The sequence below is a fragment of the Anomaloglossus baeobatrachus genome, chromosome 3, assembly GCF_048569485.1.
Source record: "Anomaloglossus baeobatrachus isolate aAnoBae1 chromosome 3, aAnoBae1.hap1, whole genome shotgun sequence".
Lineage (NCBI taxonomy): Eukaryota > Metazoa > Chordata > Amphibia > Anura > Aromobatidae > Anomaloglossus > Anomaloglossus baeobatrachus.
Window position 1 is genome coordinate 300,194,920 of NC_134355.1, and position 72,089 is coordinate 300,267,008.

Here is a 72,089-nt window from a genome sequence, read left to right on the forward strand (position 1 = left end):
TACCTCCTAGGAACTCAGAAGACTAGTGCCGGTAACAAACAAACACTCCAGATAATCCCTGTTTTACCCAAAATCCCCCATAGACTGGTGCCAGGCTAGGGTTGGACCAATGGATGGCCGCCTAGAGGTTAGCCAATCCAGTCCACTAGATGACCAGGTGGGAAGGGCAGACAGTGGACAGAGAGACAGCCAGTGAGTCGATGACAGTGAAAGAGAGAGGAAGGACTGACAACAGTGTGAACAGTGACCTGAGGGCCCAGGTGATTAGTTGCCAGTGAAGTATACTGGAATACTTCCGGAACTATGTACCAACGGGGTACAGAATCCTAGGTCAGGCAAATGCTCCAGGCAGACCTGATAAAATCTGCACAGTGATGGGACCATCAAGGACCTCACTGACCTTGAAGTTTGGGGCACAGAAGCAATCGGAGAACCGGGGACAGGACCAGAGACTCCAATCCCAAAGGGTTCACGCTACCGTCATACGGACTGCTGTAAGAGACAACCAGGAGGGGACCCACAGCCGCTCCAAGCCACGGAGACCCACCAACCAAAGACAGCTGCAGGGGAAAGAAGCCACCAGGTCACTAAACCGGCACTGGGACTAAGGGGACCTGCGGTTGGGACCAGCCGGCCTTGGGTGACCAGTTTCCAGCTTACTGTGAGTAAAGGAACCAGTTACACTGCAACCCCTTGTGTGGCCTACCTTCTTTTAACACCCATCTACTTCACCTATCCTCTGGGGCCTGACCCTGTTTGCGGAGGGCCTAACATCCAGGCTGCTACTACCGCAAAACCGCAAGTGGCATCACGTGTGAACTTTATTCAATAGACCCTGTAAATAATCCCCCTTTTAAAAAGCACCCAGGGCACACGAAGTTAGGTGTTCATTCTCTTCACAACAAGCTGCCATGGAGTCTCCCTCCTCAGAGCTGACACGTCTGGTAAACTGGATTAAACAGGTCTAGTCAGGGGACACAGAAGAAGCTCCCAGATTCGCTATCAAAGTCCAAGCTGAGGGGATATCTTTTCCTTTATATAATCATCTCCACAAAGGAGTGAAGCTTCATACAGTCAGGAGAGAAAAAACTGAACATGGGCTCTCCTGCATACTGATTTTCTATGTGCTTCAAACCAGAACCTGTGTAACGTGACTTCTATGCTACAAACTCTGTCTGCCCTACCCCTGCAATAGGGAACAGTAGCGCCAAAACCATGAGTAGCTCCATACCATCAGTTTGTTGCCATAGGGAGCCAACCCGTAAAAGTCCCTCTATCAGCGAATCATTACCTGGACTGTGCATTATATTTCCTCTTACAGCAAGTGAGGTGAACTGTAATCCAGCCGCCCTGAGAGGCCCAAACTGAGAACTGTGCTCCAGCTGCCCTGAGAGACCCAAACTGAGGAGAACTGTACTCCAGCTGCCATGAGACATTAGCTTGATTGTTGCATAAGGAGAAGACACCTTCTTTCATAGACAAAACACTAAATGCACCCTATAGAGTTAACTGCTGCCTCTTTGCCTTTAAGAGAGAGACTGTACCCTGTTTCCTTCAGTAAAGTGTTAATGCAAGTTCACCCTTGTGTTTGGTTGCCTCTAATTGCACAAACATCATGGGCGTTTCAACACCTGCACCCAGACACCACCAAACCCATAGGAGTGCCCCCAGGGGGTTCCTATACCATCTCTATTAGAGCCACCTCTAGCTATTGACAATTGTTGTGGACACGAGGTAAGTCTTTAGGGGTCCAGCGACCCACTTCAGCTACCGTGACAGTACCATCTGCTGCCAGTGGAACTACATATCCCAGCTGGCCCCTCTGTAACATCTGGCACCTCCCCCATGGGTCACCTCAATTATATTCGTAACTCCAGCATCTGACCAGCTCATCCCAGGTAAGGAGAACACAAGCATCGCAGTGATCACCCTTCATTTCGAGTAATGAGCACCAAGCATTTTACTTCTCACCAATCAATACTCGTTACTACAGATGGGGAGCACTAAAATGCTCGGGTGCTTCGTCCTCAAATCGAGCAGATCAGATGCTCTGAAAGTGCTCAACTTGAGTATAATAGAAGTCAATGATTGGGCAATTTGGCTCTCTGTCTTTTGACACTACATTCAAAAACTGTATTTTACCCAAAGACTGTGAATGGCTGTCTCTTTGGTGTCTGCCCTATCATGTAGTGAGCAAGCATGTGTATTGTGATCATTTCATGGACGAAACATTCGAGCACATGTGATCCTCGGCAGAGTATTTGAGCACCCTTATGCTCTATGGCGTAACAAGCAGTAGCCAGCATACTTGTTCATCACTACTCGTTACACTTAATTTAGCACATGAGCACCAAGCAATTCGCACATCACTACTGATCACTAGCTGCAATACATATCAGATGATTTGTTACTTTGCAGAAAGATATGTACAACCACACAGAAAATACACACATGCTGCACCAACAACCAAAATATGATCCAAAAACATAAATTGGTGCATTGTTTTAAGAACGACAAATGTAGGTTCAATCTTCTTTGTGGAAAATATAAACACAGACGGTATGTGAAGTCTTCAGCCAATTCTGTGAATTGTTAACTGATCATGAGCATTAGTATTATTTCTATAAGCAAATAGTGTGATTTGGCATATGATGCATACATCACCGTGCCGAGATCGTGCGACCATAAGATACATACAGATGATGAGAAAAGGGTTGTGATAGACTTGATAGACTTAACAATGTGCAACTTTAATCTTCGAGTTACAGTAACTATAGTTTAGGACTTCTGAAAACAGTCCGCAGACAGTTATATGGGTACAACCTTTTAAACAATTTAATGTATTGTATAAGTATGTCATTTTTCTGTAAAAAATATATCTTGTAAATACAAAAAAAATAGCAATAGAAATTTAAGCACAAAGTATATAAACTAACTATTTATATGGTTGTTAAGCAACATTTGGACTAACAAATTAAAAAGGATGGTGAATTGATTTACCATGGTATATGGAAAGAAATTACCAGTTCTCTGGATCGCACTTTCCTGAGCTGAAAAGATCAGACAGTATGAATGAGGTAATTGTAGGGGTCTTTAGAAAAGGGGGGGGAATAAGGTTGGGATCAGAATTGCTGCATTAAATGTAGAAACTACAGTCAAATGTTTTCATAAAGCAAAAATAAGTCAACAAAATCACTGAAGTATAATACAATTGTCTACTTGATGTTGAGAAAAATGTGTAATACAGTTATGTAATGCGGAGGTTTAGAGTAAGCAGACATTTTTGGAATGCCTGAAAAGATTAGATCAAAATACCAACACCAACAACATTAGCAACTTCATTGTAAATAAAAGAAATATGCCTTAGCGTAGATGAAGATGTTATCATCATGTTATCAATCTGATTTCTAGATGTACCGTTAGTACACCTCATTTGAATCTATGTATAAGGACATAATAAATTAAACAAAATCTGGTCTTTAGAAGGTTTCAATATCGGGTAACTACAACCTCAGATGAACAGCAGCACATTATAAATTACAAAGTATCCTTATTGATATATTGATGTATTGCGAGTGCTTGGATGTGTCGTTTATGAACTATGCAACTGAAAGCTCTGACTCGATTTACTGAATGATATGAGCCAGAATCTCAGTGGGAGCCACTCGCAGTCTCTGAATGGCTCCACTTCTGGTTAAAACAATGTTTTCAGATGTTGTGTGTTCAACAAAAAAGCAACCTCTGCCCTTCATTCCCTGGGAATGTTCTCTTTATGGCTGGCTATACATGGGTGGAGAGCCTAACTGCCCAATCATTGACTTCCATAAAACTCGTCACTCGAGTTGAGTCAGTCCGAATGGAAGTCATGGAGGCCTCGAACATTTTTAGGAAGATTTCCTGGAAAAATGCTCTAGTCACTTTGTGTTACGGTTGCTGTGGCTCTGGAGACTATGTCCGGATTTCTTGCTACTGCACATGTGCAAGCGCTGGAGACTAAGTCCTATCTTGGAGCCATTGCACATGTGCGGGTGACATCATCGCTGACACGAGGTCACATCTCTCTGACATCTTCTAAGCTGATTGGCCTCTGGTCATGTGCTTGTGACACGTGGTCACATGTCTCTGACACCTTCCATGCCGATTGGTCGCTGGTCATGTGCTTGTGACGCTTTGCTCGGTGATAGGCCAGCGTGACGTCATTGCTGTCATTCTGGCAGCGGATTGGCTCTGGTGTTCTCCATCTTGGATGAGGCACAGAGTCTATATAAGACCCTGACGCACGCCGCCCGGCGCCCAGTCCTCTTGGTTCATGCATGAGGGTAGACGCCCTGTGCACGTCCCTCTAGGCATCTCTCTGTCTATGTTAGGTGAGCGCTACCGGCAGGGTAGCGTTCTTATACCTTACAGCTTCGGCTGCAGTCCGTATCCTTACCTCTTAGTGGAGCGGACATAGGCAGGTGCCTGAGGCACATGGTCCGGCTGGGCCTTGTGATTCTACTCGTAGGTGGACGTTGCCGCTAGGGTAACGTTCCTTATACTGCGTCTGGCAGTTGTTCGTATCCTCGCACACTAGGGGAGCGAACAGAGGTAGGAGCTTTGTGCAGCTTATGCTGCTGTTTGTCTCTTTTGCACCACTAGAAGAGCGGACCTAGGCAGGTGCCATATCTAGTGGTTCGTGTCCTCGCACACTAGTGGAGCGAACGCAGGTAGGAGCTTTGTGCGGCTTACGCTGCTGTCCATCTCTTTTGCACCACTAGAAGAGCGGACCTAGGCAGGTGCCATATCTAGTGGTTTGTGTCCTCGCACACTAGTGGAGCTAATGCAGGTAGGAGCTTTGTGCGGCTTACGCTGCTGTCCGTCTTCTGTCACCACTAGAGGAACGGACCTAGGTAGGTGCTATTTCACACTCACTGCTTTTGTCTCTGTGATCATTAACAGAGACCATTCCACACACCCTCCAAGTAAGGGAGGAATTGCCTTATTTACTAATTATATTCCTCTGTGAGTTTAACAAAGGTATTGCACTCTGCCATAGTCTGCAGCAGAGTCTTTGCACGGTGGACCCTGACTGTCTGATATTCCTTTAGGGTTTATTATCAGACAGCCCCCCGTAACACTTTGCTTCAGTGAATGATGGGAGCCGGCACCCCAGTGAAAGCTGCTTGCAGCTTCTGAATGGCTCTCACAGGGGTAAAAATAACATTGTCAGATGTAGTGTGTAAAAAAAACAAAAAAACAATGCCTAGTCTCCTCTGGAAATGTTCTATTTATGGCTGGCTGCATGTGGTTGGAGACAGCCAAACTGCACAATCATTGCTGTTGTGAATTCTATCAGAGATGGTGCTGTCCCTGGGAGTGTTTCTGGACTCCCTCTGGTGGCTAGTGCTGGTAGTGAGTCTGATTCTGCATCTGTCGCTCAGACAGGTGTATAAGATGATTGCTGCTTCATTCAGCCTATTGAGTCCAGCCTGGGGGTATAAAGGAATGCTGTCTCTGTCTAACCTTTGCCGGTGATAATTGTTTTTTCCTCATTGGAAGATGTCCTGAATCCTTGTCCTCCAGCCTTTGGGCTTTTTGTAACCTCTTTAGGTTTTTTGCTTTACCTTTGAGCCTTTTTTGGATTCTCCAGGAATGCTTTCAACAGCGTCTTTTTGTTCCTTTGTATCGGTTCTGTTCCCATGTCATCCTGAGTCTGCAGCAATACCTGATAAGTATTTTGTTCTCTTTGTCTAGGCTTGTATATGGCTGAATTTGCACTAAAGGGCTTTTCTGCTTAACCCCTTCAGCCCCCAGCCTGTTTTCACCTTAAAGACAGGTTATAACTCTGGAAAACGGATCCTGGCGATTCTAACACTGTTTTTTCGTGACATATTGTACTTCATGTCAGTGATAAATTTAGGACGATATGTTTTGCGTTTATTTGTGAAAATTTTGGAAATTTGGCGAAAATTTTGAAAATTTCGCAATTTTCAAAATTTGAAATTTTATGCCCATAAATCTGAGAGATATGTCACACAAAATAGTTACTATATAACATTTCCCACATGTCTGCTTTACACCAGCGTAATTTTCGAAACAAATATTTTTTCCATTAGGAAGTTAGAAGGGTGCAATTTTTCATTTTTCCAACAAAATTTACCAAAAAAATTTTTTAGGTACCACATGACATTTGGAGTGACTTTGAGAGACTTAAGTGACAGAAAATACCCAAAAGTGACCCCATTCTAAAATCTGCACCCCTCACTCTGCTCAAAACCACATCCAAGAAGTTTATTAACCCTTTAGGAGCCTTACAGCAACCAAAGCAATGTGGAAGGAAAAAATGAAAAATTTACTTTTTTACACAAAAATGTTACTTTAGCCATAAAATTTAGCATTTTCACAAGGGTATCAGGAAAAATGCACCATAAAATTAATTGTGCAATTTCTCCTGAGCACACCGATATCTCATATGTGAGGGAAGTGAATTGTTTGGGCGCACTGCAAGACTCGGAAGAGAAGGAGCATCATTTGAATTTTTGAAAGCAAAATTGTCTGAAATAATTAGCGGATGCGATGTTGCGTTTGGAGACCCCCTGAGGTGCCTAAACAATGGAGCTCCCCCACAAGTGACCCCATTTTGGAAACTAGACCCCTCGTGGAATTTATCTAGATGTTTATTGAGCACTTTTAACCTCTGGGGGCTTCACAAAAGTTAATAACTTTGAGTTGTGAAAATAAAAAAAAAAAAAAATTACTGGAAAATTTTTACTTTAACCAGGTAGCTTTTATTTTCACAAGGGTATCAGGAAAAATTGCAACATAAAATGCATTGTGCATTTTCTCCTGAGTACACAGATTCCTCATATGTGGTGGAAATTAAATGTTTGGGCGCACAGCAGGGCTCGGAAGGCAAGGAGCATCATTTGACTTTTCAAACGCAAAATTGTCTGGAATCGTTAGCGGATGCCATGTTGTGTTTGGAGACCCCCTGAGGTGCCTAAACAATGGAGCTCCCCCACAAGTGACCCCATTTTGGAAACTAGACCCCTCATGGAATTTATCTAGATGTTTATTGAGCACTTTTAACCTCTGGGGGCTTCACAAAAGTTAATAACTTTGAGCTGTGAAAATAAAAAAAAAAATTACCACAAAATTGTTACTTCAACCAGGTAGCTTTTTTTCACAAGGGTATCAGGAAAAAATGCACCACAAAAATGTATTTTGCAATTTCTCCTGAGTACACAGATACCTCATATGTGGTGGAAATCAAATGTTTGGGCGCACAGCAGGGCTCGGAAGGCAAGGAGCGTCATTTGACTTTTCAAACGCAAAATTGTCTGTAATCGTTAGCGGATGCCATGTTGTATTTGAAGACCCCCTGAGGTGCCTAAACAATGGAGCTCCCCCACAAGTGACCCCATTTTGAAAACTAGACCCCTCATGGAATTTATCTAGATGTTTATTGAGCACTTTTAACCTCTGGGGGCTTCACAAAAGTTAATAGCGTTGAGCTGTGAAAATAATAAAAAAAAGAAATTACCACAAAATTGTTACTTCAACGAGGTAGCTTTTTTTCACAAGGGTATCAGAAAAAAATGCACCATAAAATGTATTGTGCAATTTCTCCTGAGTACACAGATATCTCATATTTGGTGGAAAGTAATTGTTTGGGCGCACAGCAGGGCTCAGAAGAGAAGGAGCGCCATTTCACAGCAAAATTGGTTGGAATTATTAGCGTACGCCATGTTGCGTTTGGAGACCCCCTGAGGTGCCTAAACAATGGAGCTCCCCCACAAGTGACCTCATTTTGGAAACTAGACCCCCCATGGCATAAATCTAGATGGGTAATGAGCACTGTGAACCCTCACGTTCTTCATCCATTGAGGCATAAAAACAAAAAAGTACTTTTTTTTCACAAAAAATTTATTTTAGGCTCAATTTTTTATTTTTTACAGGGGTAACAGGATAAAATGGACAGCAAAATTTGTTGGGCAATTTGTTCTAAGTACGCTGATACCTCATATCTGGCAGAAAACCACTGTTTGGGCGCACGGCAGAGTTCCAGAGGGAAGGAGCGTCATTTGGCTTTTTAAATAGAAAATTAGCTGGAATCGTTAGCCGCACCATGTTGCGTTTGGAGATCCTCCTGATGTGCCCAAACAGTGGAGCTCCCCCCACATGTGACCCCACGTTGGAAACTAAACCCCCCATACAAAAACAAAAAAAATATATATATATATATATATATATATATATATATAGAGTGCCTGCAACTGACACTAAGGCAAGTGCCACACGTGAGAGCGATGCACAATTCTCGCATCGCGCGGCACAGCCGCACACTCCTGTCTGGAAGAGAGCGACCATGCCGGATGATGCGATGTGAGACTTGTGCATCGCTCTCATGTGTGGCACTGGGCTGATCCTTACAATATTCAGTAAAAAATACTGTAGTTGACGATTACTACAGTATAATTTTACTGGCCCTAAACTAAGTTTATTTGTATTTCTTTCTTAGTTTACAGGAAAAAAAATCAGGACGAACGCACGGATGTGCTGCAAAAAGGGGGGGACTAGGTGGGATGGAAAAAAAGATGGATGGTGGATAGAAGGCGCAATGGATGCAGGAGCAGCGGAGGATGGGTGAGGGCGCGGCGGATGGAGGGAGGAGCGGCGGAGGATGGGTGAGGGCGCAACGGATGCAAAAGCGGCGGAGGATGGGGGGAGGGTGGAAGGGGAGTGGGAGGTGAAATTGGGGATAGCTACCTTACAGAATGGATCTAGGTAGCAGGATTGCAGCAAATCCAGGAGGGGGAGAGGTGGGAGAGGGGGCAGAGGATTAAGGGGATGGGAGAGAGCAGGCAGCAGATCAGGGAGGGGGCAGAGGCTGATGGGGGAGTGAGGTGGCAGATGCAGGGGCGCAGTGGCTGATGGGGAGAGTGCAGTGGCTGATGGGGAGAGTGCTGTGGCTGATCGGGAGAGTGCGGTGGCTGATGGGGAGAGTGCGGTGGCTGATGGGGAGAGTGCGGCGGCTGATGGGGAGAATGCAGTGGCTGATGGGGAGACTGCAGTGGCTGATGGGGAGAATGCTGTGACTGATGGGGAGAATGCTGTGGCTGATGGGGAGAGTGCTGTGGCTGATGGGGAGAGTGCGGTGGCTGATGGGGAGAGTGGAGCGGCAGATGCAGCGGCAGATACAAGGAGGCAGCAGAAAGAAAACAGCGGCGGCGTCAGATGCAGGGGGGGGCGCAGTGGGAGGAGAGCAGCGGCATCAGATGTGGGGGGGCACAGTGGGAGACGAGCAGCGGCGTCAGATGAATGGGGGGGCACAGTGGGAGGTGAGCAGCGGCGTCAGATGAAGGGGGGCACAGTGGGAGGAGAGCAGCGGCGTCAGATGCCCCCCTGCATCTGACGCCGCTGCTCTCTTTCTGCTGAGCAGCGGCGTCAGATGCAGGGGCGCAGCGGGAGAGTAGCTGCGTCACATGCAGGGGCGCAGCGGGAGAGCAGGTGCGAAGCAGATGGAGGAGGGCAGCGGTGGATCGGGGGCTGTGACTCAAAGATGGGCACCCACAGGGATCGCCCTCCTCAGATTCCACGGAGGGAGAATCTGAGAAGAGCGATCTACAGCTCACCCGGTCCCAGATGCACGGTGCTTGGAGAGATCGGTCACAAGGCCGATCTCTCCAATCAGAGCTGGGGGTGGGTGCAGTAAAGCTCACCGAGCTCCAGCCAATGGCCAGTGCTGCAGCTGCACTGATCATGGCTGGATTTCAATGCTTCAGCCATTTTCAATGGCTGAAACATTACACTGGCTGTGATTGGCTGAGCGGCGTTCGTCAGCCAATCACAGCCTCCGTAGGTCCGGGAAGGAGACACCACCCATCCTGAGGTCAGGTACAAGTCCTCTCCTTCCCGAATCTACAGTTTTTGAAAACCGATTGCGATTACCGTGGCTCCGGGGCCGCGATTTCGCCATGACGGATCTATCCGTCATGGGTCTTTAAGTACCAGGGCACCATGACGGCTAGATCCGTCAAAGGTCGTGAAGGGGTTAATTTATGCTTTTTCCTATACCTGTGTTTGAGAATATTATCTTTTGTTTCTTACTGTAAATAAGTGCTTTTCCTGCACATTTTTGGAGAGTGATTTATTCCCAGCGAGAAACGGAGTTGTTACTTCCTGTCTGATTAGGATTTGTATTTTTGTATCTCAAGTGCTTTTTGTAGTTATGATCTTTTCTATTACATTTGCATTTTTCATTTAAATGTATGTGCACAAGAATTCCTGATATAGTGAGAGGAAGAGCGTGTGATCTTTAAGGGAATTTGTTTATTATCAGGTGTTGGTATTTTTTCAGGGTTTTTGCTGGCTGCAACCAGTAATATATCCTATCCTTTTGTATCTAGGTACCAGGGCCTCACTTTGCTTAACCCCATACTTTCCATCTGTGTGTTGTTTTTTCTTACATCACCGTCATTATATTTTGGGGGCTTTTTACTTTTCTTTGGGGCTCTTCCAAGGAAAGTCATGACTCCTCATTACATCTTTGAGGTTAGCTAGTTCTCCGGTGGTGACAAGGCATCTAGGTTGGTTAGGAACGCTCCACCGATACTTCTAGTTGTGCTGTTGTAGTCAGGGGATTGCAGCCAGCTAAGTTTCCAACTACTCTTTGTGCATTATCTTCAACCTTTTAATGGGATTTTTGTAAATCTTTTTGCGGTCCATTTCAGGTGGAGGTTGATGCCTCAGAGATTGGGGCAGGAGCTGTTTTGTCTCAAGGAGATCCTGTAACTTCTAAAAGGAAACCTTGTGCTTTCTTGTCTCGGAAATTTTCTCCATCTGACCAAAACTATGATGTGGGTAATCGGGAATTATTGGCTATGAAGTAGGCTTTTGAAGAATGGAGACATTGGTTGGAGGGAGCGAGACATCAAATTATGGTACTCACCGATCATAAAAATCTGACTTATCTTAAATCAGCCAAGAGACTGAATCCTAGGCAGGCTAGGTGGGCCCTATTTTTTACTCGCTTTGATTTTGTGGTCTCTTTTCTTCCGGGTACAAAGAATGTTAAAGCTGATGCCCTCTCTAGAAGTTTTTTGGCGGATTCACACGATGGTGGTAAGCCATCTGCCATCTCGAAAGATGGTGTGGTTCTTTCTGCTATTTCACCAGATTTAAGGTTAGAACTTGAAAAGTTCCAGAGGGAAAAACCTGAGAAATGTCCTGTAGGAAAATTGTATGTTGATGATCAGTGGAGGAATAGAGTTATGTTTGAGGTTCATTGTTCGGTCTTGGCTTGTCATCCAGGGATTTTTGGTAATAGGGATTTGGTAAACAGGTCTTTTTGGTGGCCTTCTTTATCTCAGGATGTTAGGGGTTTTGTGCAATCTTGTGAGATTTGCTCAAGATCCAAGCTTTGTTGCTCATGTTCTAGTGGATTGTTGTCACCATTGCCTGTACCCAGGAGACCTTGGACTCATATTGCTATGGATTTTATTTTGAATCTTCCTGTTTCTCAGAGGATGACGGTTATTTGGGTTATTTGTGATAGATTTTCTAAGAGGTTCCATTTGGTACCATTGCCCAAGTTACCATCTTCTTCAGAGTTGTTTCCTTTGTTTTTCAACAAGTGGTTCGTCTCCATGGCATTCCTGAGAACACTGTGTCGGATAGAGGGGTTCAGTTTGTGTTTAGGTTTTGGAGAGCATTTTGTTCCAAATTGGGAATTGAGTTGTCCTTCTCTTCTGCTTTTCATCCTCAGACCAATGGTCAGACTGAGAGAGCAAATCAGACTTTGGAAACTTATTTGAGGTCTTTTGTATCTGCGGATGAGGATGACTGGGTTTCTTTTTTGCCATTGGCAGAGTTTTCTCTTAATAATAGGGCTAGCTCTGCTACTTTGATGTCTCCTTTTTTCTGTAATTTTGGGTTTCACCCTAGGTTCTCTTCTGGGCAGGTTGCGACCTCAGCCTGTCCGGGAGTTGATACTGTGGTTAACAGAATGAAACAGATTTGGAATCAAGTAATGGACAAATTGTTTTTGTCCCAGGAAAATGCTCAAAGGTTTGCCAACCGGCGTAGGACTGTTGGTCCCCGGTTTAAAGTGGGAGACATGGATTGACTTTCCTCTAAAAATATTTCTATGAGGGATTCTTCTCCTAAATTTAAGCCAAGATTGATTGGTCCTTCCAAAATTTTGGAAATCATTAATCCCGTATCTTTTCATTTGGCTCTTCCCGAGTCTAAGATTCATAACGTTTTTCACAAGTGTTTGTTGAAGAGACATGTTGAACCTGCAGTTACTACTGCCGCACCTCCTGAACCTGTGTTGGTAGAGGGGGATCTGGAGTATGAAGTGGAGAAAATTTTGGATTCCCATCTTAATAGACGGAGGCTTCAGTACCTTGTGAAGTGGAAAGGTTACGACCAGGAGGACAATTCTTGGGTATTTGCTTCAGACATTCATGCTGACAGATTGATTTACGCCTTCCATCATGCCCATCCTGAGAGGCCTGGTGGTTCTGGTGAGGGTTCGGTGACCCCTCCTCAAGGGGGGTTACTGTTGTGAATTCCATCAGAGATGGTACTGTGCCTGGGAGTGTTTCTGGACTCCCTCTGGTGGCTAGTGCTGGTAGTGAGTCTGATTCTGCATCTGTCACTCAGACAGGTGTATAAGATGATTGCTGTTTCAGTCAGCCTATTGAGTCCAGCCTGGGGGTATAAAGGAATGCTGTCTCTGTCTAACCTTTGCCAGTGATAATTGTTTTTTCCTCATGGGAAGATGTCCTGAATCCTTGTTCTCCAGTCTTTGAGCTTTTTGTAGCCTCTTTAGGTTTTTTGTTTTACCTTTTGAGCCTTTTTTGGATTCTCCAGGAATTCAACAGTGGTTTTTCGTTCCTTAGTATCGGTTCTGTTCCCATGTCATCCGGAGTCTGCAGCAATACCTGATAAGTATTTTGCTCTCTTGGTCTGGGCTTGTTTGAGGCTGAATTTGCATTGAAGAAAGGGCTTTTCTGCTTAATTTATGCCTTTTCCTATACTTGTGTTTGAGAATATTATCTTTTGTTTCTTGCTGGTGAATAAGTGCTTTTCCTGCACCATTTTTGGAGAGTGATTTATTCCCGGCGAGAAAGGGAATATAGTTCCTGATATAGTGGGAGGAAGAGCATGTGATCTTTAACCCTAGAACGCGCAACCATAGAAGTCAACCATAGAAAACAAGTAACCTAGCAGGCCTGCAAGGCCCCAGGTATGCGTTCTAGGGTTAAGGGAATTTGTTTATTATCAGGTGTTGGTATTTTTTCAGGGTTTTTTGCTGGCTGCAACCAGTAATCTATCCAATCCTTTTGTAACTAGCTAACAGGGCCTCACTTTGCTTAACCCTATATTTTCCATCTGAGTGTTGTTTTTTCTTACATCACCGTCGTTATATGTTGGGGCTTTTTACTTTTCTTTGGGGCTCTTCTGAGGCAAGTCAGGATTCCTCAATTCATCTTTGAGGTTAGCTAGTTGCTGGCGGTGACGAGGCATCTAAGTTGGTTAGGAACGCTCCACCGATACTTCTAGTTGTGTTGTTGTAGTCAGGGGATTGCAGTCAGCTAATTTTCCAACTACTGTTTGTGCATTATCTTCAACCTTTTAATGGGATTTTTGTAGATCTTTTTGCGGTCTCCTGACCATAACACATTGCCTTCCATTATACTTGTTACTCAAGTAGAACACGTCGGACCTGTAACGCTCACAGCTGGTGTTGGGGTAGCGAGCAGAGTTAGTGAACCCAGTGGACCACAGCGGGACCCAGGCTTACCCTTTAGTGGGAGGGGTTTAGCTAAGTGCCTACAGTGAGGTGGACACTAGGCACCACTCCCTGGGCAGGTACGAACACTGGTAAGGGCACAAGGATAGGCAGGTACAGTCAGGAGTGCTGAGGCAGACAGGCAGATGGGTAGAGGCAGATATGGGAGGCACGGCAGGGACAGATAGGTATAGGAAGGCAGGTACAGGTGACAGACACAGGGATAACGTGACAGGAGCTCGGGACCTGACAACTAGCTTGCAGACTGGTATACTGACTAATTAAAGGTGATGCGCCGCCACCACCCCTAATGGGAGGTGGTCTTAAATACTTAGTGCCTTATTGGCTGAGAGGTATTTCCTGGAAACAGCGTGCCGGCCCTTTTTAAATGAGGGCCGGTGCACACGCGCTCACTAGGCACGTTCCGGTGAGCCTTTAAGGCATGCAAAGATCCTGTGGGGAGAGAGAGGCAAACGAGCACATTGTTAGCCGCAGAGCAGCGATGGAGGATGCAACCCGGCAGCAGTGGTGAGTAATTTGGCATCCCTGCATGGATGCTGGCACTACAAGAGCATTTAACCTGCTGTACTCGAGTAAAGAGCACTCAAGCATCATGGTGTTCATTCATCATTAGACATTGATGAAATATCCAACACAAAGAGCCGGCTTGCTTCAGTGAATTATGCGAGCAGGCACCTCAGTGAGAGATGCTTGCAGTCTCTGAATGGCTCTCACTGGGGGTAAAAACTAAGTTTTCAGATGCTGTGTGGAAAAAATAACCCTCCTTCGCCTGTAAATGCTTTTTTATGGCTAGATGTATGTAAACAGAGAACCAAAATACCCAATCATTGACTTCCATTGTACTCGTTACTCGAGTTGAGCCTGTCAGAGCGTCCGATCTGCTCAACTCAAGTAAAAAGCATTAAGTTTGAGTGAACACTATGATGCTCGAGTGCTATTTAGTCAAATCAAGCAGGTTGAACACTGACTTGTTAAACTCGAGTGAAGAGTATAATGTAAGTTAATGATTGGGCAGTTTGACTCTCCGTCTACATACAGCAGGTTAAAACCAGAGAAGGGTAAGCATTTTTTTTTTTTGTTTTGTTTTTAGCCCCAGCAATAGTCAAGTTAGAGACTGCAAGCAGCTCCAACTGGGATTCACTAAAGTTAACTGGCACTTTGTTTCGAATGTTTAATGAACAACACATCCCAGCACCTGCGATACTCGGCCAAGCACCGTGCATACCTGAGCACCTCGATGTTCGATCGAGTACCAAGCAGTAGCAAGCGCACTAGTTAAGACTAGTGATGAGCGAGCAATATAGTGCTCGCCACTCAAAATGATGAGTGAACACTAGGATGCTCAAGTGCTCTTTACTTGAGATGAGCAGGTCAGATGCTTGGACGCGCTCTACTTAAGTGACGAGTATTATGGAAGTCAATAATTGGGCAGTTCGGCTCTCCGCCTACATACATTGAGCCATAAATAGAGCATTTTCGGGGGAGGAAGGGCGGGAATTTTTTGTGAGGGACATGCAAGCAGTACAATTCTCGGTGCTCAGTATTCGAAATGACGATTGAACACTATGATGCTCGAGTGCTTGTTACTCAAGTTGAGCTGGTCAGACACTCAGACAGCTTCAACTAGAGCCATGAGTAAAATGAAAGTCAATGATTGGCCAGTTTGGCTCTCTGCTCACATACATCCAGCCATAAACAGAGCGTTTCTGGGAGGAGGGAGGGACTTGGGGGACTTTTCAACATACTACATACAAAAATGTTGTTTATACTGGCAAGCAGTACAGTGCTCAGCACTCATTAGTCAAAAAGAAGAGTGATCACTATGATGCTCGAATGCTCATTACTCGGGAGGATCTGATCAGATGCTCGTAAAGTTTCAACTCGACTAACGTGTATACTAGAAGTCAATGATTGGCCAGTTCGGCTCTCCACATACTGTACATGCAGTCAACTGCAAACAGAGCATTTTCGTTGGGGGGGGGGGGGATTGGGTTTCTTTGGACACATGACATCCAAAAGTGTTCTTTATTATTTGGTGAGCATCATTCAGTTCCTGCAAGTGGCTCTCACTGGGATGCCGAGTCAAATTATTCAGTCAAGCGAGCTTGTGCTTTGTGTCCTCTTTTTCATGAAAGACACATCTGAGCACTCTCTGATACTCGGCCGAGCACTGCAAGTACATTGCTGAGCATACTTGGCCTTCATTACGCACTACATCTGAAAATGTTGTTTTTACTGCCAGTGAGAGTCATTCAGAGACTGCAAGTGGCTCTCACTGGAGTTCTGGCTCACATCAATTGGTGAAGCAAGCCTGTGCTTTGAGTTCAATTTTTCGCTAACGACACATCTGAGCACCCACGATACTTGGCTGACACCGAGAGTGCTCAAGCACCCGGTTGCTCCATCGAGTATCAAGTGGTGAGCAGGCTCAGCCATCATTAGTTAGGACTAAAATTTGTGTTAGCCTAGGGTCAAATGACCATATTTCTTCAATCTGAGAAAAACGGTCCAATTATTTGGATGACACTGATCAGAGTTTGATCAGCCTATGATGAAAGTGGGATCCATTTTTCTTGAATGTGGAGAAGATTGAAAAAAAAAAATTGTTATGCCATGATTCTTGAACTGCACTCTGATGTCAGCTGACTGTGGTTCAAATTTTTTTACAGAACCATTGACTTGTAGTACGATCCAATTTATTGAGGCAAATTATACATGCTGGTATTTTTTTCCTTCGGACCATTCAGTCTATGGAAAAAAAATCAAACATGCGCAAGGCCCCATAGAATAATATTGGTCTTATATGTGTTGTTTTGTTGGATTGCACTCAGCTACTGTTCCACCCCCACATTAGCAGCCGAGCTGCTCAGATCTGGATCCGCGGTGGCTCGAGGGTCTCCGGACTCGGGGGTCGTGCGGCCACTCAAATAAAGGGGGATTATGTACAAGGGGGATTGGAAGTTCGTGACACCACCCACGGTGCGTGGTAAGATGGTGTACCACCGCTGCTGTTGGTGGGGGAGCCCGGTGGTGGTGGTGTAGCAGCAAGGTGTTTAACCCCTCCGTGGGTAGGGGGTTGTTTCCTGGGGCCCGGTGATGGGAAGGGGAAGCCGTGGGCTGTAGGCCTGGGAGACAGGGAGCAGAGAAACGTACAGTGGTTATCGTGGTGCTGGATGAGGCTGTGCTGATTTGTGAGGTCAATGAACACGCAGGCAGTGATTCAACCAAACGTCCTGCAGTACCGCTGCCGCTGAGGGAGAGCACGTTCAGGTGACCGTTCCCAGTGATGTTACTAGTATGCTTTGGCCTAGTCCGACCCTCCGGGAGCCTCCACTTCCACAGCCCCTCACTCTCTGAGGCTGCTCTCTCACGCTCTCTGGAAGCTTCAACTCCCCAGCCTGCTCTCCTCACTGAGAGCCACTTGAGAGCCCTCTGCTCTCTTTGCTCCCCTGCAGATGACTAACTAGTCACCTCCCACCCAGTCTGCTTAACCCTTCGGTGGGCGGCATTTCCTCACTGGACTGCTGCACCCTGGTGTGTGTGTGTGTGATTTGCATGCTGGTCTTAGCACATCACTGGGTGACACCTGGAACCAAGGGAGAGATGGATGCTGCACATAAAGGAAAATTGTGCAATACCCTGTGACGGCCTAATAGGCCAGGGCGTCCCACTACCATAGGAGCTCGTAAACACAAACGCACTTTTGGTTCTGGTGCTATCCATTAATGATGAGCGAACACACTCTCACTGCTTGATACTCGATCGAGCAACGGGGTACTCAGGTACACTCGGTGTTACGGCCCCTGGGTCTGTTGCTCCACGTTCCCTTTCTTCCCCTTCTGCTTCTCGTTTGCGTCGTTCCAGTCATTTGGGAACTTCTTAACTTCCTGAGTCTAAGCTCCAATTTTGAGCTACTGAGCATGCTCACGGACTTAGTCATTTCTGAGGCTAAGGCGGGCTTTGCACACTACGACATCGCAGCCCGATGCTGCGATGCCGAGTGCGATAGTGCCCGCCCCCGTCGCAGCAGCGATATGTGGTGATAGCTGGCGTAGCGAAAGTTATCGCTACGCCAGCTTCACACACACACTCACCTGCCGTGCGACGTCCCTGTGGCCGGCGACCCACCTCCTTGTTAAGGGGGCGGGTCGTGCGGCGTCACTGCGACGTCACACGGCAGGCGGCCAATCAGAGCGGAGGGGCGGAGATGAGCAGGATGTAAACATCCTGCCCACCTCCTTCCTTCCGCATATCCTACGGAAGCCGCAGTGAGGCCGGTAGGAGACGTTCCTCGCTCCTGCGACTTCACACACAGCGATGTGTGCTGCCGCAGGAGCGAGGAACAACATCGGACCGTTGCGTCAGCGTAATCATGGATTACGCCGACGCTGCACCGATGATACGATTACGACGCTTTTGCGCTCGTTAATCGTATCATCCAGCCTTTACACACTGCGATGTCGCATGCGATGCCGGAAGTGCGTCATTTTCAATTTGACCCCACCGACATCGCACCTGCGATGTCGCAGTGTGCAAAGTGCCCCTAAGTGTGTACTCTGTTCTGAGCATGTCTGCGATGTGGCATTACATGATTGGCTGTGGGTGATGTCACAGATGATGCGGGGATCACATGGTTCTCGGCATGTGACGTGGCATTACATTATTGGCCGTGGGTGATGGCACAGATGATGCGGGGATCACATGGTCCTCGGCATGTGACGTGGCATTACATGATTGGCCGAGGGTGACGTCCCTTCTGTCGTTGCTCGTTACTATTGGCCCAGGGTCGTTCCTGTTAATTATCCTCCATCTTGTGGGCGGAGCCAAGTTTATAAAGGGCCCTGGAGCCCGCCTCTCAGTGCTCAGTCGTTACATGTGCTTGTGTGGGAGTAGACGCTCCATGCGAGTCTGCATAATATCCCTGCTACCAATCTCTATAGTGGTACCAGGTTAGGCAGGGACCTAATACTGATTCGGGCATCATTATACCTGCTTCCCATGCTTTAGGGGAGTCGGGCTAGGTAGGAATTTCTCCCCCTTTGCTCCTGTTTACTCTCTGCAGATAGCATAGAGAGTTCCCTGGCTCCTTATAGTGCGGTTAGCACACGGGGCTTGGACAGGGACTTGCACTTGAGCCATTTCAGAGAAGGCTATTGCTCTCTGTTATCAGTTGTCATATTACACTTCCTCTATTAGCATAATAGAGGTTAGTTCTTATGTTTGCCTGTGACCATTAACCGGAGACCTGTGCATTCTCTCCTTACCTAGGAGCATTTTTTATGCTTTGTTAATTTACTAGCTTACTTCTGTGAAGTAACAGAGGTATTTCCTATTCGTATGGGGTAGTCGCCTTAACTTATTTGTCACCACATATTAGTTTATGCTAATACGGTACTTGCTGTGAGTTAAACAGGGTGTGTCGTACTAGTTCTTGTGTTGCTCTGAAGTAACAGGAACAAGTACTACTTCTGTGGTACAGACACCCTTTTCTGCTGTCACTAGCAGCAGTTGCACGGTGGGCCCTGACTGCCTGTTACTCATTAGTAGTTATACCAGGCAGCCCCGTAACACTCGGTGCTCGATAGTCTCGTGGATGCTCGGTTGTTGTGTTCGGGAAACATCCGTCACAAAATGGCGGCTCACTTTACTGAATTATGGGAGCTAGCACCCCAGTGAAAGGTACTTGCAGTCTCTGAATGGCTTTTACTTGGGGTAAAAAAATGTAATGAATGCAACAGTTCTGGGCAGCGCCTGATATTTTTAGGCTTTGGGGTTAATATTCATGGCACTTTCCATGCCAATAAAATCAGCCACCACCTGTCTGCTTTACTGTGGCTGGATAGCAAATATGGGGGGAACCCTACATCATTTTTCCCCTTTATTTTGATATCCAGACACAGTAAAGCTCACAGGTGGGGCTGTGGTCTGTCACTGTAGTCTTACCCGCGCTGGCTATCAAACTATGTCTGTAGCCTACATCTTTTTTTTTAATTATTTCTTTCATGTTTTTACTAATATACAGCAAATTCACTGCAACCAATCACAGATGCGGACACACTGTGGGGGGAGTGTATAGCCGTCTGCAACCAATCACAGACACTGGCATAGAGGGTAGGCGGGGAAGCAGTGAATATTCATGAATCTTAATTAGCAGACCCAGAAGAGAGTTTGATTGCAGCGTGATCCTCCAAGAAACACTGTATGTATCACTATCCTGCTCTTCCTATCATTTAACTTCCATTTGCAGCCCTCTAGCGCTTATAACAGCTATTTTACAGCCCCGAATATTTTGTCCTCGTTGCCTTGTATGGGGTTTGATGTTCAGGGTTAAAGGGAACCTGTCAGATGCAATATGCACTCAGAACCACAAGCAGTTCTGGGTTCATATTTCTAATCCCTGCCTAACTGTCCCTGCAAGTAGTAGCATACATAAAGAGATCTGTAGAAAAAGTATGTCTAAAGATCCTTTATGATATGCTAATGAGTGCAGGGCTAATCGCAAGTACGTTAGTTCCAGCGCTCATTCCGCCCTCTTAGCAGGTTAGCATGCCCACATGCTATTTAATTCCCATTGCCCAGTGTCATCAGCAGCAGTGACACATGTACATGTGTCCTTTGCACCACCTCAGAACTCCCGGCTTAGGGTCAGTTCGCCTGGATCAGAAATCCCAACACTTCCAGTCATGTGCACTAGACCTCTCTGAAGCCAGGACACATACACCTGACTTCATAGTGCACATTAAGGAATAACGTTTGGAACTCCATTCTATGTCTGAACTGGGTGCAAAAAACCTAAAAAAACATCACTATGGGGAGATAAGGTATGCACACCAGTGACTATGGAAGGGGAATACATGGAATAGCAGAAACTGCTGTGTGAATACTGACATGAAAAATCCAATATCCATTTGTAAGAATGAAATGTGAAAAATGGAACCTGCATTACTGCCATGAATATATGAATAAAGAGAAATTTAGCTACTGAATTGATCAATGCAGAAGAGCCCCAACACTACGCCAAAGTATTTCTCTACGTTGGGGTCCCTAGCTTGTGTGTGTCCTCTCATGCAGTTAAAAAACTTACCGTGTATGGGACGCTGAGACCCAGGCTATATATGCGTATAATGTGGATTGGCAATAGGTGTGTGTGGGGAGGGTTCACAAACGAAAAACTACTAACATTAAGGAATAACGTTTGGAACTCCATTCTATGTCTGAACTGGGTGCAATTTCTCTTTATTCATATATTCATGGCAGTAATGCAGGTTCCATTTTTCACATTTCATTCTTACAAATGGCTATTGGATTTTTCATGTCAGTATTCACACAGCAGTTTCTGCTATTCCATGTATTCCCCTTCCATAGTCACTGGTGTGCATACCTTATCTCCCCATATTCATAGTGCACATGACCGGAAGTGCAGTGACTTTTGACCATATGCACTGCTCGGTGTTCTGATGCAGTGACAACAGACAAAGGTGCACGTGTCACCGCTGATGACACTAGGCATTAGTGGTGATGTGAGGCAGTGGGAATTGAGTAGCATGTTAGTGTGACGCCCTGGCAAAACCAGGTAGTCACAGAGGTTGTACAATTCTCTCAGGTACAAAACTCCATCCTCCTTGGGATTCCAACACAAAACCCACACCCAGGTGCACAACACCAGCCAGTAAAGCCTAGTCACCCCCCATGACAATAGGGATACACCACTGGGCGGGACCCTGTGGATGGGAGTGCCCACCTAGGGGTCCTGAGGTGTTGTGGGTGGGAACAGGAGAACAGGACGGACAGTTGAAGTGGAGGAGTGTGAAGTGACAGCGGAGTCAGGGGTTGGGGCCCCTGGACTACCGGACTAGGTGGTAGATAGCAAGCAGGACCACAGGCGACGGAGATCCGGTCACGGGAGACCTTAAGTGGACCGGGGCAGGGTTGAAGCCCACTGATGCCGACAGCGGGAATCCGGTCCGGAGGCCGTGCAGAGTTGGGGTACCTGGACCCTAGGGTGAGAGGTTTCAAGCCCCTTGTCAATTGACCAGCCGGGGACAAGGTTTCAGGCCTTGTTCCACAGTAAGCCCAGAGAGTGAAACGGAAATCCAACGCGGGGGATAGGGTGTACGCCAGAACCCACAGAGATCCCAAGGGTCAGATTTCGTGGGCCACAGCTCCCAACATACAAAGTAGCGGGAGTGGACTTCCCCGTTCCAAGTGGAGTTGTCCCATTGAAGAGACAAACATTGAGTGCAGGAGGAAGGGACCCCTGTTTGCTACACCAGGGTGTGGGACCCGAATACACCCACCGGAGGCAACCGGTCACTGGCAATTTGGTTTACCACCGGACTCTGTGTGCAGTAGTAATTTCAGGGCCCCATACTGGCAAAAATATGGTGCCCCCTTGAGACTCCACCCAGGCTCCACCCCTGCTCCGCATCCACCCCGCAAACTTTCCACAGTCTGCCACTACTCTTGGAAAAACATATATATATATATATATATATATATATATATATATGTATATTTATTTCACTCACCCTCCCCGGCTCCCAAGTCGCGCAGTGTCCTCTCTGAGCCACAATGCATTTCAGCTGGATATGCGCCCTCGAACGCACATCCAGCTGAAGCAAGGCGGGGACCGGGGTCGGCGGGCCCCTCCAACACCCCTGGCGATCGTCCCGCACCTGTCTTTGGCTCACAGAGCGAATACCTGTCTCCGCCGGTTGCGGAGTCCCTTATCACACTGCTGCATGCTAAGCCCTGCTCTACCCCTGCCTCCAGCAAAGGAGCGGACACTGAAAGCTGTGCAAGAAATTGTGCCTGGGCCTCACTTTTTTTATGGTGACAAAGCAGCAGATTTATATGTATACACAAGACATATATATTACATAGTGCCCTCTTTTGTTATGTACAGCACAATTCCTTACATATTGGATTCTCTTGTCATTTTTGTTATTTATAGAGCTCTGTCTTTATTTCATAGCTTCCTCTCTTGTTAGATATAAAATGACATGACTGCTGATGGAACATGGTAAGCTTCTTTTCTGATGGACAGCAGTCATTTTATATCTAACAAGAGAGGATTATATAATAATGAGAGGGAGCTGTGAATAACACAAATAACGAGAATATGCTATATAGGAGATGGTGCTATACAGAAAAAGAGAGGACACTATATAATAAAGGACAGCACCATACATAACTAGCGAGGATGCTAATAAGGGACAGTTTTATACATAATAAAAGGAGAAACAATGTACGTAAGGATGGCGCTTTACATAGTGAGTACACTAAATAATGAGGTTTCATCCTGCATTTGTGTGCAGTGTCAGTGTGCTGCCTGACTTTTTTTTTCTCAGACAGCGCACTGACCCATGGAGTTTGTCTTATTCCTCATAATCAGATCAGAACAGCACATGCTCCGAGTCTCTCAGATCTCATTCTCAGAGCTGTGATTTTCACAGATATGTGAATGCATCTATGAAACTCTAGGGGTCCGCGTGCCGTCTGATAAAAAAAGTGTGGCAACACACGGAAATGTCACACAAATATGATACTGTGGCCTAACTGATTTAACAAATAACAGCAATACTCCAAGTCATACAGTACAGAATAAATGTTTTCAGAAAGTTACTAACTGCTGACGTCTCATCTGGGAAGTTATTTTCTGTTGTCTCTTCTACATCTGGTTAGACCTTCATGTCGCCGTCTTCCAGCCACTACTCTTCTTGTCACATTGATCACCGCAGTCCTGAAAATAGCAAGGTCACATATATTGTATACATACATTTACCCCACACTGTGCCCCTGAATATAAATATGTACCAGACTATACATTATACAATGAGCCACACACCATTCAGAATATAAGGTGATAAATAAGCTGCACTGTGCCCCCCATTAGCTATAATCTGTCGCCTAATAAATATAAACTAATCAGTCTCTATGACACTCCCCCAATTAATTATAAGGCTATGTGCACACATTGCGATTTTGTAGCGGAAAATACACAGCGTTTTACAGTTGCAAGCAAAACGCATATTTTATGCAGTGTTCTTCCTGCCAACACATCAGCACTTGCAGCACAATTTTATGCTGCAAATACTGAATGTGTGCACAAAGCCTTAGTCCCTGTCATGTGACCTCCCCCCACAATTTATCATACGTTCATAATAGCTTCACAATGAATTGTGGGGGGGACAAGACACAACCAGGGCTATGTAATGAATATTAGTTTGGGTAGGAGGTTATCAGGGCCATATAATAAATTTTGGAGCGGAAGCTATGAGGAACTTGGCATCCTCACCCACCATCCAACTCATTTTAAAGGAAACCTGCTGTCAGGTCCTCTATGCCCTCCAGCAGCATTCATGTCTGTATGTTAAAATTCACCATCCCTGTGTAATGTTATTCACTAAAATTAATGTTTAAAAAAAGGAGGATTTATAAACTGAGCTGTTTCTATGATAATTAGGTCTATAACTAGTCGCAGGGGCATTGTCTGCTTAGACTAGTTGGCCCTCTTTCCATGCTATCACACCCCTGTGGACATAATAACATGATTTCCACAAGCCGGCGTCATCGTCAGCTACTGGAAATTTTGCGCATGCGCCAATGTGTTCTCTCACATTGAGCCTCATCTGAAGTTGGGTGTACACGTCTCGGCTTCAGAGAGGCGCACTGAACATGATCGGAGGAACAGCTTCTGCACCTCTGACCATGCTCAGTGCGCCTCTCTGTAGCTGGGATGTGTGGGTGAGTGAGCACAGTGGCGCGTATGCATAAAATTTCCAGGAGCTAGCGTTGACGCCGACTTGTTGAAATCATGTTATTATGCCCACTGAGGTGGGATAGCATGGAAAGATGGCGGACTAGTCTGGGGAAACAACGGCCCCTGCAACTAGTCACAGGCCTAATTAGCGCAGAAAATGCTGCTATCAAAGCTGGTGAGGCAGGGAGTTCTGAGATAGATATTGTTTGTATATATATATATATATATATATATATATATATATATATAAACGGAGAAAAAGACATGGATCGCACATCCCAAAAATACATTGATCTAAAAGCCGCTAGGCAAAAATTTAAATAGAACGTGAGGTTCTTAGTTACCATTCTGATCAGATTGTATTAAGCCCACTGCCACGTCACGGCGAACCTCTAGAGTGGGTCCCTATCCTTGTATCATTGTATTTTTTGGGATGTGCGATCCATGTCTTTTTCTTCATTGTTATACAACATTCTATCCCCCTCTGTTTTTTGCTTGGATCTGCACTCCCCCCATTTGACACAGGTGATTTTAATCAGCAGGAGACTGCAAGAGGGGTCAGCCTTTTTTTTTGCTCCCAGTTCACATATGGGAGCCAGTGGGAGGTGAGTGCGCAGCTCCTCTCACTGTGTGCTGGTATTGTGTAGTGGCCGCTGTTGTGGTGGTGACATGTTGGTGGGGCGGTCCGGCCTGGAGCCTTGGGGGCTTTGCCTTGCAGCATGGGTGCTGTGAGGCACCAGGTCGCCTGCCCTGCTGGCGCTTTGTCGCTGTAGCAGTGGTTGGTGCACAGTGCCGCAATACAAGGCTTAGAATAGGGACCCACTCAAGAGGTTCGCCGTGACGTGGCAGTGGGCTTAATACAGTCTGATCAGAATGGTAACTCACGTTCTAGTTAAATTTTTGCCTAGCGGCTTTTAGATCATTGTATTTTTTGGGATGTGCGATCCATGTCTTTTTCTCCATTATTATATAATATTTTTATATTATATATATATATATATATAGATATATATATATATAGATATATATATATATATATATCTATATATATATATATCTATATATATATATATATATATTATATTTCTATAGGGAGGAGCAGGGAGCAGAGGACAGACTCCTGAGTTCCGCACTCTACACTGTACAGAGCTAAGGATTGCTCCCTGCCCGGCACGCTGCATGTGATGAGGGCAATCTGGCCAGGAGCCCCCAGAGCCTTGAGCAGCTACAGGTCAGATTGCCCTCATTCCTGGCAGGTCAGGAAAAGTCCCCCTGAACCTCGGGGCATAGTGCAGCTGCAGCGGTATCTCCAGCACACGTGGCTAATTTGCATGCGATGCAAATTAGCCACGTGTATAGCGGCAAAAGCAGCACTGCTGGGCCCCTCTGCTGTGACTGTGACTGGGGCCTGGTGAAGAGCGGGGAGGGTCCGGCTGGCCCGGGGCTTAATAAAACTAAGTAATTGTGTGACACCCTGGCCTATCAGGTCGTCACAGGGTGTTGCACAATTTTCCTTTCCGTGCAGCATCCATCTCTCTCCCTTGGTTGCAGATGCCACTCAGTGATGTGCTAAGACCAGCATGCAAATCCCACACACACACCAGGGGGCAGATCCAGTGAGGAAAGGACCGCCCACCGAAGGGTTAAGCAGACTGGGTGGGAGGGGGCTAGTTAGTCGTTGGCAGGGGAGCAAAGAGAGCAGAAGGCTCTCAAGTAGCTCTCAGGGAGGAGAGCAGGCTGGGGAGTTGGAGCTCCCAAACAGCGTGAAAGCAGCCTCAGAGAGTGAGGGGCTGTTGAAGTGGAGGTTCCTGGAGGGTCAGACTGGACCAAAGCACACTAGTAACATCACTGGGAACGGTCACCTAGACGTGCTCGCCTCTTAGCGGCAGCAGTACTGAAGGATGTTTGGTTAAATCACTGCCTGTGTGTTCATTGACCTCACACATCAACACAGCCTCATCCAGCACCACGACAACCACTGTGAGTTTCTCTGCTCCCTGTCTCCCAGGCCTACAGCCCATGGCTTCCCCTTTCCATCACCGGGCCCCAGGACAACAAACCCCCTACCCACGGAGGCGTTAAACATCCTGCTGCTTCAACATTGTCACCGGGCTCCCCAACAGCAGCGGTGGTCTCTCACATTACCACGCACTGTGGGTGGAGTCACGAACTTTCTAAGCCCCCTGTACATATTCCCCATTTATTGAGTGGCCACACGACCCCGGGGTCCGGAGACCCCTCGAGCCACCGCGGTTCCGGGTCCGAGCAGCCCGACTGCTGGCACGGGGGCGGCACACCTCAATTTCTGGCGTCACGAACAGGATGCGAGCAGGACCCACTAACCTGGGTGACGTGCGCCTTGAGAAGTGAAGTCCGGGAATCCAAATCCTTTTTCCCGCGACGTCCGCTATTTTACCGCTGTTTTCGTGCCAAAAATGCCATCTTCCTCGGAAAACGCGCGAAGCCGAAGCCCTGCCCTTCGTCCTCAGCCTGAAACATGAACCAGAAGTTCCCAGAGGGCCACAGCACGTGAAAGAGTGCTGGGAGAAAACCGAGGGGGCATGCCTGAATATAGCGACAGCGGCAGAGAAGCAGGGACGCCAGGACTCTGCCATAATGTTCCTGGACGTCGCAGAGGCAAGATGGCGGAGCGGAACTGGTCACCGGAACGTGCTGTTCCCTCGACCACGACTTGGATCGAAGAGGAAACCGAGCAGATGTGCAGGAGAATGCGGAAGCAATTCCTGTTCATACTGAACCACTGGAGGGAAGAGATGAGGAGCCTTGCGATGGCGGGGCGAACCCGTAAGATCAAAATCCCACGTGAAGACAGCGTAAGCGGTTACCCAGTCCATGTTGATTACCCTAATCCGGCCATGGCGGCTGAGGGATCTGGTCCGCCCCCGCTTGCGCAACCACTCCACTGTCACCTACCTCGTCCTCGGCGGATGACAAGCTGCCATTACCCATCCCGGCAGCGGAACCTGCAGTATTCTCGTATGAAGCTCCAGCAGTAGCCCCGATGTCTACCCTCATCCCAGTCATGTCAGCGGTCACCCGGACCCCAGCTAGACCAGACCCGGCTGCATCACCGGGCCCGTCCTCTGAGGTGGAGCACCCGGACCCTGCAACCCCGGCTGCGGAGCAGTTGGTTCTCCAGTTTACAGCAGCAGGAGTGGGACCCTCCAGTCCAACAGTTCCACTACTGCGCGGCATCCCAGCGGCTGCTGGGGCCGCGGAAGTCCAGCTACAACCAGCACCAGTGGTGGAGATGAAGCCGGACATCAGCGCCTATGAAAAGGAAAAGTATTGGCGGCAGCTGATGCGGTTGTATGCAAAAGTGTTTGCTCGGGAGCGGCGCAGGATGAAGATAGCCGCTTGTCTCCCCAGAAAAGTGAAGATGGAACCTGCAAGTTCATAAAAGATTTAAAAGGTTTATATGGACTGTCACCCTTGTTGAACCTTCCCGTGTTCCTTGGAGAAGACCATCTGGACCCCCAGGTGGGGGGTGACAGAAAGTTCTGCTACAATTAGATTGGGTGGCAGGTTAATGGGATCCGGGACATTGGGAGTGTGGACTCTGAGTATTTTTACAGTGTTGGGAAGTGTGCCTCCCCTGTGAGGGATGAAAATTGTTTATACCATGTTATACCATATAAACGACATGGTATATGGGCCAACCGCCTGGCTCCACCCCACCTGGTGTGGACATCAGTCCCTGGAGGGAGGCAACAAGGATTTTGTGTCTGGCTGATGTGCCTGTCTCAGGGTGGGGGTGTATGTTGTAGTACCTGTGACGACCTGGCTAGTCCAGGGCACCACATTCCCCCTTGGTTAAATGCAGACCGTCCGCGGGCTGCCCGTCCATCACCGGTTTTATTTTTCTTTTCAACTGTAAAAATAATAAATAACATGTAACGGTAAACATTAAGCATACTTCAGGTCATCTTGAACGTTGCAAAAACACAGATATTTACATTTACTTTTAATAATAACGGACGGCTTCCACTCTCCCACCCAAGCAACCTAGCCCTGATGCTGCCCCTAAGAAGTGGGCAGCACCCCTTGACCCCAGTCCAGATCCAGACTGCCCGAGCGGGAACGGGTACGGCGTCTCGCACCCGGCTTTCATTTCAGGGGACCCCACGTCCATGGGGGGCCCCTGACCCCCGGAGGATTGCCACCGGTTGCGGTAGTGGCGGGCCTGGGCCATCTCTTTCCTCCAGGCCCATCCTCCAAATTAGCCTCTCCGGAGGCGGCAATGGAAACCTGCCCCAACCTAGTTACAATCCCACAAGTTCGTGGGTGCCCTGCAAGTTCTCAGGCATGTCCATAAGCAGTTTCTTATGCATGGTGGGGGTAATCAACGGTTAATCAGGGGACAACAACTCCAGTCCCAACGGGGACGGTTCTCTTCGGACGGATAATCAGATGATTTACTCGGTTGATTCACAGTCATTTACTTAACAGGTTACGGTACTGGTGGTCCCAACGGGGACAACGGTGCAACGGAGGAACCGCTGCCTTATTTCAAGTCCACACCGCAGGCCGGAGGAGGGGACTGGGACGGTTCTTGGGCCTCCTGGCCTCCTATTAGCTTGGCATCAAGGGAAACCAGCCCTCTCTCCACAGTGCCACATGTAGGTTACTAAATCGCCTGGGAGCAAGTTACGGCCCGGGTGGCCCTCTGGCAGGTGGGCATTAACATCCCGACGGGCCACAAACACCTCGGCTTCCAGGCCGGGCTCAAAAATAAATCCATACCCCTACGGGGGTCGAATCTCCGTACCTGGCCCTCGTATCTCGGGCCTCGTACCCGGATGGTGGCTCTGCGGAGGTTCTCCTTTTCTTGGATCGTGCGGGCTATCAACTCAGCCTTCCGCTTCTCCTTCTCCGCGATTTCCCGGCCCAGCTGGCTCGGCTCCCTGTCCCAGTAAGGGGCGTCTGTCTGCCCCTGCATGCGGGTCGGGCCCCGCAGGATCTCCTTCACACTGCCCACTACTGGCGTTCGCTGTGGAAGGTCCCGCGGTGTCATGGCCTGGGGTGCTGCCTCACAGCGGTGACCCGGCGCAGCCTCAGCCGATGCGTGGGATATGGGTTACAGTTGTCCTTACCTGCTGAGCCTCCGCCTCCTCCTGAACGGGACAGATCCCCGGAGCCGGAATGGTGCAGGGTGTGGTCACTTCCGATGCCGCCAGTGCGTCTTCGCAGTCTGATGCTGCCCTCGGGAGCTTCCACGGAAGCGGTGTGGGTCGTCTGCGGACTTCGTCTGCAGGCTGGTCCACTCGGGCGGACTGGCAGGGTTCCGCTACCGGTTGTAGGGGTAGCGGGTCTAGTGGCGGGGTGGCAGCAGCCAACACGGGTAGCGGGGGAGGCAGCAGGGTGAGCGGGCGCTGACCGGGCCCCTCAGCCACGACGACCGATCCTGTAATTACACAGGGGCGTGGGTCGCTTACCCGCTCCTCCGAGACTTCCTCCACCTCACGTCTCCGTATGGCTGCCACCACATCCGCCATGTCGGCCTCCCACTCCTCCAGGAGGAGCTGCACTTGCAGACGGCTGCTCAGTTGGACGGTCCGGACCTCCACCCACGCTGCGGTGCCGGGCTCGCGGACTGCGGGGCTACCGGACGGACGGTGCATGCTGGCAGCGGTATCTTCCAGGAACCAAATGGCGGCAGAGTCCTGGCATCCCTGCTTTTATGGCCTCGGTTTACATGCGGCCGGACGCCATCCGTCCCCCCTTGGTCTTTTCTCGGCACCTCCTCTTCAGGGGCGGTGCTTCGGCTTTCGCGCCTCCACTGCTCGAGAAGACGCTCGAGCGGGAAAATCTTCGCGCCCAAGATGGCGGATTCTGAAATTTTTCGGCCGGACACCGCCGGCGGGGCACAAGGCACACTTCTACCAGCCGGCAGAACGGTAAGATCCTGTTCGTGACGCCAAGTTGTCGCGGGCGGGGAAGGACGCCACTGCGCTCACCAACGCTTGGGTCCGGCGCTGCTGCGATGGCTGCTCGGTGGCTCGAGTGGTGGGCCGGATCCGGGGACTCAAGCGGCGCTCCTCGCCCGTGAGTGAAAGGGGGTAGTTTGGTTTGGGGATTTGGTCCGTGACGCCCCCACGGGTGGTGATGAGGTTGGGCACCACCGCTGCCGGTGACGGGGATCCCGGGAGCGATGGCAGGGAGCAGCTGGGATGTTGTTTTCCCCTCCGTGGGTAGGGGTTGGTGGTCCAGGAGCCCGGTGGGATGACGGGGAGGCAGGGTTGGATGGGTGCAGGGTCGCTTGGACTGCGCAGCGCGGTGTCAGACGGCACGGTAGTACTCACTCAGCCACAAAGGTACACAAAGTCTCTGGTAAACCAAACGGCTGGATGGACGGGTCCCGCAGCCGGCTGCTGTGGCTTCTCCTGGACGGTTAGTGGTGGCTGCCTTTCCCTGCACCTTCGTGTATGTTCGGTCCCGATGGATTCCCACCGGTAACCCGCTCCCTAGCGTGTGTATGTGCCGTAGGTGCCCTTTTGCCCGAAGGCTGTGGCCCTTGGAACTCTAGCTGTGGCGGTAGCTGTATTTCCTTCTGTTGGTTGGACGGTTGCCTTCAATCGGGTCTTGGCTGTTAGGAAACCCCTGGAGTTCCGGTCACTGACGGATTTGACCTCTAATGGTGACTCCAAGCCTGGTCGGGGTCCGTAGGCCCTGCCTGTGTGTGCTGGCTTTCCTTCGCTCTCCGGTTCGGTACTGGCGGGCCACCGCCCGTCCCCGATCCTACGATTCCGCGTTGATCTGTCTCTCCTGCAGACGGCCACCACCGTCTGCCAACCTTGCTCTTAGTGCCTGGGCCACACACCCGGACACGGTCAGTGTGCTCCTCCACTACTACTTCACTCCTTTCACTTGCACTTCCCTAACTGATCTCTGCACTGACTGACTTCCTTCTCCCGTCTCCAGGACTGTGAACTCCTCCGTGGGTGGGGCCAACCGCCTGGCTCCACCCCACCTGGTGTGGACATCAGCCCCTGGAGGGAGGCAACAAGGATTTTGTGTCTGGCTGATGTGCCTGTCTCAGGGTGGGGGTGTATGTTGTAGTACCTGTGACGACCTGGCTAGTCCAGTTTTCTCTGAGTTTCTCTGCTCCCTGTCTCCCAGGCCTACAGTCCACGGCTCCCTTTCCCATCACCGGGCCCCAGGACACCAAACCCCCTACCCACGGAGGGGTTAAACATCCTGCTGCTTCAACATCGTCACCGGGCTCCCCAACAGCAGCGGTGGTCTCTCACATCACCACGCACCGTGGGTGGCATCACAAACTTTTTAAGCCCCTTGTACATATCCCCCCTTTATTGAGTGGCCGCACAACCCCCAGGTCCGGAGACCCCTCGAGCCACCGCAGTTCCGGATCCGAGCAGCCCGGCTGCTGGCACGGGGGCGGCACAATCGTACCTGGCTCAGCCGGGCCCTGCCCCCCTCTTCTCCGGGCCCACTACACCAGGCACAGTAGTAATGCCCTGATGGCGGCCCTGCTGTGAGTACACCATCATCCCCGGTCCGACCCTGCATGACACTCTCCACAGCCATCACTCCCATACACCTGGGCTCCGGGACTACACCTCCCTTACCCGTGGAGGCGATTCCATCCTCCCGCCCCTCTCCATAAGCCCCGGGTGACCCATCACCAGGCAGTGGCGGTGCTACCAACTCTCACCGCAACCCACGGGTGGCGTCACTGACAAACTATTCCCCTGTAAATATCCCCTTCCTACGGTTGTGAGGATGGACGGCCCTACGAGCCCGGGTCCGGTTTCCACTCGAGCTGCAGTAACAAATTTGGATCCGAGCAGCCCCTGCAGCGGCCTGGCCCCCGTCCGCAACATTAGCACACCCCTCTGGGAGTTTGGAATAAGTGGGGGAACTAACACGCTTGTGACTAGTCAGTGCCCTCATTAACATCTTTATAAATACTTTTTCTAGAGATCCCTTTATCTATGCTACTAGATACAGAGACGGTTAGGCAGAGATTAGCAATCTGCACCCTGAACTGTTTGTGGTTCTGGGCGCATATTGCATCTGACAGGTTCCCTTCAAGTTCGGCGTTAAGCTCGCTCACCCATCCCGATTTTTTTTTTCCCGTGCTGGTTCAGCGAACCCGATAAGTGGTTTGCTCATCACTAGTTATTAACTGTTTCCTTTAAAGGTGGAAACGCTAAGAAACAACACAAAATAAGTGAAAACATACCGTAATTATTACACCTTCTTTGCTAATATTTAATAGCTGCATCCTTGCCAGAAATTAAAGCTTTGAGTTGATAAACTGTAAATGGGTATCTCTCAGCTTTGTGAGCACTATGATGTTATTTCATTCTTCTTTGCAATTCTTTTTCATTTGCATGAAGATCATGAGTAAAAAGCTATTTCCAAGTCCAGCCACCAATTTTCAATTAGGTCATGACGTGAGTTGGCCACTATGAGAGTTTCACATTGATGTTTCTGAGCTTTTATGTGCTACTTTGGCTTTATTCGTAGGGGTCATTGTCTCTGTTCATTGGCAGCAAATAATCCAGGATTCCTCTGTATTGGAGTGTTAGTTTATCCCCTTATTTAGTATACATGTGCTTGAGCGGGGTTTCTGGTGTTATGTAATCAACTCTTTGTCCTTTTTCCATTTAGTGCCACATTGGAGTTTGCTTTTTTTATATATATATATATATATATATATATATATATATATATATATATATATACTGTGTATATATATACTGTATATCTATCTATCTATCTATATATATATTTATAGTGCATAGTGTTTACATTTCAACTATTTCTTTTTATTCAATAATTAATTAACTTATTGTTAATCAATTTCCCTTTTTGTTTGTACACAGTGACGCCAAATCTGCGGCATTTTGGCTCCCATCATTGTTAGCCAACACATTTGAATACTTCAGGAATGATAGATTACACCATGAGCCCCGGAAATCTCAACTTTCAGGAATTCTTGTTAGAATAAGTTTTCTGTGCACATCAAGCTCATTTTGTGGAGGTTTGGTGTTCCCACTATGGATCTTTGTCATCACAAAGCTCAGTGTGTGAGTAAAACTGGCTTCTCCTTATTCTGGAGGGAACAATGGACCCCTTCAAAATAGATGGGGGAAGTCATGCGTGCCAAGAGGTCAGGCAGCAAGATTTGTAACATGTTCAGTTTAAGCTGTGGGAATTGAAGGCTACATTCAACCTTCTCAAATGCGAACTACCCTGAGCCCAGCAACCGATACACAGTGTAGTTTACTCCCTATTTTTTATTCTTAGAGTGATGTTATCAGCTATAAAATAGAAAAGTCGATTACCTCATAACATGTCACCAGAAACACTAATTATGCCTACTTGTGTGCTAAAGTTCTAGCAGGTTACTTGAGTTCATTCTCCTCTTTGCCTGCAAGGATACTTGACACAAAGTCGCAACCTAAATAATGCTAACCAGCAGTGAAGGTTCAAAGCAGTTCAATTCTACACTAAACTAAATGGCATACTATTCACTTTTTAGAGTCATCAATAATGTCTGAATTCTTATATTGTGATTTTAACCTACACAAATATATGTATTATTTATACATTATAGATCAGTTAAATTTACAAAGAATAGTGCTATCTCTTTATTCCGGTACTTATATCTATCCATTGCATTTATAGCAATTTGTGAATGATATGTTAATGGATCAGTGTATTCTGTTGAAAACTTTTACAGGACAAAACCGAAGACTAAAACTTTTCCACTGTGTCCCTCAAATTGTCATTGACTGGAACTTACTGAATAGGTAAGAATTAGGGATGAGCGAGTGCTTTTACCACTATTCGGTATCCGACGGATAACAGGCTATTAGCACCATTCAGTATCCCATCAATAAAACAGCATCCGCTGCGATACTTTCAGTTTCATTTCTGACTTCCTGGCGCCTGTTTTCCAGCCAATGAACACATCTGATGTTGCTTGCCCTCACAGTAACGCCGCAGCCATTATTGTTGTGGTGTTACTGTGATTGGCTTGGCCGCACAGCGTCATAGGGGCTATATAAGCCAGCGGCCATTTGGTGAACACGCAGTCATTGGGGAGCTAGCAGTATAGATTGACTGTATTGTGTGCGGGAGAGCATTCGTAGATCCAACTAATAAATAGTCCTTCTAAGGGCTGAAGACAGTGTCCAGTAGCTGCTAGCAGCTCCATAAATCGCCAGGCTGCATAACAGTGAATGCGGACCCAGCTATAGGGCTAGTGTTAGTGCAGTGCTTTGTTAGGTGAGAGCGATCCATCTTAAAAAACAAAATAGTGCTGTATATGGTATGTTAGTGCAGTGTCTGATATAGGGAAAGCTTTTTCAGAGGCAGGGAGAGATTTAAAGCTGTCCTGACATCAGCTACTAATTAATCAACAATTCCAGCACTGATACATCCATTGTGTCTCTTTTACTAGGGATAGGTATTGCAAATTCCTAAAAAAGGTCCCAAAATTTCCAAAACAGCGGGTTCAGGTGTAGTGTAGTGCATGTCAGCCACCATCTCAATTCATACCAGCACAGTTGCGTTCTTGTGTTGGCTTCATAGCTCACATAAACTCCCATAGTACCCTATTGCTAAAAAAACCTAGTGTAAGTGTAAAAAAAAAAAACAAATCACTGTCACGGCCTGTAGTTCTGCCTGAAGCCAAATACCATTATAGCACCTGTACCAGCCCGCGGGCTCGGCTGCGACCGCCGAGCTGCTCGGATCCGTGCTTGCATGGTGGGTGGTGGCTCAACCCTCTCGCGGACCCGGGGATCACGTCGCTCTGCAAGGGAGTTGGCGCTACACGCAGGGACTTGATGGGGAGTTCCACGGCGGGGGCCGCGGTAGTTTGTAAGGGGGATGAAAGTTTGTGACACCACCCACGGGTTGTGGTGAATAGATGTACACCACCGCTGCCGTTAACTAGGCCTCCCGGGGATGGTGTTGCGCAGCTTGGTGTTGACCCCTCCGTGGGTAGGGGAGCGATGGTCCCAGGGGCCTAAGGGAGGTGTTGAGGCATGAGAGCGGGTGCGTGCTGGGTGCTGATGCTGTGCGGCGCGGTGCACGGTCCGAAGACACTGGTGTACTCACTATGACACGATACACTGGAGTCTCTGGTAAACCAAACGGGGGTGATGAACGGGGCCCGCAGCCGGCTGCAGCTTCTCCCAGAATAGGTTGGTGGTTTCCACCTTTTTCCTGCACCTCTTTGTATGAATGTTTGATTCCTATGCCTAAGCAACGGTAGTCCGCTCCCCGACTGGTATATGCTGTAGGAGCCCGTTTGCCCACAGATGCTGGCCCTTTGGTCTCTATGCCTTGGCGGTGGCTTTACCCTGTAAGGTTGGGCTTTAGTCTTCTAACAGGTCTTGTGTGGGATAGGTCCTTAAGTCCAGTCCTCAATCAGTTGATTTGACTCGGCCCTGTCAGTTCAGGGCTTTGTACTGGATCTGAGTACCCCTCCTGGTGCTCCGGTTTCCAATTGGTTCCCCGGTTCAGTACCGGCGGGCCACCACCCGACCCCGGTCCCTACGGTTCCACCGGCTGTAATCCCAGCTCCTGCAGACGGCCACCACCGTCTGCCTCCTTGCCAAAGATGACTGGGCTCCAACCTAGCCACCAGAGTAGTCTGTTGGCAGGCCTGGTCACAGGTCTGCCCTTGAACTTGTCCTCCCTCCTTCACTGTCAAGGCTACTCTCTCGACTTCTCTGAACTACTGTCTTTCCCGCCTCCAGGCCTGTGAACTCCTTGGTGGGCGGAGCCAACCGCCTGGCTCTGCCCCCCTGGTGTGGACATCAAACCTGAAGGGTGGTGACAACGATTTCTTGGTTGGCTGCTGTCACCTACTCGGGGAGGGGGTGATGTGTGTGTGACTACCTGGGACGACCTGACTAGTCCAGGGCGTTACACACCAACCTAGCATCCTGGTGTTTCATTTATATTGTACAGAACCTAGATAGTGGCCTGCTGCTACTAAAACAAAGTGTCAGTTGTTACGCTCACCGAAAGGCAACGAGCGTACGGGGGTGGACCCACTGGACTGTACACCGGACTCCCTTGAGGAAGCAACCAGCAGTGAACCCCTATACAGGGACTGTGTGGTGCTTTCCCCAAATGGCCTAAATGCACGGCAGCCAGGGACCAGAAGCGATAGTCTCTTTAAGGCCATGTACAGTCTCTTAGATGTCCAATTTCGGTGTTCCTGATGAGGCACCATAGGGGTGGTACTGATGTGTCGTCACAGCAGGTATGACCTAGGTGTGGGGCACAGGTGTGGTACAGGTGTGGTGTCCACAGCAGGTATGGCACTAGGAAGAAACACAGGTTAGGAATGGGTAGCAGGTGCAAAGATACAATACAATAGCACATAGGGGCCTGGAAACTAGCAACGCACTATAAGCAGCATTGCTCGGGCGCCTTCTGTCAGGGAAGGCGAACTTAAATACAATTTAGGTAACAGGTGACCTCTGAGCTCACTTCCAGGTAATGGGACGCTACCACTTTAAGAAAGGGGGTGTGGCCTCACGCGCAGCCTAAGATCACTTACTGCAGATCTGCGTGTGACCTGGAAGCAGAAAGAAGCTGCAACAGACTCTGGAGCAGAGCGCATGACCCGGGAGAGAGAGGGAACCACAGCAGGACCTGAATCAGCAGCAGAGCCATGGGGCAGGTGAGGGGAAGGACGCTGCCGCCGGAGGTTAGAAGCGAGGGCACATGTGGTAGCCACGCTGGTACTGGACTGTCGCAGGTGAGAGGAAGAGCACCCCTCTCGGGACCTGGCAGGGATGGGCGTTACATCAGTGTTACAAAATTTTAATTAATAGTCGGTGTCAGTGGCTCTACTTCTGCCTGAAGCGAAATACCGTCATGGCACCAACCTAGCATCCTGGTGTTTGCTTCATATCTTACAGAACCTAGATAGTTGCCTGCTGCTACTAAAACACAGTGTCACTGTTACAAAATTTTAAATATTAGTCAGTTTCAGTGGCTCTACTTCTGCCTGAAGCCAAATACTGTCATAGCACCAACCTAGCATCCTGGTGTTTGCTTCATATTTTACAGAACCTACATAGTGGCCTACTGCTACTAAAACACAGTGTCAGTTTTACAAAATTTTAATTAATAGTTGGTGTCAGTGGCTCTACTTCTGTCTGAAGCCAAATACCGTCATAGAATAGCACACACCTAGCATCCTGGTGTTTGCTTCACATCTAACAGAACCTAGATAGTAGCCTGCTGCTACTAAAACCCAGTCTGAGTGCCAAAATCCAATACTAAAATAAAAGTGGTGTCAAACTCTGTTTTCTTTTAGTGATGAAAGACATTCACAACATCTTTGTCGACTCCTCCAAGTGCTATTTTGTCCAATAAAGGTACATTGCATTTTTTAGACTTACAGAAACAGCTATCGTGGGAAACTATTAACACAAGTTTACCAACTTAGCTTCAGTGTTGTTCCACTTCCTGTACAAAAGGTCACGTTACAGTGTTCACCTTTAAATAATCAAATCCAAAAAATGGGAAAAAGAGGCGCTAAGGGCCGTGGACAACATCACCGCTTCCTTGAGAAACTCTGTTTGTGAACTGGTGCATTTCACCACCGATACTTGGACCAGTAAGCATGGACAGGGACGTTACATGTCGCTGACTGGGCACTGGGTAACTATGGTGATAGATGGTGAAGGGTCTGCTGCACAAGTCTTGCCGTCCCCATGACTTGTGTGTCAATCCTCTGTCTGTCCAAGTTCCGCCACTACTTCTGCCTCCTCCACCTCATCTGGGTCCTCCACCTCAGCCCCAAGCCTGCCTGGTCAGGCCACCAGCGTTCTCACTGCGCAGAAGGAATCACGCATCCCTCATTACTATGCTGGCAGCAGAGCGCAACGGCATCAGGCGGTCTTCAGCTTGACATGTTTTGGAAATAGGAGTCACACAGCGGCTGAGTTGTGGGCAGCTCTGGAGACTGAGTTTAATAAATGGTTGTCTCCACTCAACCTGCAGCCCGGTAAGGCCGTGTGCGACAATGCTGGAAACCTGGGTGCGGCCCTTCGCCTGGGCAAGGTGACACACGTGCCTAGTATGGCTCACGTGTTGAACCTTGTTGTCCAGCAATTTTTAACACACTATCCCGGCCTAGATGGCCTTCTGACCAGGGCACGAAAACTGTCTGCTCACTTCCGCCGTTCAACCGCCGCAGCTGAGCGACTTGCATTGCTCCAGAAGTCTTTCAGCCTGCCGGTTCATCGCCTGAAATGCGATGTGGCGACACACTGGAATTCAACTCTCCACATGTTACAGCGACTGTGGCAGCACCGCCGAGCCCTGGTGCAATACGTCATGACGTATAGCCTGGGCCAACGAGATGCAGAGGTGGGGCAGATCATCCTGATGGAGTGGTCTCAGATCAAGGACCTATGCACCCTTCTGCACAGTTTCGACATGGCGACGAATATGTTCAGCGCTGACAATGCCATTATCAGCATGACAATTCCAGTCATTTACATGCTGGAGCACACGCTAAACACTATTCGGAGTAAGGGGGTGGGACAACAGGAAGGGGAGGAACTACAGGAGGATTCATATGCGCAAGACACAACAACATCACCAAGGTCCAGACGTTCATCATCACCAAGGCGGCAGGCATGGGACCATGGGGGACAGGGATCAACAAGGGCGCATGGTAGCAGGCTAAATGTTGAGGAAGGTGCAGGAGAACATGAATAAATGGAGGACGAACTGTCCATGGACATGGAAGACTCAGCGGATAAGGGAGACCTTGGTCAAATTTCAGTTGAAAGAGGTTGGGGGGAGATGTCAGAGGAAGAAAGAACGGTTAGCACCTCTATGCCACAAACACAGCGTGGACTTGGTCCGCATGGCTGCGCAAGACACATGAGCGCCTTCTTGCTGCACTACCTCCAACATGACCCTCGTATTGTCAAAATTAGAAGTGATGATGACTACTGGCTTGCCACACTATTAGATCCCCGGTACAAGTCCAAATTTTGTGACATAATTCCAGCCATAGAATGGGACGCACGTATGCAGGAGTATCAGCAGAAGCTGTTACTCAATCTTAGCTCGGCTTTTCCACCAAACAACCGTGCAGGTGCAGGGAGTGAATCTCCCAGCTGTAACTTGACAAACATGGGACGGTCTCGTCATCTTCAACAGTCTACCCGTACCAGTAGCACCGTATCTGGTGCTGGTAACAGCAATTTTATTGAATCTTTTCATAATTTTTTTAGACCGTCCTTTGCAAGGCCACCAGAGACAACAAGTCTGACACATAGTCAACGGCTGGAGAGGATGATACAGGAGTATCTCCAAATGAACATCGATGCCATGACTTTGCAAATGGAGCCTTGCTCATTTTGGGCTTCAAATCTTGAAAAATGGCCAGAGCTCTCAACTTACGCCTTGGAGATTTTGTCGTGTCCAGCTGCCAGCGTTGTCTCTGAACGTGTCTTCAGTGCTGCTGGGTGTGTGCTGACAGATAAGCGCACGCGTCTGTCCAGTGACAATGTGGACAGACTAACGTTCATCAAAATGAACAAGTCATGGATCCACAATGAATTTACTACCCCTGTGTCATCCTGGGGAGAGTAAATGCTTATGGATTTGGAATGTGCTTGATGCAAATCAAAACATCCTGTTTGCAACTAGGGCACAACTGCTGCCACTGATAAGGTGTCTGTGTGGCCCAATTTTTGGAAAAAAGGGAGACTCCGCTTGGAGTAACCCTTGCTTACATTGTTTTTAAAAATGATCCAAGATGAACAGGCCTGGGATCAGGAAAGACTTTGCTACCTACCCCGGGTTCATCCTGGAAACGGTTAAGTATGGCGTATTTTTGATTGTTCTTGATGCAAATCTAGCTGTGAAGTGTACAACTGGGGCACAAGTGCTGCCACTGAAGGGGTGGGTGTGTGTGTGGCCCAATTTTTGGAAAAAAGGGAGACTCCGCTTGGAGTAACCCTTGCTTACATTGTTTTTAAAAATGATCCAAGATGAACAGGCCTGGGATCAGGAAAGACTTTGCTACCTACCCCGGGTTCATCCTGGAAACGGTTAAGTATGGCGTATTTTTGATTGTTCTTGATGCAAATCTAGCTGTGAAGTGTACAACTGGGGCACAAGTGCTGCCACTGAATGGGTGGGTGTGTGTGGGGCCCAGTTTTTGGGAAAAAAGGGAGACTCTGCTTGGAGTAACCCTTGCTTGCTGTGTTTTTTAAAAGGAGCCAAGATGAACAAGTCATAGTTCAGCAAAGACTTAGCTACCTAACCCGGTGTCCTCCTGGGGACGGTTAAGTATGGCGTATTTTTGAATGTGCTTGATGCAAATCTAGCTGTGAAGTGTACAACTGGGGCACAAGTGCTGCCACTGAAGGGGTGGGTGTGTGTGTGGCCCAAGTTTTGGAAAAAAGGGAGAACTCCGCTTGGAGTCACCTTGTGGTGTTTTACATGATTTTAGAAGGGTGTGCCATGCCTATATCTGTGTCTCCTCCTCTTTTTCCTTGTCCAGCTCTTTTGTTTTCGCATGAGTATATGTCCTTGTCACTTTCCCATGTGTTTGTGTTGTGTTGTGAGTTGTTTGTCACCTTTTGGACACCTTTGAGGGTGTTTTCTAGGTGTTTTTATGTGTTTGTGATTGCCTGCCATTGTTTCCTATGCGACGAACCGAACTCGAGCCGAACCACGGCCTGTTCGCTCATCTCTAGTAAGGACAGCGCAGGAACGGAGGACAGGTGAGAATGTGTGTGTGTGTGTGTGAACAATGGCATAATATGGGACAGGAATAGGGGCCCATTGCTACAGGACACAAGGCTGGGGGGCCCATTGCTACAGGACACAAGGCTGGGGGGCCTATTGCTACAGGACACAAGGCTGGGGGGCTCATTGCTACCCCCAGTGTCAGTGTCATTATCCTGTACCCCCAGTGTCAGTGTCATTATCCTGTACCCCCAGTGTCAGTGTCATTATCCTCTACCCCCGGTGTCAGTGTCATTATCCTGTACCAGCAGTGTCAGTGTCATTATCCTGTACCCCCAGTGTCAGTGTCATTATCCTGTACTCCAGTGTCAGTGTCATTATCCTGTACCCCCAGTGTCAGTGTCATTATCCTGTACCCCCAGTGTCAGTGTCATTATCCTATACTCCAGTGTCAGTGTCATTATCCTGTACCCCCAGTGTCAGTGTCATTATCCTGTACTCCAGTGTTAGTGTCATTATCCTGTACCCCCAATGTCAGTGTCATTATCCTGTACCCCCAGTGTCATTGTCATTATCCTGTACCCCCAGTGTCAGCGTTATTATCTTAGGCTATATGTAATTATGTTAGGACCAGGTGGACGGGTAGGCCCAGGAGGTGGATCCACTGAGCTGAACACCTCACCGAGGGCAAGGTGCCCGGTAGCCGGAGCACTACAGGTAGCAGGACAGTCCGTTCAGAGGAATGGAGTGAAGAAGTCCCTGGGACCACGGAGTCTCTGAAGGTAGTCCGGGTGACGGAGCTCAGGTTCGGAGGCCGAGATGACGTCAGGCAGAATCCGGAACCAACGGAGCGGGGAGGTGAGTCACCACACGGATCCGGGGATCGGAGATGGTCGGGACTGACGGGATGGCAGACAGTCACCGTTCGGGGTTCGGGAGTCGTCAGGACCGGTTGGCGAGACAGGAGCGACTCTACAAGAGAGATAGGTAAGTATGGCACAAGACACAAGGAGACCTGACTCCTAGCTTAGCAAACACGAAGAACAGGCCCCTTGGAAAGGATCCCCCTATATACTCTGTACTTGATTCTTCAATATCCTGTTGGAGGACACTGGCCCTTTAAGAGAGGGTCAATGACCGCGCGCCCTAATGCGCATGCGCGAGGCCCGGGTGCCAGAAGCCAGAGCAGGATGCGGTGTACAGGAGGCAGGAGTGCCGGGCCGGCTCAGGACAGCGGAGGGACGCCGGGACCGGGGACCGGGTTGCCTGGAGGACGCAGGTGAGGGAGCATGGAGGCTGAGGAGCGGGGGACCGAGGAGCGTGGCACGGGAGCGGGGAAGCGAGGTCCGGGAGCGGGGGAGCGTGGCAGAGGAGCCGGGGAGCGTGGCAGGGGAGCCAGGGAGCATGGCAGGAGAACCGGGGAGCGTGGCATGGGCACCGGGAAGCATGGCACGGGCACCGGGGAGCGTGACAGTACCCCCTCCCCCACGCCCCCCTCCCCGCAACCGGGACAGGAAGGCACGTATCAGAGGAGTACCCACATTCTCCCGGGGTTCCCAGGACCTATCCTCAGGACCATTCCCAGCCCAGTCCACCAGGAAGAACTGTCGGCCCCGCACGGTCTTCATGGCCACGATATCCCTTACCGCATAGATGTCATCATCAGCAATAGGAGGAGGAGCAGAACTGGCAACAGCGGAGAAGGGACCAAAGACAACTGGCTTGAGCAGGGAGACGTGGAAGGAGTTGAGTATCCTCATCGTGGCCGGGAGCTGCAGCTTGTAGGAGACCTCATTGATCTTGCTGATGACTTTAAACGGCCCGATGTAGCGAGGACCCAGCTTGTACGATGGTAGCTTCAATCGGACGTACTTGGAAGCAAGCCAGACCAGATCTCCCGGAGAGAAACACGGAGGATCCAGACGCCTCTTGTCTGCGTGTCTCTTCATCCGCAGGGAAGCACGTCCTAGGGACGTCTTGACAGAGTCCCAAATTGTTGTAAAGTCACGGACTACAGCATCAGCAGCAGGGACATCCGAGGAAGAAGATACAGGTAATGGGATGGAATGCTGAAGTCCGTAAACGACATGGAAGGGCGAGCTGGAGGAGGACTCACTGACGTGGTGGTTATGGGAGAATTCAGCCCAAGGAAGAAGCGTGGACCAGTCGTCGTGATGGGTATTAACGTAGTGACGCAAGAAGGAGGTCAGGATCTGATTGACTCATTCCACTTGGCCATTCGACTAAGGATGGTAGGCTGAAGAAAAGTCCAGAGCCACTCCCAGATGTTTGCAGAGGGCCCTCCAGAAGCGGGAGGTAAACTGAGTTCCTCTGTCGGACACAATGTGTGAAGGAAAGCCATGCAATCGGAAGATGTGCTGTATGTAGGCGTCAGCGAGTTCCTGGGCAGAGGGCAATCCAGCCATAGGGACGAAATGAGCCATTTTGGAGAACCGATCCACCACGACCCATATGACTGTGTGTCCGGCGGACAAGGGTAAGTCTGTAATAAAGTCCATAGCAATGTGTTGCCACGGAACGGAAGGAATTGGCAGAGGCAGAAGGCAACCATATGGCAGGTGTTTGGGCGTCTTGTTCCGGGCACAAGAGGAGCAGGCTGAGACAAAGGACGCGACGCCCGTGCGAAGGGATGGCCACCAATAGTGACGTACAATTGTACTCCATGTTCTCTTCTGACCAGCATGGCCGGCTATTTTCAAGGTATGACCCCAATGCAACACTTTTTGTCTGTCAGTCTCAGAGACATAGGTCTTCCCGGGTGGTATCTGGGCCAGGGAGACAGGGGCCACCGGAATGATGTTCCTTGGGCAGATGATGGGCAGGGATGTCTCCTCCTCCTGTTCCATGGGCACGAATGACCTGGACAAGGCATCTGCTCGCACATTCTTATCCACGGGCCGAAAATGGAGCTGAAAATCAAACCTGGCAAAGAACAAGGACCACCTGACTTGTCGTGGGTTCAGTCGCTGAGCAGACCGCAGGTATTCCAGGTTCTTATGGTCCGTGTAAATGATCACGGGGTACACTGCTCCCTCCAGAAGGTAGCGCCACTCCTCCAGAGCCAGTTTGACTGCTAATAGCTCTCGGTCACCGATGGTGTAGTTGCGTTCAGGCGCTGAGAAGCTCTTGGAGTAGAAACCGCAAGTAACCATCTTCCCAGAGGAGGACTTCTGCATGAGCACTACTCCGGCTCCCGAGGGCTCCCGAGGAGGAGGCATCCACCTCCAAGGTGAACTGTCGGTTTAACTCAGGACGGTGGAGCACAGGAGAGGAAGCAAACGCCTGTTTCAGGGAGCCAAACGCGGCGTTGGCCGCAGGTGACCAGTCCTTTGGATTAGCCCTCTTCTTGGTCAAAGCGGAGAGAGGCGCAGTCAGGGCAGAGAAGTGAGGGATGAACTGACGGTAATAGTTCGCAAAGCCAAGAAACCGTTGGATTGCCTTCAGTCCGGAAGGAGGGGGCCAGTTGAGAATGGAAGAGACCTTCTCTGGGTCTATCTGCAGACCGGTATTGGAGATTATGTAACCCAGGAAGGGAAGAGAGGACTGCTCGAAGACACACTTCTCGTACTTGGCGTACAAACGATTCTCTCTCAGTCTTTGTAGTACCAGCTGCACGTTCTCTCTGTGGGTCTGGAGGTCCGGAGAGAAGACCAGGATGTCATCCAGATACACCACTACACAGACGTAGAGAAGGTCCCGGAACACGTCGTTCACCAATTCTTGAAAGACTGCTGGTGCGTTACACAGGCCGAAGGGCATCACACAGTATTCGTAGTGCCCATCGCGAGTATTGAATGCGGTCTTCCATTCGTCCCCAGAGCGGATGTGGACCAGGTTGTAGGCACCCCGAAGATCCAACTTGGTAAACACACGAGCTCCACTAAGCCGATCAAACAATTCGGGGATGAGCGGCAGGGGGTATTTATTTTTTACGGTGATTTGGTTTAATCCCCGGTAGTCAATGCATGGGCGTAGGTCACCCTCTTTCTTCTTAACGAAGAAAAAGCCTGCTTCGGCAGGAGAGGAGGATCTCCGGATGAATCCCCTTGCCAGGTTCTCAGTGATGTAGGCAGACATGGCCCTTGTTTCAGCAGGAGACAGCGGATATATCCGTCCTCGAGGTGGTGTAGTTCCCGGGAGTAGGTCGATGGCACAGTCGTAAGGACGATGTGGCGGCAGTACCTCTGACTCCTTTTTATCAAAGACGTCCGCGTAGGACCAGTAGGCCGAAGGCAGTCGTGGTAGGGACTCCGGAACCGGAGGTCGTCGGATGGGCTGTATGGACTTCAGGCAGTTCTCGTGGCAAGAGGAGCCCCATCGGGTAATTTCACCAGTACGCCAGCTGACCGACGGTTCGTGTGTCCGTAACCAGGGGAGTCCCAGCAGGATTTGGTGAGACATGTGTGGGAGGACGTAGAGAGTGATGTTCTCGGTGTGCAGGGCACCGATACGTAGTCCTACTGGCTTGGTGATCCACGAGATGGTGTCAGAGAGGGGTCTCCCATCTACAGAGGCAATCACGAGGGGTTTGTTGAGTGGAGTAACCGGCACCTGGTACTTGTCCACCGTGGCCTGCTGGATGAAATTGCCTGCTGCCCCGGAATCGAGGTACGCCTCGGCCGTGAACCGCGTCTCTCCCGTTGTCACTTGAACGGTCCACGTAACCGGGTCTGAGAGAGTCCCAGCACCTAGGGTGGCCTCTCCTACAAACCCTAGGCTTTGGAGTTTCCCAGCCTCTCTGGACAGGAACGTAGCAGGTGTGTGCCCTCTCCGCAGTAGAAGCAGAGACCCTTAGCGAGCCGTTCTGCTCGGCGTTGTTCGGACTGTCTCAGACGGTCAATCTGCATGGGTTCATGGACAGGAACGCCAGACGATGCCGACTGAGGTACGACGGGCTTCTGCGGAGGAGAGGAATGCCGTATCGGACGTCTCTCGCGGGACACCTCTTTGGATCGTTCCTGGAATCTGAGGTCCACGCGGGTGGCTAATGCAATTAGGGCATCCAGTGTGGAAGGAACATCGCGGCCTGCCAGCTCGTCCTTAATACGGCTGGAGAGTCCTTCCCAGAAGGCGGCGGTGAGGGCTTCATTGTTCCACCCCAATTCTGAGGCCAAGGTGCGAAAGCGGATGGCATACTGCCCCACCGTCAGGGTCCCCTGACATAGCCTGAGGAGTGATGAGGCGGATGCGGCGGCACGTCCGGGTTCGTCAAAGGTGGTTCTAAACGCCTGAAGGAAGTCCTGGATGTTCGCAGTTACAGGGTCCTCCTTCTCCCACAAGGGGTTCATCCAGGCCAGTGCCTCACCCTCCAGATGGGTCATCACAAACGCCACCTTGGCTTGGTCGGAGGCAAACAGGTGCGGAAGCAGCTTAAAGTGGAGGGAGCACTGATTTAAGAATCCTCTGCAGGTCTTGGGATCTCCGGCATAGCGGGGTGGAGAGGCCAAGCGGAGTTTAGAAGCTTCCGAGGTAGCCGCTACGGGAACTGTGGCCGTGGCCTGTGCTGTAGTAGCCTGAGATGCCAGGGACGTGGCAGTTGCTTGCAGCGTGTTCAGGCGGGTATCCACCGAGGACATGAAGGCCAGCATGCGGGACTGGGTCTCGCGCTGTCGTCCGAGTTCCTGCTGCAAGTTGCCCAGCTGGGCCGCTAGTGCTTCGGCGGGATCCATGGCCTGTTCTTACTGTTAGGACCAGGTGGACGGGTAGGCCCAGGAGGTGGATCCACTGGGCTGAACACCTCACCGAGGGCAAGGTGCCCGGTAGCCGGAGCACTACAGGTAGCAGGACAGTCCATTCAGAGGAGTGGAGTGAAGAAGTCCCTGGGACCACGGAGTCTCTAAAGGTAGTTCGGGTGACGGAGCTCAGGTTCGGAGGCCGAGATGACGTCAGGCAGAATCCGGAACCAATGGAACGGGGAGGTGAGTCACCACACGGATCCGGGGATCGGAGATGGTCGGGACTGACAGGATGGCAGACAATCACCGTTCGGGGTTCGGGAGTCGTCAGGACCGGTTGGCAAGACAGGAGCGACTCTACAAGAGAGATAGGTAAGTATGGCACAAGACACAAGGAGACCTGACTCCTAGCTTAGCAAACACGAAGAACAGGCCCCGCCCACTTGGAAAGGATCCCCCTATATACCCTGTACCTGATTCTTCAATATCCTGTTGCAGGACACTGGCCCTTTAAGAGAGGGTCAATGACCGCGCGCGCGCCCTAATGCGCATGCGCGAGGCCCGGGTGCCAGAAGCCAGAGCAGGATGCGGTGTACAGGAGGCAGGAGTGCCGGGCCGGCTCAGGACAGCGGAGGGACGCCGGGACCGGGGACCGGGTTGCCTGGAGGACGCAGGTGAGGGAGCATGGAGGCTGAGGAGCGGGGGACCAGGGAGCGTGGCACGGGAGCAGGGGAGCGTGGCAGAGGAGCCGGGGAGCGTGGCAGGGGAGCCAGGGAGCGTGGCAGGAGAACCGTGGAGCGTGGCATGGGCACCGGGGAGCATGGCACGGGCACCGGGGAGCGTGACAAATTACTTTTCAGGGGGCCTCTATATGTGATGATCGTACAGGAGGAGCTTCAGTATAAATACTGTATATGTAAAAAAAAGAAAAAAAAGCCTGATCTGTCTATAGAGCAGTATTGTCAGAATACACAGGACTAGTGAAGGGTTTAACCAACATGGAAAACTAGTTTGGAAACTATAGTGAAGACAAATATTCACCAGAGTCTCCAAATGGAAATGTGTATTGGGTGGTAATGCTTCACACCTCCACATATTGACTCTTAGGGTAGGTGCCTACGGAGGAGCATGAGATTACGCAGCAAACAATTGACATGCTGCGGTCTAGAAAGAAGATCCGCAGGTCAGTGTTTGCTGCGGAAACAAGAATAACATTGGGCACGGGATTTCTACAAATCCCTCCACTGTGCTTGTACTTACAACACAGGGTTTTGGACGCAGCTGAACCATGCTACAGCCAACATGCTGCAAACACTGATCGTGGACGGCTGGGCACGCACCCTTACAGGGGATTTCCCAGATAGATGGCGGCAGAGGGGGATTAATGTTAGCAGATGTTTCCATGTGAAGATGCTGGATAACGTTCTGCTTCTCTTTGAATATTGTTTGGCTGATGGACTCGGTGGTTTTCCTAGGACAAGGAACGTCCGTGTGTAAGAAAAACTACTACTGACTGTAAATAATAGATTCCATTATTAACTACAATAAATAAGAGGCTACAAGAAATCCTGTGCTATCTGCAGGCCCAGGACAGGGCTCTTCTGCGCACTGTAGAGTTTGCTAAAAGGCTCACGTTATACTGAGAGAAGCCGAAAATGATCAACTAATAAAAACGTTTACAATAGCTATAGTGCGGGCCCCTAGAGGCAATTTCCCTGGTAGGCCCCTCACACCCCAGTCCGACCCTGAACACATATATTATGAATTCATTACAAATAGTGATCGACGATCCTGAACTGCAAAGATCGCGGATTGTACTGATCACATAGTGATCGTGTACACGCTCTCATTCACAAGCTTTCCTGGGAAGCTCATGTTACAGATCGGGTCCAGGTCGGCTCCAGGGGCTGTAAAAAAATGTATTATTATTAAAAAACAGTGATCTATTTCAAGTGTTTATTTCTGTTAATGTTGATGATTATGGCTTACAGCCAATGAACATCCAAAAGTCATTATCTCAAAAAAATAGAATAATTATCACAAAATACCTGCAAAGACTTCCTAAGTGTTAAAAATTGTCTTTTAGTCTGGTTCAGTAGGCAACACAATCAAGGGGAAGACTTCTAACTGGACAGATGTCCAGAAGGCAGTCATTAACACATTCCACAAGGAGGGTAAGTCACAAAAGGTCATTGCTAAAGAAGCTGGTTGTTCAGAGAGTGCTGTATCCAAGCATATTCATTGAAAGTTGAGTGGAAGGAAAAAGTGTGGTAGAAAAAGGTGCACAAGTAACTGGAATAACCACAGCCTTGATAAGATTGTTATGAAAAGGCCATTCAATAATTTCGGGGAGATTCACAAGGAGTGGACTGCTGCTGGTGTCAGTGCTTAAACAGCCACCACACATAGACGTATCCAGGACATGGGCTACAACCTTCTCATTCCTTGAGTCAAGCCACACATGACCAATAGACAACACCAGAAGCATCTTGCCTGGGCCAAGGAGAAAAAGAACTGGACTGTTGCTCAAAGGTCCAAGGTTTTGTTTTCAAATGAAAGTAAATTATGCATTTCGTTGGGAAATCAAGATCCCAGAGTCTGGAGGAAGAGTGGAAAGACACACAATGCAAAGAGCTTGAGGTCTACTGTGAAGTTTCCACAATCAGTGATGGTTTGGGGAGCCATGTCATCTGCTGGTGTAGGTCCACTGTGTTTCAAGACCAAAATCAGTGCAGCCGTCTACCATTAAATTTAAGAGCACTTTATGCTTCCCTCTGCAAAAAGCTTTTTGGGGATGAAAATTTAATTTTCCAGCAGGAGTTGGCATCTGTCCACATTGCCAAAAGTACCAATACCTGGTTTAATAACCACAGTATCACTGTGCTTGACTGGCCAGGAAACTTTCCTGACCTAAACACCATAAAGAATCTATGAGGTATTGTCAAGAGGAAGATGAGAGACACCAGACCCAGCAATGTAGATGAGCTGAAGGCTGCTATCAAAGCAACCTGGGCTTCCATAACACCCCAGCAGTGCCACAGGCGGATCGCCTTCATGCCACACCGCATTGATGCAGTAATTCATACAAAAGGAGCCCCAACCAAGTATTGAGTGCATTTTCAGTAGGCCAGCATTTCTGAATTTAAAATAATTTTTTCAGTTGGTGTTATATATAATAATTCAATTTTCTGAGATAATGACTTTTGGATTTTCATACGCCATAATCTGCAACACTAACAGAAATAAATACTTGAAATAGATCACTCTGTAATGACTCTATATTATATATGTGTTTCCCTTTTTGTATTGAATTACTGAAATCGATTACCTTTTTAATGATATTCTAAATTATTGAGATGCACTTGTATATATAACATAGATGCTGCTGAATATATATATAATATATATATATATATTGTGAGACTGTGACCGGGGTTATCTATGACGGCCGGTATGTCTCGCCCCGGTTGTGCTCACTCCATGATAGAAAGTAGATCCACTCCAGGGTTAATGCTGTTTCCCTACAGGCTGAAGGAAGGGTTAAATGGAAACAGGAACAAGGGCAGGTGTGCCGGGTGTGAGGGAGTGAACAGAACTCCCTGAGTTCTCTGCTGGAGAGGCACATGTATATTGTTGTGGACTTTTGTTTGGACATTAAACCGTGTGCTGTGAACCTTAATGCCTGGATCCCGTGTCTTCTGCTGCGCAGCCGACCACGCTACCTCACATATGGTGGAGAATCGGCAGGCATGCCAGCCCGGTGAGGTGTAGCTTCCATTTCTGGTGACCCGGTAGCACATGTCCTGGATTCAAGCGGCTATACAACAGCCCAAACCCGGCAACGCCATGGAGTACATACTAAAGCAGCTGGCTCAGGCTACTGCACAGCAACAACAGATGAATACACACCTGCTCCGGACGTTGGATCATCAGCAGCAACAGCACCAGCAATCCTTGAAATTGCAGGAACAGAGGCACCAAGAACAGATGGTTCTCCTGGCCAAGTCGATCCGTGCCGGACCGGCAGCAACAACCCCGGGACCGGGTGACGACGGCAGCGTCCGGAAAGCGGTGAGACAAGCGTTGCAAAAGATGACCCCGGGGGATGATGTGGAAGCGTTCCTGGCGGTGTTTGAGCGGGTGGCCGAGCGGGAAAAGCTGCCGACCCCCCAGTGGGCTGAGGTATTGTCGCCCTATCTGACGGGGGAACCCCAAAAAGCGTACCTGGACCTCTGTACCGAGGACGCCATTGACTATGTGACCCTGAAAGCCGAAATACTGGCTCGGTTGGGGGTGAATACCTATGTACGGGCTCAGCGGGTAAATCAGTGGTTCTATGAGGAAGCCAAACCCGTACGCTCCCAGGCCTATGACTTGTTGCATCTTGTAAAAAAGTGGTTGCAGCCTGACACTCTGAGCCTGGCGCAAATGGTGGAAAGGGTAGTAGTGGATCGTTTTGTGCGCACTTTACCCGTCACCGTTCAACGGTGGGTAGGACAGGGTGACCCGAGTACCCTCGACCAATTAGTGTCCCTAGTAGAGCGGCATGTGGCTACGCAGGACTTGATACGGGACACTGAGACTTTGCGTACCGCCCGTCGGTCCGGCCCCTCCAAGCCTAGGGCCAAGGACCCACCGCTGACAACAGTGCAGGAGTCCCCTACCGTCCCGTCTGAGGCCGCGCCCGCCATTCCTGAGGTCCGGAAGGTTCTGTACCCTAAACGACAACCCGTCAAGGGGGTTTCCGTCCCCATTAGATGTTGGCGGTGCCAGCGGGTGGGACATATGGAAGCCCAGTGTCCACTCACCACGGAGCCCATGGATTGTGGGGTTACCCGGCGGGGTTCAATGTATGCTCAGGTGGTGTGTACCGCTGACCTGGTCTCCCCAGAGACGGAGCCCCACTTGTGCCAAATACAGGTGAATGGATGTCCGGTTACAGGATTGTTGGATTCCGGAAGCTTAGTGACCCTTGTGCGATCCACCTTGAGGGCTAAAGTAAAGGACACAGGACGTACCGTGGGGGTGGTTTGCATACATGGGGACCGCCGAGACTATCCCACGGGGATTGTCACCATCACAGCACCTTGCGGTCAGGTGCAACATGAGGTGGGACTTCTTAACACTCTTCCCTATGACGTGATCCTAGGAAGGGATCTGCCCTATTTTTGGACTTTATGGAAGGGACCCCCTAAGTCTCCTCAGATATTGGTCAGTCCGGGACCTGAGCCCTACAATCCTGAATCCGGGACGCCTGCCGTAGGGGTCACCATGATAGGGACAGAATGTGAACCCGATAGGTCGCCCCTAGAGGTATTGGCAGGAGAGGCTGAGATGGTCGAGCCTATCCCGGAGTTGGAGGCGTCCCCGGATACGTTTGGGACAGCCCAACTCCAGGACCCTACGTTAATACATGCCCGGAGTCGGGTGACAGTAGTTGACGGGGTGGCACAGCTGCCCGGTGCCCAGGTAAGGTACCCCCATTTCGCTCTTAAGCAAGATTTACTCTACCGGGTGGATGAGCTGATTGATAGGCTGGGACAGGCGCGATACTTCACCACGCTCGACCTGACCAAGGGGTACTGGCAGGTGCCACTGACGGAGTCCGCCAAGGAGAAAACCGCTTTTGTTACGCCGGAGGGTCTCTTCCACTATGTTGTCTTGCCTTTTGGGTTACATGGCACTCCGGCCACGTTCCAGAGGTTGATGGACTTAGTGCTGGAACCCCACCAGGCGTATGCATCAGCGTACCTTGATGACATCATTATTTACAGCTCCGATTGGCAGACCCACTTGGAACAGGTACAAGCGGTGGTGGACGCGCTTCGAACAGCCGGATTGACAGCCAATCCCAAGAAATGTGCGTTGGGACTCACAGAAGCCCGCTACTTGGGCTACGTGATAGGCCAAGGAGTGATTAAGCCCCAAATTAACAAGGTTGAGGCGATCCAGAAGTGGCCTAGACCCCTGACCACGAAGCAGGTTAGGGCCTTCCTGGGTATCGTGGGGTACTACAGGAGGTTTGTAAAGGATTTTGCGGGACTATCAGCCCCCTTGACGGACCTTCTCAAAGGCAAGAAGTCCGTCATGGTGCGCTGGACTCCGCAGGCCGAGGACTCCTTCCGGGCCCTGAAAGGGGTCCTGTGCGGACAGCCCGTTCTTGTACACCCTGATTTCCGGAAGGAGTTCATAGTACAGACTGACGCCTCAGAGGTCGGCCTGGGGGCAGTGCTGTCTCAGGTGGTTCAGGGGGAGGACCACCCCGTCACCTTCTTAAGTAGGAAGCTCACCCCTCCCGAGCGGAATTATAGCGTAGTGGAGAAGGAGTGCCTGGCGATCAAGTGGGCCTTGGAGTCCCTACGCTATTACCTGCTGGGACGGCAGTTTCGCTTGGTGACGGATCACTCTCCACTGGTCTGGATGAGGTCCGCCAAGGAACGGAATGCCCGGGTTACCCGGTGGTTCCTTTCTCTGCAGAACTTCCGGTTTACGGTTGAACATAGGGCCGGTGGGTTGCAGGGCAACGCCGATGTCTTGTCCCGCGGCCTGTGTTTGATGGCGGGAGTTCAACCCCGCTCGCTTGAACTGAGGGGGGGGGTATGTGAGACTGTGACCGGGGTTATCTATGACGGCCGGTATGTCTCGCCCCGGTTGTGCTCACTCCATGATAGAAAGTAGATCCACTCCAGGGTTAATGCTGTTTCCCTACAGGCTGAAGGAAGGGTTAAATGGAAACAGGAACAAGGGCAGGTGTGCCGGGTGTGAGGGAGTGAACAGAACTCCCTGAGTTCTCTGCTGGAGAGGCACATGTATATTGTTGTGGACTTTTGTTTGGACATTAAACCGTGTGCTGTGAACCTTAATGCCTGGATTCCGTGTCTTCTGCTGCGCAGCCGACCACGCTACCTCACAATATATATATATATATATATATATATATATATATATATATATATATATATATATATATATATATAGTGATGTGCAAATTAATTGGGACAAAGCAAAAAAACACATTTTTTAATATTTAATACTAAAATGTTATAATGCACTGTTATACACCAATTTTAGTAGGAAATATGTCATCCTTTAGCAGATATGAGATTTTCAATGCATTTTGGCATTGATTCTACCAAATTGTTGCATAAATTCTTCAATTCTTCATCATGGAACCACACTTGAAGGGCACTGTTTATCATGTGTTCTTTGGATGTACATTCCATTTTGCCAAGACGTCTCTTCACAATGCTCCACAAATTTTCTATAGGATTTAAGCCTGGTGAATTGCCAGGCCAGTCCAGTACTTTTACTTTATTTTCTTCCAGGAATTTCTTCACACACTTGGAATTGGAGCCAAATCTTGTTGGAATGTCCCTTCAAATTTATGCATGAATGGCACAATAAAACGTTTTAAAACATCTATGTATTTGTATGAATTCATCATACCATCAACAAGAAATAAGCTCCCTGTACGATCAGATGTAAAAAAGCCCCAAAACATCTGTTGTTGAGGGTGTTTTACAGTTTGTTGAATGTGATCAGCTCACAATGGTTCATTTTGCTAATTCTAACAACACTTGCTCTGTACCCTTGAACAAAAAGATGGGTTTCATCACTGAAAATTACCTTTTTCCACTGGCAGGTTGAACTGAAGATGTCAGAATTTGTTTCTTTACTGGCTTTGTTGTCCTCCGACCAACTTCCAGAAGCCTGCGCCATACAATCGAATCGCTACTATCAATACCTGCAGCGAACAAGTCCATTTGCAGGTCTTTACTTGTTTTTCTTGCATTAATTTTACGATGTGTTTTATCAGTTCTTGGTTTCGTTTACCTTTTTCTTCCACATTTCCATTTTCGTTTTGGAGAAAACGATCCAGTTTCATTGTGTGTGTGCAAATTACTCTTGAAACGATAGATTTTCCAATACCAACAGCGGAAGCGATTTCTCTTAAGGGGGCTTTACACGCTACAATATCGTTAATGTTTTATCGTCGGAGGTCAGCCGTTAGTGACGCACAGCTGGCGTTATTAACGTTATCGCCGCGTGTGACACTTTTGTGCAACCTAAAATGAACGCAAAAGTGGCACAAAACGTTTGCGGAGAGGTCGTCCTAAAACCAAAAATCGGTCACCTCTCATTAGCAATATTGTTCCTCGTTCCTGCGGCAGCACACATCGCTGTGTGTGACACCACAGGAGCGAGGAACATCTCCTTACCTCCCTCCACCGCCAATGCGGAAGGAAGGAGGTGGGCGGGAAGTTTACGTCCCGCTCATCTCCGCCCCTCCGCTTCTATTGGACGCCTGCCGTGTGACGTCGCTGTGATGCTGCACGACCCACCCCTAAGAAAGGATGGGGAAAATCGGCCAGAGCGACGTCGCAGGGCAGGTAAGCCGTGTGACAGGGGAGCACGATTTTGTGTGCGACGGTCAGCGATATGCCCGTGTCGCACAAACCAGGGGGCGGGTACGCACGATAGCGATATTGTTACCGATATCGCTACCGTGTAAAGCCCCCTTCATAGTCTGACTTGTATGTTCATTAAGAGTAATAATTCTAGACCTCTTCTGTGGACTAACATCCATTTTTACAGGCATAAATGCCACAGAGAAATACTACAGTAAACCACTCATCACAAAAACAAGCTCTCAACTGAAGCTGAGGGGGCAGCTAGCTGTTATTTTCTGCCTAAAACCAGTCAAACCACATTTTGTTACTCAAGGTTGTACACTCACACCTGTTCAAAGCAGTTAAAACTGGTTTAAATCACTGACTGGTAACCAACTTACAATTTTTCTTAAAAAATGCTTTGTCCTAAATAATTTGCACAGCACTGTATATATATATATATATATATATATATATATATATATATATATATATATATATATATATATATATAGAGTGAGGGAGAGAGGATACTGGCTGCATCTATTTATCTATCTATATATATACCGTATTTTTTGGACTATAAGATGCACCAGACCATAAGACGCACCCTGGTTTTAGAGGAGGAAAATAGGAAAATAAAATTTTAAGCAAAAAATGTGGTCATGACACACTGTCATGGGGCGAGGATCTGCTGCTGACACTCTTATGGGAGTAATGTCCCCAAATTCTCTACTAAGGTACCCCATCCTGATAATGATCCTCCTGCTGGTATATGATCCCCATCCTTGTATATATGTCCCTCATCCTGGTATATATTCCCATCCTGGTATATACCGCCATCATGATATAGCCGCCATCCTGCTACATAGCGCCATTCTGGTATATGCCCTTATCCTGCTATATACTGCCATCCTGCTATATACTGCCATCCTGCTATATACCACCATCCTGCTATATACACCAATCCTGGTATATGCCCTCATCATGCTATATACCCCCATCCTGCTATATACTGCCATCCTGGAATATGCCCCCATCCTGCTATATACCCCCATCCTGCAATATACCCCCATCCATCCTGCCATATACCCCCATCCATCCTGCTATATACCCCATCCATCCTGCTATATACCCCCATCCATCCTGCTATATACCCCCATCCATCCTGTTATATATCCTCATCCTCCTATATCACCTGCTACATGTGGTACACAAAAAAATAAAAGTTCATGCTCACCTTTCCTCGCTACATGCAGCATCGCTCCTCCTCCTGTCTGTGCCGGCAGCAGCGCCACTGGAGTGTGGAGCCATCCCCATTCCCATGCAGCATCGCGACCTCCTCCTGTCTGCCTGTCAGCTGACCTGTGTGGAGACTAGCGGTGTGCACAGGGATGACGTCCTCGCTGTGCTCACCACTTCTACACAGATCAGCTGGTCGGCAGACAGGAGTTGGTCGAGATGCTGCAGGGGAACGTTGATGGGTGAGAATATACTTATTTACTGCCCCCCGTGCTGATGATGATGCGCGGGGAGCAGTGAATACAGCCGCACATGATCACTCCAGGCTGTAGTTGCCAGGGGTGATCATGCAGGCTGGCTCTTTACTATGCGCACACCCCCAGCCCATCATCCCGCCCAACTGTCAGCGCCGGCTTCAGCGCTGAGGAATGATGGGCAGAAGGATGGGCGTGTATATGAAATGAGTGGGCCCACGTGGTCATGCCACAGAGGACACGCTCCACCTCAGCACCCTCATTCCCCGCAGCTACATTCAGACTATAAGACGCACCCCCCACTTTCCCCCAATATTTGGGAGAAAAAAAGTGCTTCTTATAGTCCGAAAAATACGGTATATATATAAATATATATATATATATATATATATATATATATACAGTGCCTACAAGTAGTATTCAACCCCCTGCAGATTTAGCAGGTTTAAACATTCGGAATTGACTTGGCATTGTGACATTTGGACTGTAGATCAGCCTGGAAGTGTGAAATGCACTGCAGCAAAAAAGAATGTTATTTCTTTTTTTATTTTTTTTTTAAATTGTGAAAAGTTTATTCAGAGGGTCATTTATTATTCAACCCCTCAAACCACCAGAATTATGTTTGGTTCCCCTAAAGTATTAAGAAGTATTTCAGGCACAAAGAACAATGAGCTTCACATGTTTGGATTAATTATCTCTTTTTCCAGCCTTTTCTGACTAATTAAGACCCTCCCCAAACTTGTGAACAGCACTCATACATGGTCAACATGGGAAAGACAAAGGAGCATTCCAAGGCCATCAGAGACAAGATCGTGGAGGGTCACAAGGCTGGCAAGGGGTACAAAACCCTTTCCAAGGAGTTGGGCCTACCTGTCTCCACTGTTGGGAGCATCATCCGGAAGTGGAAGGCTTATGGAACTACTGTTAGCCTTCCACGGCCTGGACAGCCTTTGAAAGTTTCCTCCCATGCCGAGGCCAGTCTTGTCCAAAGAGTCAAGGCTAACCCAAGGACAACAAGGAAGGAGCTCCGGGAAGATCTCATGGCAGTGGGGACATTGGTTTCAGTCAATACCATAAGTAACGTACTCCACCGCAATGGTCTCCGTTCCAGACGAGCCCGTAAGGTACCTTTTACTTTCAAAGCGTCATGTCAAGGCTCATCTACAGTTTGCTCATGATCACTTGGAGGACTCTGAGACAGACTGGTTCAAGGTTCTCTGGTCTGATGAGACCAAGATCGAGATCTTTGGTGCCAACCACACACGTGACGTTTGGAGACTGGATGGCACTGCATACGACCCCAAGAATACCATCCCTACAGTCAAGCATGGTAGTGGCAGCATCATGCTGTGGGGCTGTTTCTCAGCCAAGGGGCCTGGCCATCTGGTCCGCATCCATGGGAAGATGGATAGCACGGCCTACCTGGAGATTTTGGCCAAGAACCTCCGCTCCTCCATCAAGGATCTTAAGATGGGTCGTCATTTCATCTTCCAACAAGACAACGACCCAAAGCACACAGCCAAGAAAACCAAGGCCTGGTTCAAGAGGGAAAAAATCAAGTTGTTGCAGTGGCCTAGTCAGTCTCCTGACCTTAACCCAATTGAAAACTTGTGGAAGGAGCTCAAGATTAAAGTCCACATGAGACACCCAAAGAACCTAGATAACTTGGAGAAGATCTGCATGGAGGAGTGGGCCAAGATAACTCCAGAGACCTGTGCCGGCCTGATCAGGTCTTATAAAAGACGATTATTAGCTGTAATTGCAAACAAGGGTTATTCCACAAAATATTAAACCTAGGGGTTGAGTAATAATTGACCTACACTTTTATGTTGAAAATGTATTAAAATTTAACTAAGCAACATAACTTGTTGGTTTGTAAGATTTATGCATCTGTTAATAAATCCTACTCTTGTTTGAAGTTTGCAGGCTCTAACTTATTTGCATCTTATCAAACCTGCTAAATCTGCAGGGGGTTGAATACTACTTGTAGGCACTGTATATATATACAGTCAGGGCCAGAAATATTTGGACAGTGACACAAGTTTTGTTATTTTAGCTGTTTACAAAAACATGTTCAGAAATACAATTATATATATAATATGGGCTGAAAGTGCACACTCCCAGCTGCAATATGAGAGTTTTCACATCCAAATCGGAGAAAGGGCTTAGGAATCATAGCTCTGTAATGCATAGCCTCCTCTTTTTCAAGGGACCAAAAGTAATTGGACAAGGGACTCTAAGGGCTGCAATTAACTCTGAAGGCGTCTCCCTCGTTAACCTGTAATCAATGAAGTAGTTAAAAGGTCTGGGGTTGATTACAGGTGTGTGGTTTTGCATTTGGAAGCTGTTGCTGTGACCAGACAACATGCGGTCTAAGGAACTCTCAATTGAGGTAAAGCAGAACATCCTGAGGCTGAAAAAAAAGAAAAAATCCATCAGAGAGATAGCAGACATGCTTGGAGTAGCAAAATCAACAGTCGGGTACATTCTGAGAAAAAAGGAATTGACTGGTGAGCTTGGGAACTCAAAAAGGCCTGGGCGTCCACGGATGACAACAGTGGTGGATGATCGCCGCATACTTTCTTTGGTGAAGAAGAACCCGTTCACAACATCAACTGAAGTCCAGAACACTCTCAGTGAAGTAGGTGTATCTGTCTCTAAGTCAACAGTAAAGAGAAGACTCCATGAAAGTAAATACAAAGGGTTCACATCTAGATGCAAACCATTCATCAATTCCAAAAATAGACAGGCCAGAGTTAAATTTGCTGAAAAACACCTCATGAAGCCAGCTCAGTTCTGGAAAAGTATTCTATGGACAGATGAGACCAAGATCAACCTGTACCAGAATGATGGGAAGAAAAATGTTTGGAGAAGAAAGGGAACGGCACATGATCCAAGGCACACCACATCCTCTGTAAAACATGGTGGAGGCAACGTGATGGCATGGGCATGCATGGCTTTCAATGGCACTGGGTCACTTGTGTTTATTGATGACATAACAGCAGACAAGAGTAGCCGGATGAATTCTGAAGTGTACCGGGACATATTTTCAGCCCAGATTCAGCCAAATGCCGCAAAGTTGATCGGACGGCGCTTCATAGTACAGATGGACAATGACCCCAAGCATACAGCCAAAGCTACCCAGGAGTTCATGAGTGCTAAAAAGTGGAACATTCTGCAATGGCCAAGTCAATCACCAGATCTTAACCCAATTGAGCATGCATTTCACTTGCTCAAATCCAGACTTAAGACGGAAAGACCCACAAACAAGCAAGACCTGAAGGCTGCGGCTGTAAAGGCCTGGCAAAGCATTAAGAAGGAGGAAACCCAGCGTTTGGTGATGTCCATGGGTTCCAGACTTAAGGCAGTGATTGCCTCCAAAGGATTCGCAACAAAATATTGAAAATAAAAATATTTTGTTTGGGTTTGGTTTATTTGTCCAATTACTTTTGACCTCCTAAAATGTGGAGTGTTTGTAAAGAAATGTGTACAATTCCTACAATTTCTATCAGATATTTTTGTTCAAACCTTCAAATTAAACGTTACAATCTGCACTTGAATTCTGTTGTAGAGGTTTCATTTCAAATCCAATGTGGTGGCATGCAGAGCCCAACTCGCGAAAATTGTGTCACTGTCCAAATATTTCTGGACCTAACTGTATATAATATAGAGTCTGCACACTGCATATACTGTAGGTAATATAGAGGCTGCATTAGTTTAACCCAAGTCCAATTACTATACACACTTCCGTTACAATAAACCAACACAACTTGGTACCATTTTACTGGCCAAGAAGGAAGTGAATCAAAATAATTTAATATCAAATATTATTTTATTTTCAATAAATTCAAACAACAATGATAATATCAAACAAGAGAGCCACCTGGGGGACACATGGTTCCAGACTCCAAATAAACATTCTGCCCTTTATGACATAGTGCAATACCCAGACCATATATCATATATTATATATTATCATCTACCATTCTGTTACCACCATGTGTCACACACCATGGGACATAGGACCTATTTTTATTCAGGGCAAAAGAATGTGGCTTCGGATTTCAGTATTATATATTATATTTGTTATTGTATCATTATCCTATATGCCACTTAACTTTCCACCAGCCCTAATGACTAATCCCATCATGTCACATTCATTTGGCAACAGAAAGGTTTCACCCAATCTAATGATTATAACACTGTCTATAAGAATGACAATGGTCATAGAGATAACACAGCAAATCACTATGTACTAATTGTAAACAAATAATTACCATCAAAAGGCAGCAGTTACTTACATTAGACAATACGTTATCTGGCCATGCGCCCCTTCACCCTTAACGCACGTTTCGCCACAAGCTTTGTCAAAAGAGGGCGCAGGCTGCAGCCTGTATGTATATATAATATAGGTGTAGTGCTCAGTCCCGGCTCCAGTGTGGCGTCCATGCGTGCCTCTGTTCCCAGACGCCAGCGTCCTCCCTCTCACCTGTCCAGCAGCCTTGCAGCCTCCGGTCCCTGTGAAGTATTTCCAAGCGTCCAAGCTCCTAGACCTTGGCAGGGACCTCCTTCCTCTCACTCTCCGAGCAGTTCCATTTGTGGCGTCCCTGACGCTCCAGTCGCCACAGAGTATTGCATCTTATTTAAGGTGCGATATTCGCCTCGGGTAAGGGGTGTTTAATTGCCAGTGTTCCACATTCACACCTTCCATAAAGCTTAGGAGCCTTCTCACGGGGGGTGGCTCAGAGTAGGCAGGGGGGTGGCCATCACGGGGCATGGGACTTCCCCAGTCACTGAAGCCGGCCACCTGGGGGACAAGTCCCACTTGGGGTAGACGTAGGAGTACACTCACAGAATGTTCAGTCAGTCTACCCGATACACCAGTTCTGGGACACGACATCTCTGCCACTTTCTTCTCTTCTCTTCGTGGGGCCTGCGAGTGGAGTGGAGTGTTCAGAGAAGTTCCCCACGACTAGAGCTGCAAATCTGACAAAGGACTTTCTTCTTTCAAACACCAGTGACTGCTTCTAACTTATCCGAGGTCGACGGGGCACATCACAGCAGGTGACTGATATTACCCGGGCGAGCAGCATAAAGAGTGAGCAAAGACACCTGGAACCGCAGCATTTGATTATTGTCGGCGCCGGCGCCCAGCTCCTCGGCGCCAAAGCCCATCACAATCACTATTTTCCTCATCATCCTCCCCGGGGTCCGCTCCACCTTTGGGGAGTGATACAATCTCTATCTGCTACTACCAGCCGCCCTAGAGGACAGTGACAGCAGTGGCAGCTACTCCCTGGCCTCGTACCACAGGTGGCATCACGACATTTCTACTACCCCCATCATCTTCCCTCCTTATTGGTGTACACCTCGGGGCACGAAGCCAGGCAGGCCACCATGACATCCCAGATCATAACACTAGCCCGGTGACGAGTAAACGCCGCTTTACATGCTGCGATATCGTTACTGTTAACGCTAACGTGCGTACCCGCCCCCACTGGAAGTGCGTCACGGGCAAATCGTTGCTTGTAGCGCACAACATCGATCAGACCCGTCACACTACTTACCTGCCTAGCAACGTCACTGTGACCGGCAAACCGCCTCCTTTCTAAGGGGGCGGTTTGTTTGGCGTCACAGCGACATCACTAAGCAGGCGCCCAATAGAAGTGGAGGGGCGGACATCAGTGGGACGTAATATCCCGCCCACCTCCTTCCTTCCACATTGCCGGTGGCCGCAGGTAAGGTGAGGTTCCTGCGGTGTCACACACAGCGATGTGTGTTGTCGCAGGAACGACGAACTACATCGTACATGCAGCAGCAATGATAATTGGGAATAGGGGGGCATGTCACCGACTAGCGATTTTGAACGTTTTTGCGACGATTCAAAATCGCTCATAGGTGTCACACACAACGACATAGCTAAAGCGGCCGGATGTGTGTCACAAATTCCGTGACCCCAACGAGATCGCTTGAGCGATCTCGTAGCGTGTAAAGCGGCCTTAACTCAGGTAAGAGACTCCATTGCCTGATTTCCCCTGCCCCCGGGGTGTTACACATCCCCTCCTCTCCTGTCCTGGAGTCTGCTGCAACCTCTTCCTGCTTCCAGGCCACAAGCAAGACTTCAGTAAGAGCTCATAGGGTGCGCACATGACCACTCCCCCTTTCTTAAAGGGCTAGCATCCCATTACCTGGAAGTGATCTCAGAGGTCACCTGTTACCTCAAAGTATTTAAGTTCACTTCACCTGTCAGGAGGCACCTTAGCAATGTTTTCTGTTAGTCTATGCTTTGCTATTCCAGGTCCATTCTTACTGTGTCTTGTATTGTTGCTAATCTCTGTCTTGTTCTAGAGCCTGCTCTTCACTATTGCCTATGTGACGTCTCATCTGAGCTGTCACCAGAGTGCCGCCACGCCAGAGACTGTACTACAGAGCTGTCATATCTGAGCCATCACCAGAGTGGTGCCACGTCAGAGCCTATACTGCTAGAGCCGTCACATCTGAGCCTTCCACCTTTGTGCCTCCACATCTGTGCACTCCTGCACTGGACATTGGGACTGTAACCTTCTGTAAGAGACTATCACCGCTGGTCCCTGGCTGCCGTGCATTTAGGCTTTCTGTTCATAGCACTTCACAATCCCTGTATAGGGATTCACTGTAGGTTGCTCCTTCGGGGAGTCCAGTGCACAGTCCAGTGGGTCCACCCCCGGATGGTCACATCCCCTTGGTGACCGCAACAATAGATACTGCTGTCTGTGTATAGGAGCGTAAATACCGCGGTCGCAGGGGTCGCCATTGCAAACGGGCCCGGCAGGTTAAGGGCCCACAACTGGGCCCGGCAGATCAGCAGCCAGCTCCTTTCAGTTAGAGAGAACTTGCGCTGATCTGTTGCAGACCGCGCTGCCGCTATTAGTGGCACAGGGCTCCCCTTCTCGTTGTCAGCGGCGGTGGCACAGGGCCCCCTGCCCGGTGTCAGCGGCAACGGCACAGGGCCCCCCTGCCTGGTGTCAGCGGCAGCCACACAGGGCCCTCCTATCCGGTGTCAGTGGCGGCCGCACATGGCCACCCTGACTGGTGTCAGCGGTGGCACAGTGCCCCCCTGCCCGATGTCAGCGGCGGAGGCACAGGGCCCACCTGCCCTGTGTCAGCGGCTGCACAGGGTCCCCCTGCCCTGTGTCAGCGGCGGTGGCTCAGGGCCCCCCTGTCCGGTGTCAGCGGCAGTGGCAAAGGGCCCTTCTGCCCGGTGTTAGCGGCGGCGGCACATTGTCATCGTGCACAGCAATGACGAAGCATAGAGCGGCCGGCGCATCCTCATTCTCCCCCTGTGCCTACGCGGTGACATCACTCTTGTGCGACTGCTGTGCTGAGGCATGTAGGGTGGGAGGACGCTGACTGGAACAGCGAGGGAATGAAGACAGAGGTGAGGATGGAGCAGCGGTGAAACAAGGAGAGGTGAGGACAGCAGCAGGGGAAGGAGGAGAGGTGAGTACTTGTTGTTTATTATATATAAATTAGTGAGTACACGGTGGCCAGAGACCTGGGGAGGCTGCATTATACATGGAGGCCTTGTGAGTCTGGCTGCATTATTATACATGGAAACCTGAGGAGGCTGGCCGCATTATTATACATGGAGGCATGGGGAGGCTGGCTGCATTATTATACATGGAGGCCTGGGGAGGCTGCATTATACATGGAGGCCTGGGGAGGCTGCCTGCATTATTATACATGGAGGCCTGGGGAGGCTGGCTGCATTATTATACATGGAGGCCTGGGGAGGCTTGCTGCATTATTATACATGGAAGCCTGGGGAGGCTTGCTGCATTATTATCCATGGAGGCCTGGGGAGGCTGGCTGCATTATTATACATGGAGTCTGGCTGAATTATTATACATGGAGGCCTGGGGAGGCTTGCTACATTATTATACATCAAAGGAGAGCTGTGGAGGATAAAGCGCAATAGGGTCTTACCCTTATAGGCACAGGGTAATAGGCAAGGGGAGCAATTATACTCACCAACTGTAGTTGTGATAGTCACAACAACTGTAATCGCATATACAAATGGATCCAGGCAGCGGCAACCCCAGGCGGCTGATAACAGAGAACAATTGTAGAAAAAGGGTTTCTGTACCGCGCCAATGATCACAATTCTGGAAGTCGGATTGATGTGGCTTTATACAGGACCTGTGCTACAATAAAGCCACATCAATCCGACTTCCAGAATTGTGATCATTGGCGCGGTACAGAAACCCTTTTTCTACAATTGTTCTACATTATTATACATGGAAGCTGGCTGCATTATTATAGCAGGAGACCGGGAGACTGGAGGTAAGTAAAGCTTTCTTTATTTTACTATGGGCAGCAGTATGGGGGCCATATCTAACACAGGGGGATCATGTGCGATCAAAGGGAGCACAGGCAGATATAATATGCCCCCCTGCCCCAGCCCATCAGCGCGATGCGGTTTCAGCACCATGGTGTTGGACAGCGTCTGTGCATATTATATGAGCGGGAGCAGGAGATCTAACGCTGCCACCCGCAGCTTTCACCTGCCCCCAGCACCGCTCCAGAGCGGACCCTGCAGTATATATATATATATATATATATATATACACACCACCCCACCCCACCCCCGTATATTCGGTTTATAAGATGCACCCCCTACTTTCCCCCAAAATTTGAGGGAACAAAAGTGCGTCTTATAAAGCGGTATACTGTATACGGTATACTGTATAAATATATATATTTATATATATATATATATATATATACTAGCTGTAGTACTCGGGCGTTGCCCACGATAGTAACTGTCTCTCTGTCTCTCTCCCAGTCTCTGTCTGTGTGTCGCTGTCTGTCTGTCTCTCTGTCTGTGTCTTTCTTTGTCTGTCTGTGTCTATGTTTCTGTCTGTATTTGTATCAGTCTATCTGTCTCCATCTCTGTGTCTGTCTGTCTCTCTATCTCTGTCTCTATATGTGTGTCTGTCTGTCTCTCTCTTTCCTCGTCTGTCTCTTTCCCCATCTGTCTTTGTCTGTCTCTTTCCCAGTCTAAACACTAACCTCTGATTGTCACACCCGCTCAGCGTAGGGGTAATTATACAAACACTATTTGCCCCATGGGCAACAAGAGGTACCCTAACTAAAGACCTAATCAAATAAACTTTATTAAATTGTATAAATGGACAAGGATTAAAAATGGCAGGTGGGATAGCCAATTCCATATTAGATAAGTGCAGCCGCGGACCGACACTGCTCTGGATAAATTCCTAAACGTTATATGGCTGTCTATCACCTACATTGCCTGTTAAAAACTACCTAACAGCTAATAGCCTCCCCGACATGTTTCGCCATGACTGGCTTCATCAGGGGGCTGAGGCTATAGAACGTTCTTATTGGCTTCCCACCTGCCATTTTTAATCCTTGTCCATTTATATAATTTAATAAAGTTTATTTGATTAGGTCTTTAGTTAGGGTACCTCTTGTTGCCCATTGGGCAAATAGTGTTTCTTTCCCCGTCTGTCTCTTTCCCCGGCTGTCTCTTTCCCAGTCTGTCTCTTTCCCAGTCTGTCTCTTTCCCAGTCTGTCTCTTTGCCGATCTGTCTCTTTCCAGGTCTGTCTCTTTCCAGGTCTGTCTCATTGCCCGTCCGTCTCTTTCCAGGGCTGTCTCTTTCCTTGTCTGTCTCTTTCCTCATCTGTCTCTTTCCAGGTCTATCTCTTTCCAGGTCTGTCTCTTTCCAGGGCTGTCTCTTTCCAGGGCTTTCTCTTTGCCTGCTGTCTCTTTGCCCGTCTGTCTCTTTGCCCGTCTATCTTTTTGCCCGTCTTTCTCTTTCCCGTCTGTCTCTTTCTCCGTCTGTCTCTTTCCAGGGCTGTCTATTTGCCCGTCTGTCTCTTTCCTTGTCTGTCTCTTTCCCCATCTGTCTCTTTCCAGGTCTGTCTCTTTCCAGGTCTGTCTCTTTCCAGGTCTGTCTCTTTCCAGGTCTGTCTCTTTCCTGGTCTGTCTCTTTACCCGTTTGTCTCTTTGCCCGTCTGTCTCTTTCCAGGGCTGTCTCTTTCCAGGGCTGTCTCTTTGTTCGTCTGTCTCTTTCCAGGTCTATCTCTTTCCAGGTCTGTCTCTTTCCAGGTCTGTCTATTTGCCCGTCTGTCTCTTTCCTTGTCTGTCTCTTTCCCCATCTGTCTCTTTCCAGGTCTGTCTCTTTCCAGGTCTGTCTCTTTCCAGGTCTGTCTCTTTCCTGGTCTGTCTCTTTACCCGTTTGTCTCTTTGCCCGTCTGTCTCTTTCCAGGGCTGTCTCTTTCCAGGGCTGTCTCTTTGTTCATCTGTCTCTTTGCCCGTCTGTCTCTGTCTGTCTGTCTGTCTCTGTCTCTTTCTGTCTCTCTCTCTGTCTCTCTCTCTATCCGTCTTACCACCGACATCATATTACCTCACACGTAAGCTTCTTATACTAACAGTTAATTTTGTTCCTATAGCAACCACCTCCATTCAGTTTAATAGAAGCAGGATTTTGGAGAGTAACTGTAAAGCGCGGAGTTAAATTTTCTCGTCAAAAAATAGTCTATGACTTTCCCTGAGTCACATGGAGTGTCTGTGCAAAATTTTGTGATTGTAAATGCGATGGTGTGAATTCCTTTAGCGGACATACACACACACATACATACAAACATACACACATACATACACTGAGCTTTACATATTAGACTGGCTGTAGTACCCGGGCGTTGCCCGGGACAGTAACTGTCTCTCTGTCTCTCTCCCAATCTCTGTTTGTGTGTGGCTGTCTGTCTGTCTCTCTGTCTGTTTTTTTTTCTCTCTGTCTGTATTTGTATCAGTCTATCAGTCTCCATCTCTGTGTCTGTTTGTCTCTCTTATCTCTGTATCTGTCTCTATATGTGTGCCTCTCTGCCTGTCTTTTTCCTCGTCTGTCTCTTTCCAGGGCAGTCTCTTTCCAGGGCTGTCTTTTTACCCATCCGTCTCTTTGCCCATCTCTCTCTTTCCTGGGCTGTCTCTTTCCTGGACTATCTCTTTCCAGGGCTTTCTCTTTCCAGGGCTGTCTCTTTCCAGGGCTTTCTCTTTGCCTGCTGTCTCTTTGCCCGTCTGTCTCTTTGCCCGTCTATCTTTTTGCCCGTCTTTCTCTTTCCCGTCTGTCTCTTTCTCCGTCTGTCTCTTTCCAGGGCTGTCTCTTTGCCCGTCTGTCTTTTTGCCTGTCTGTCTCTTCCAGGGCTGTCTCTTTCCAGGGCTGTCTCTTTTCAGGGCTGTCTCTTTCCTCGTCTGTCTCTTTCCCCATCTGTCTCTTTCCAGAGCTGTCTCTTTGACCGTCTGTCTCTTTACCCGTTTGTCCCTTTGCCCATCTGTCTCTTCCAGGGCTGTCACTTTCCAGGTCTGTCTGTCTCTCTGTCTGTGTCTTTCTTTGTCTGTTTGTGTTTATGTCTCTGTCTGTCTGTTTCTATCTCTCTGTCTGTCTGTTTCTATCTCTCTGTCTGTATTAGTATCAGTCTATCTGTATCTCTGTGTCTGTTTGTCTCTCTCTATCTCTACGTCTGCCTCTATATGTGTGTCAGTCTGTCTCTTTCCCTGTCTGTCTTTTTCCAAGGCTGTCTCTTTCCAGGGCTATCTCTTTCCAGGGCTGTCTCTTTCCAGGGCTATCTCTTTCCAGGGCTGTCTCTTTGCCCGGCTGTCTCTTTGCCTGGTCGTCTCTTTCCCCGTCTGTCTTTTTCCAGGGCTGTCGCTGTCTTTTTGCCCAGCTGTCTCTTTGCTCAGCTGTCTCTTTGCCCGGCTGTCTCTTTGCCCAGCTGTCTCTTTCCAGGGCTGTCTCTTTGCCTGTCTGTCTCTTTGCCTGTCTGTCTCTTTCCCATCCGTGTCTTTCACCATCTGTCTCTTTCCAGGGCTCTCTCTTTCCAGGTCTGTCTCTTTGCCCATCTGTCTCTTTGCACGTCTGTCTCTTTCCAGGGCTATCTCTTTCCAGGGCTGTCTCTTTCCAGGGCTGTCTCTTTCCAGGGCTGTCTCTTTCCAGGGTTGTCTCTTTCCAGGTCTGTCTCTTTGCCTGGCTGTCTCTTTGCCCGGCTGTCTTTTTGCCCCTCTATCTCTTTGCCCGTCTGTCTCTTTGCCTGTCTGTCTCTTTCCAGGGCTGTCTCTTTCCAGGGCTGTCTCTTTCTAGGGCTGTCTCTTTCCAGGTCTGTCTCTTTGCCTGGCTGTCTCTTTGACCTTCTGCCTCTTTGCCCATCTGTCTCTTTGCCCATCTGTCTCTATGCCCGTCTCTTTCCCCGTCTGTCTCTTTCCAGGGCTGTCTCTTTCCAGGTCTGTCTCTTTGCCCGTCTGTCTCATTGCCCGTCTGTCTCTTTGCCCGTCTGTCTCTTTCCAGGGATGTCTCTTTCCAGGGCTGTCTCTTTCCAGGGATGTCTCTTTCCAGGGCTGTCTCTTTCCAGGGATTTCTCTTTGCCCGCCTGTCTCTTTGCCCGCCTGTCTCTTTGCCCAACTGTCTCTTTGCCCGTCTGTCTCTTTCCAGGGCTGTCTCTTTCCAGGGCTGTCTCTTTGCCTGGCTGTCTCTTTCCAGGGCTGTCTCTTTCCATGTCTGTCTCTTTGCCAGGGCTGTCTCTTTGCCTGTCTGTCTCTTCCAAGGCTGTCTCCTTCCAGGGCTGTCTCTTTTCAGGGCTGTCTATTTCCAGGTCTGTCTCTTTGACTGGCTGTCTCTTTGCCCGTCTGTCTCTTTCCAGAGCTGTCTCTTTCCAGGGCTGTCTCTTTGCCTGGCTATCTCTTTCCAGGGCTGTCTCTTTCCAGGGCTGTCTCTTTCAAGGGCTGTCTCTTTCTTGGTCTGTCTTTTTGCCCGGCTGTCTCTTTCCAGGGCTGTCTCTTTTCAGTGCTTTCTTTTTCCAGGGCTGTCTCTTTCCAGGTCTGTCTCTTTGCCCATCTGTCTCTTTGCACGTCTGTCTCTTTCCAGGGCTATCTCTTTCCAGGGCTGTCTCTTTCCAGGGCTGTCTCTTTCCAGGGCTGTCTCTTTCCAGGGTTGTCTCTTTCCAGGTCTGTCTCTTTGCCTGGCTGTCTCTTTGCCCGGCTGTCTTTTTGCCCCTCTATCTCTTTGCCCGTCTGTCTCTTTGCCTGTCTGTCTCTTTCCAGGGCTGTCTCTTTCCACGGCTGTCTCTTTCTAGGGCTGTCTCTTTCCAGGTCTGTCTCTTTGCCTGGCTGTCTCTTTGGCCATCTGCATCTTTGCCCATCTGTCTCTTTGCCCATCTGTCTCTATGCCCGTCTCTTTCCCCGTCTGTCTCTTTCCAGAGCTGTCTCTTTCCAGGTCTGTCTCTTTGCCCGTCTGTCTCATTGCCCGTCTGTCTCTTTGCCCGTCTGTCTCTTTCCAGGGATGTCTCTTTCCAGGGCTGTCTCTTTCCAGGGATGTCTCTTTCCAGGGCTGTCTCTTTCCAGGGATTTCTCTTTGCCCGCCTGTCTCTTTGCCCGCCTGTCTCTTTGCCCAGCTGTCTCTTTGCCCGTCTGTCTCTTTCCAGTGCTGTCTCTTTCCAGGGCTGTCTCTTTGCATGGCTGTCTCTTTCCAGGGCTGTCTCTTTCCATGTCTGTCTCTTTGCCAGGGCTGTCTCTTTGCCTGTCTGTCTCTTCCAAGGTTGTCTCTTTCCAGGGCTGTTTTTTTTCAGGGCTGTCTCTTTCCAGGTCTGTCTCTTTGACTGGCTGTCTCTTTGCCCATCTGTCTCTTTCCAGAGCTGTCTCTTTCCAGGGCTGTCTCTTTGCCTGGCTATCTCTTTCCAGGGCTGTCTCTTTCCAGGGCTGTCTCTTTCAAGGGCTGTCTCTTTCTAGGTCTGTCTTTTTGCCTGGCTGTCTCTTTCCAGGGCTGTCTCTTTTCAGTGCTTTCTTTTTCCAGGGCTGTCTCTTTGCCTGGCTGTCTCTTTTCAGGGATTTCTCTTTGCCCGGCTGTCACTTTCCAGGGCTGTCTCTTTCCAGGGCTGTCTCTTTGCCCGGCTGTCTCTTTCCAGGGCTGTCTCTTTCCAGGGCTGTCTCTTTGCCCGGCTGTCTCTTTCCAGGGCTATCTCTTTCCAGGGCTGTCTCTTTCCAGGGCTGTCTCTTTCCAGGTCTGTCTCTTTTCCCGGCTGTCTCTTTGCATGGCTGTCTTTTTCCCTGTCTGTCTCTTTCCCCATCTGTCTCTTTCTCCGTCTGTCTCTTTCCCCATCTGTCTATTTCCAGGGCTGTCTCTTTGCCCACCTGTCTCTTTGCCAATCTGTCTTTTTGCCTCTCTGTCTCTTTCTCCGTCTGTCTCTTTGCCGTTCTGTATCTTTCCTGTCTGTCTCTTTTTCCGTCTGTCTCTTTCCACAGCTGTCTCTTTCCAGTGCTGTCTCTTTCCAGGGCTTTCCCTTTGCCTGGCCGTTTCTTTCCAGGCCTGCCTCTTTCCAGGTCTATATATATAAATTATAGGGACTGCGCCTGCAGTTTATATATATATATATACTGTATATATATATATATATATATATCTATAATTATATATATATATATATTTATACAGGATATATAATGGAGAGACTCTATATACTTATACTTAAAAGATTAAACACAAAGGGATACAGGAGCACTCGGTAAGCACCAAGATATTTGTAGACAGCTATTAAGTCTCCTCTCAGTCTTTTCTTTTGCAAGCTAAACAATCCTAAATCCTGTAAACGTTCTTCATAGGACATGGTTTGCTGTCCAGTCACCATTCTGGTCACTCTTCTCTGAACTTGCTCCAGTTTGTTGATGTCTTTTTTAAAATGTGGTGCCCAGAACTGGACACAGTTTTACAGATGAGGTCTGACCAAAGAGTAGTAAAAGGGGATAATGACTTCACGTGATCTAGTCTGTATGCTTCTGTTAATACATCCTAGAATGGTGTTTGCCTTTTTTGCTGCTGCATCAAACTGTTGACTCATGTTCAGTCTGTGATCTATTAGTATACCTAAGTCTTTTTCACACATGCTTTTGGATAGCTCTATTCCTCCCATGCTGTATATGCTTTTTTCATTATTCTTGCCAAGATGTATGACTTTGCATTTCTCCCTGTTAAAAACCATTCTATTAGTTACTGCCCATTGTTTAGATCTTGTTGAATCCGCTCTCTCTCTCTTCTCTATTATTAGCTATTCCTCCTAACTTTGTGTCATCAGCAAATTTAATCAGTGTACCCTTAATACCTTCATCTAAATCATTTATAAAAATGTTGAACAACACGGGGCCCAGGACAGAGCCCT